Below are 60,948 nucleotides of genomic sequence, written 5' to 3' on the forward strand. Positions count from 1 at the left end.
ACAGCGCCGTTGAGGTGTCTACCAAGAAGAAAACCAGCTACTGCTCCATATGCTCTTCAAAATTCGCAAAATGTCTCTTATTTCCCTCTGTATTTTTCTCTCCGACTTTCCGCTCTTCCCTCACGGCGCGGATGACGTGTCCACTGGGAAATAAGGCATTTACTGCGTCTTCCATTTTCTCAAAACCAATAATCAGGTTCGAAGCCGACCACGGCGGCCGGGTTTCGATGGAAGCGAAACTGTGCGCTGTCCATTGTCAGTGCACGTTAAAAATCCCCAGGCAGTCGAAATTATTCCGAAACCCTCCACTACGGCACCTATTTCTTCCTTCTCTTTGTCCCGACCTGCCACGGTGGCTCAATGGTTGGGGCGCTTGGCTACTGATCCGGAGTTCCCAGGTTCCAACCCGATCACGGTGGCTGCGTTTTTACGGAGGGAAAACGTTAAGGCGCCTATGTGCTGTGCGATGTCAGCGCACGTTAAAGATCCCCAGGCGGTCGAAATTATTCCGGAGCCCTCCACTTCGGCACCTCTTTCTTCCTTTCTTCTTTCACTCCCTCCTTTATCCCTTCCCTTACGGCGCGGTTCAGATGTCCAACGATTTATGAGACAGATACAGCGCCATTTCTTTTCCCCAAAAACCAATTTTCATTTTTATTTGCTGAAATGTTTAGCTCGAACTGTCAGTTCTACGGCGAAAAGCCACTTTGGACCACATAATTTGGGACTGTAGAGCGCATCCTCCACAGCACATCTTCCAGCCCCCGGTCTCATGACTGCTCCCTTACCTGACGAGTGGCTTTCAGCAAAGGCCAGCGATGCCCGATATACTCAACTCAAGGCCGTTTAATGGAACTATACCGCCCGAGACCTGTAGGTTCTATACGTCACCTACCTGACCAACGCTCTACTCTTTCGACCAATGAAGCTTTTACTCACTCACTCGTGGTTTGGAACATGCCTATGCGGAATGATTTGGGGTGCGCATAGAACTGCCGTATGGTTGTCGCCTCGTGGGGCACTGCGATGGGTGAACTGATGTGCTTAGTTGGGATTCAAGAAGCTGGATGGTTGAAGCTGTGGGCAGGCGGTAGCGCCTGCTTAAATAGAGAATTCTTTTCAGTTTTGCAGCTTGCTAAAGAGCGTTAGCATGCTCAGTTGCTCCTTGTTTTAGCTCTTCGACAGTCTTGCGGATGATGTTTACACTACATTCCTTACTGCGTCAGTAGGCTTCACCGGAGCGAAGCACTTTTGACAGAGAAGTTTGTTATTGGTTTGGTGCAGCGATATAGTCCTGCGTTTTATCTTGAACCTGCAACGCCAGCCATATGGTCATATGGTGTACAGGTCCGCCCAATCATGGGATTATATATTTCATTTAAAATTTATTGCCATCTGCGAACCGTGGCAAGTGCCGAAGAGAAGGACATGGTCCTCTCCACGATTATGAGAGGGAGGATAGGGAGGAGAGAGATTCTGACAGGCGGCGAGCGGAGGAATGCGAAACCAGAAGGTGTCCACCACGCCAGTATGCAGCGCTATATATGGCTAAACCAAAGCTAAAACTGCCTTCGCTCATTTGCGTGCTTATTGGAGCTTAGCTCTCTTTTAATTGCACGCTGGAAAGATACTTGGGCAGCGCAAATTCCGGCGTGGTCATTGCGGCGTGTCTCCTCGCTGCAGGCTGCGTCTTTCTACGAGAAGAGACGTGTTTTCTCGGCGTCGAGAACCGACCTGTCCAGAGCATCAAAGGCGAAACTATACGGCGTCCGGCCGTAGAGTGAAAGCAGGTGCCACCGTTCCATCGAAAGTGGCGGATATCACCCTTGACCCAGTAAGTTCGATTGTGCTTTTATGTCAGATAATTGAAAGCTTTGTAAAGCCATGAGAGGCTTTCTGCAGAGCACAGAATGAACGGCCTCTAGCATGGCTCCACTGTAGAGTTTGCAGCCTGGTTGCAAAACCTAGTCGAGCTATGCTAGACGCAGTTCTTGTAGTGGACTACTGTCTGCAAAATGTACAGTGTAGTAAGACTCAAACATTGAGGGCTCATCCAGGGGACCCGGACTCAGTCTCCGGGCGCTCTCTGGAGCGGAATGTTAGAGCCGAACAGCTTTCGGGGAGGCGAAGCGCAAGAACGCGTCAGTGTGCTGTGCAATGTCAGCACGCGTTAAAGATCCCCAGATAGTCCAAGTTATTCCGGAGCCCTACACGGCACCACTTTGTTCCCTTCTTCTTTCACTCCATCATTTATTCCTTGGCTTACAGTGCTGTTCAGTTGTCCACCGAGACGTGAGAGATACTGCGTCATTTCCTTTAATCATATGCCGAATTTAATTTTTACAATTTTTTTATCTTCATTCTCTTGGTGCCTTCTTGACGAGAAATAAAAAAAAATGCGTCATCTGGCGCGAGGTTACCCGTTTCCTGTTTAAATACTCTTTGAAGAGAAATTAGTCATCTCGAGGCTTGTTCTTTTAGTACGCCGGCGCACTTTGCATTGCGAGAGTAGACTTGACTCATGTGAGCAACCCCCTCCTGTCATCAGAAACTTGTGGCCGAAACGCGACACGCAGATAACATCGTCACCCCTCCTGCTGCCATCGAGTCCCGGCGCCCTCGCCACCACGTAGCTTAAAGCGCTAATGAGGTGTCCACTCTCCCACTAATGAGGTGTCCACCCTCGCACTAATGAGGTGTCCACCCACCCTGGTAGCCAGTTGGGTGTCTTTCCTTTCCTCAAAATAAATAGTCTGAGGCAATTAAGCTGATTTCGAGAAAAGGAAAGGTTCATAACTAGCTCAATTTGTAGACGCACGCGACCACCAACTCACGGCGCGACTGAGGTGTCAATTGATCCAGGGAGCGAGTTACACTTGCTCCCGCATTTACATGTAAGAAATGCGTACGTGCCACCATGACAATGAAAATTGGTTTGGGGGGAAAAGAATTGGCACAGTATCTGTCACATATCGGCGGACACCTGAACCGCGCCGTAAGGTAAGGAATAAAGGAGGGACTAGAGAAGAAATGAAGAGGTGCCGTAGTGGAGGGCTCCGAAATAAGTTCGACCACCTGGGGATCTTTAATGTGCACTGACATCGCGCAGCGCACAGGAGCCTTTGCGTTTCGCCGCCATCGAAACGCGGCCGCTGTGGTCGGGTTCGAACCTGGGTACTCTGTATCAGTAGCCGAGCGCCGTAAACACTGATCCACCTCGGCGGGTCCTGAGTACTACGCGTCGCGGGCTTTGAGGCGTGCCGTCCATATTAAGGGTGTGCACGTAGTGCCGCAGAGCGTTTCGAATTGCTCGGTCGCGTCTAAACGTTTCCTTCCAAGAAATTGTGCCGCGTGGCCTGCGGAAAAGCCTGCAGTCAAGAGGGGCGAAACGCGCCATGCGCATTGGCTTATGAGAGGACTCGCTGTTGAATCGAGACGCTGACCACTCTAAGTTGAGGACACCAGTTCACTGGCCTTGTTACATCGCGTACCTCACAGTACAGTAACAATTCTTCTGGGTAGGCAGCTTCAGCGTCACTAAAAATACCACGTTTCTCGGCTAAAAAATGAGAGCGGAGGAGCGGTCAGTTCGAGCCATAAGTAACAGGATCTGTGGTGTGCGCATCTGCTTATTCAGTACTGGTCTGCCTGTTGTTCTGTGGACACATGGGACAGGTTCGCTGCTGCTTAGTAGCCCTTGAATATGATGATGAGTGTTGATTTTTGTTCTGCCTATCCAGTCGTTTATATATTTTAAGAAGTGCGTTTATCGCCTTAAGGCTGTCCCCGCGCAGCGATTATTTTGAAGGAATTGTAGCAGGTCTGGTACCACAACATCTCCATGCAATATCAATAAACTCTTTAAGAGCCGCGTTCTGTGTCGTAGATCATAATTTCTCTCTTCAGGAGAGCAAAGCAGCAGTAACAGTGTGACTTCTCAGTGCACACTTCATCGAGGGAGAAAGCAGGTTGGCAGTGAAAAAGAGATGCGACTTGGGCGGCGTCATGAAATGTTTCGGATTAATTTCACCCCCCCCCCCCCCCCCCCCACTGTGGCTCGGTGATTAGTGCGTTCAGCTAAGCGCCGTTGTGAAACGCTTGCGATTAATGGTTCTGGTTAATGAATGGCGCTTCCACCAACCCTTCGAACTTAGGCCCTGGATGCAAAGTGCGCAGGACATTGACTGTGCGCTGCGCCTTCCTTGAGAGAATGTTGCAAAGGATCTGTGTTGGAAAGTTCCCAGTCGATCACAGTGCCGCAACACACACGCTCATGAGCGGAGGTCGGAGCTTATAATACTAGCTTTGAGCTTGCGTGTACCGTGCTTCTGCGCAATTTCAACAGTCGCGAGCACCAAAAGAACGCCATGAGTCGGCCTCGCGTCTTTGTAGAACGGGGTCACAGTTTGGTCGCCTTTGTGCAAATAGACTCCTAAATAATCTAAAGTGTCGATCGACAGCAGTTTTTTTTTTTTGGTTCCGCCGTGCAAAGATCATAGCATCCAAAAATCGTAGGTCTCAGGGTGATCTCCACCGCGTCTTTGTTTTCAGGTGGATTTCTTGGCTGGAAGAAACGCGCTTACACCGCGTCCAACTTGATTGCAACCGTTGCACCGAAGGCGGCACCAATACGCCAAGCCTTAGCAAGAAAGCCGGTCTCACTGCAGAACCGCGGAGGGTTACCCTGTCGCCAAGCCATGATGTGAAAGCAGGTCCGACTGCAGAATCGAAAAGGGTTGCCTGGTCGCCAAGCCGTGACGTGAAAGCAGATGGAGTCAGCCGCAGGCGCACACCTCCTATGCCGGAAGAAGCAGGCATGACCCCTTCAACAGGTAAGTTGAATTGGGAGACTTGGGTGAGATAAGGTGCATCTTTAAGGGAAGTTGTGGAATCACCTCACAGGTTAGGTGCAGCAAGAATTCTCTAGTAACCGACAGACCTCTAAGCGCTCGTTTCGCTATTGTTGAAGCAAGCGTTAACCTCACAGTACAGCTAGTGTTGCGTAGTCCGCAGCAGAACCAGACGATAGGATCGCTGCAGAGAATACCGGCAAGCTCTCTCAGGAATGAAAGGTCTGGTTAAGGATAATTAACCACATCAACGTTATTAGATTGTATTCCGCAGCAACCGTGTACGCTAGGAACTATGGCAATGCTACTTGTAGACTAGTCTGTGAACATCGAAGTGGATGCTGATCGTTATTCGAACAGAGTTTATCTTGTGTGACGCGGCGCCGCGCAAGCAGACTCAATGGTCACTTCCAGGTACAGTCTTATACAGCTGAAGACAGAAACGGCAAATGCTCCTCAATGGAGGCCCTCTAGCCGACAGCATCGACCACCTGTAATGTCGTGGTTTTAATCTTGCTCCTGCTTGCGTGGCATCTCAAGGCGGCTGGTAGCTGCAAGGAGACTAAGCAAGGGTTAACCGCATTAACCACGACATCAATAGAGTGGGCTTACAGGGCCTCCTTTCATGGAGATACGTCGCTTCGTTCTTGAGTTGCGAGCTACTATGTCGCTGCTCAGGCTTGCTCGACCAACGTCTTCAGTCTTGCTGTGCACTCTCATTTCTGCCTTTTGCAAATGCTTGCACACTGCAACCTAGCCGAGCAGCATTGTAGATTCTGACAGGGACCCTTTTAAACCATGTCTCGGTGACAAGATGCACTGTTCCCCAGTCGACTTGCGACTGCCAACTGGAGTTTTTAGCCAGGGGTTACTGTTTTGGAGCGCTTAAGACGAAAATTTCTGGTTATAAGTCTTCTAGGTGCCGTTAATGAATCGCTGATAGTTAATATTATTCCGGGGGCCACCACTACGGTGTCCTTCATAGGCCATGTGTACCGAGAGAGGCGTCGTAGCGGAGCGCTCCGGATATATCTCGAAATACGACATAGAACCACCTGGAGCTCTTTAATTTGCACCGACACCACACAGCACACGGGCGTCTTCTTATTTTAAAGCGAAAGCTTCACTGGCCGCGAACTTGCGATTTTGTCGTGGCGGTGCTCCGACGAGGCAACAACGCGCGCCTCACCGAGGATATTTCTCTCTCTCCCGCTCCCTAGTCAATATTGCGCATGTGCCACTAATAGCACCGAGCCACAGGTGCAGCGGTGCTCCGCCGCTGCGTAGCGCCATGTCTTTCCTCAAAATGCAGCTTTCAATTTTCATTTTTGTCTTTCTCCTTACACTCCCTCCTTTATCCCTTCCTGTACGGCGCGGTTCAAGTGTCCACCGAAATATGTGAGACGTTTACTGTGCTTCGCGCGCTCACCGTGCCATCCGGCATGAGGGCACACCGCGCTGCTCGCCGCCGCCACCGACGTCATACCGCGTTCGGCCACATTCTCACAGCCGGCTTCCTCTACGGCTCGGCGGCGACGGAGCCGAAAACCACGGCAGCAATGGAGCGGCGCGGTGTTCTAATCTAAGCAAAAGTTCCCAGGACGTCCAAGCGCCTGCTGAATCGATCCCACACATGATGTTATAAGTACTGAGGGGTCCATATAAAAGCATCTGCTCTACTTTTTTTGGACCGTAGTTAGGAAACGACCCCAACAACTGAATCATGAAGGTGGATACTCTCCTGCCATATGCCGCTATTCTTATAGGGTGTTGACAACACAATTTAGATCAGCAACATTTCGCTCTCTGTATTTCAACAGCAGCACTTCTTCCATCGAAACAAAAAAAATAGAACACCACTCCACGAACACTTTCATACGGCCTTACCTCTTTATAAGAAAGTGGTGAACTGGCACGTGATATAGCATTGCTTTGCAGCTAGATATATCGTGTTCTGGGCACTTTTGTCTCTGACAGAACATACAGGACCACAGCTGCCAGAGTTTCATGGGTGGAGCATAAAACTCATTGATGGCCAGACTCTCCACCACACCATAACCCAATGCCAGCTGAGTCCCTCACGTACTGACATTTTAGCCATGAATCGGGCATCATTAGCAGCTGACAACTTAAACCATTCTCCTATTCAATGTGAACCAGAACATAACCTTTCTTTGAATTAGTTTCATTGAGTCAATTAAGATGGTCCACACTCCCAACAGTGTTGGCATCACATAAAAACTATAAAGGGACTAGAAACCCAAATATTAAGTCAGCATAGATTATTAGTAGGTCAATGTTCCAAAAAATGTCACATTCAAATTTCACCAGCACAGAGATTTTTGTTTTTTTAATTACAGAAATAGTAGAAACAGCATACACTTATTTTGCTACTGGTGACGATGATTATGATAACATTGCAATGAAGAAACCACTGGCTGAGCTTTGTAGATTGAAAAAAAAAACAAGTACAGGATGACAAAACCAGTATTTCTTGACCTAGGTTTGCATATTACGACGTAAAGCGTAAAAGGCATAACAAACAAAGAACAAGACTCCTCCAGTGTAGTCACAAGGGTTCTAGTCTTAGGCCTTATCCATGCATGGTTAGAGAACGATTCCAATAGTTACATGTTTCTTTCCGGTACAGCTATTACAGAACAAGTGTAGAGGAGCGCGAATACCGAATAGTAACTCTCGAATCGGATATCGTATATTAACAAATTTATTCAAACATGTGCTGAAGTGCTTGTAATTTATAAGTTGTCATGCAAAAAAGCAGCTGCTGCACGTGATCCGGCAACAGCTTTTCTAGCCTGGACGTGGCAATGTTGTCAGCTGTAGAAAACAGTTTTTCACTTGGAACTTGCGTTGCTGGTATAGCCAGGTATTTCATGGCCATTCTGAACAGACTTGAAAAGTTATGCTTGCCTGTTTTCCTCGAGTACACAAAAGGGTCTTCATCCCTGCTGCAAACTGGCTCTCGAAGATGCCGCTGAAGTTCATCAATGTTGCCTGGTTCACAGTTGTCTCTCCTCCCAGATGGCATTGCAAGTTTGTAAATATTGTCCCATATGCTGGCACTGCACTGCTTTTGTGCTGTAGATGCTGAGGGCTCAGCACAGTCAGTGGGTGGTCGGATTGGCGAGCCTTGCAGCTCAGTCCTTAATGTTCCAGAAGCCTTGTTTCTTGCAAAGCTTCCGTAAAGAAGATGTTTTTGAATCATGGGTCACATGCCGTTGCCATGACGTACTCTTTTTGCTCGCTGTGGTTAGGAGGTCTTGCCTTCCCACTTTTTATGTAAATTTTTTTGCGAACAGTGACGCGTCATCATCCGCTGCAGTACGGTCCGTCAGCACCATGTGCGTTCCGTATTTCTGCCCACTCAGGTCTTTTGTTGCTGATGCAATTGGCTCAAGGACCTTGACCAGTCTGGCCACCCTTTTCCATCCCTATGGTGTAAGGTTGGATACCACTGTCTCCGACGTAGGAAGTTCAAGGCAAACTGCTTTTTTAAGCTGAAGGAGATGGGACAGCATGTCATGCTCGCTATTCCACCGGGTGTACATTCTGGACGAGCTCCAGGAGGCGTAGCTCCATCCGCTGCTGGCAGTCGTTTAGTCTTGCTGCAGCTTGGGCACTGTGGTTTTATTGGCCTACTATTGCACAGTATTTCTTAAAAATGGTGGGCACTCCTGCAGTTCCTTCCTTGGCATCCTTGATGGCCAACTGCAATGTATGGCCCAAACACTGCACTGAAAGTCCCGGAGAGCTGCGCGGAAATTTCGAGCAATGTCAGAAACAACAAAAATAGGTACCTCATGCAGTGGCAGATCCTATTCACTCGTCGTTGCTTCCAGGTGAGCTAAAAAGTTGCATTGGGTGTGACTGTCAATCACGGGCTGGTTTCCTAACGTGAACGCCCGGATTTCAAAGTTCGAGGTCAAGTAATGGCACGTGAGACTAATGTAGCTCTGGTTTGACCTCGACATTCACATGTCACTGGTGAACGACAAAGACTATGCCTTCCTGCAGGTCGGCGTGAATTCGGCGCTTGACAGCTATTCCAGTGACCCTGTTCAGACCGGGGATGATTGTTCTTGAAAACGTTGTCCGAGAGGGAACCTTGTACAGTGGCTCCACATCATGCATTAACTCGTTGAACCCTCGCCTTTCACCAAAATCGTTGGGCTGCAGGTCGAGTGCCAGCATCCGAGCAACCCGCTTCGTGATTTCTTGCCTTCGACGCTGCGACAACTCCATTGCCGTGTCAAACTTACATTTGATAGAAGGCTGCGATGCGCTGCCGAAACTTGTTCGCTTCCCGCTTTCCGCCAAAAACGTGCTGTGAAAAGCGTAATGTTAGTTCCTTAGGTGGTTCGCCAGCGGTGGCCGAAGTTTGGTGTTGCATGTCTTTGGCGTTCCAAGTGGGAAGAAGTGCTCTTGGAATTTCGAAACTGGTGCTAGTAAGCAAGCAGTAATTTGACTGATTGTGCCACTTTTTGTTGGTACATAACTCCCTGAGTGTCTATAAAGCCTAGTAACGTTATAAGTTGGACCATTATGTGGATTCTGTTCACAGTTTACAAAAATCAAGCATTTAAACGTAGAGTCAAGCACGCTTAAACAATGTGACCGTCATGCATGGTTCATTCATTTTACAGTCCAGCCCGCTTATAAGGAACATCAGCGTCTCGCGGCGTCCGTTCGTTATATCCCTAAGTTCGTACCACAGCTTCAATGACAGTTGCTTGTCAAAACGCTAAATTTTAGAGGGTCGAGCGCAAACTCTGCTGCACCTGGCATGGAATGACCCAAATGCTGGTGAAGTAGCATAGGGACCTGACACTGAGACTTTTGTTCACTTGTCAGCTCTGCTAGGATGCTTTGAACTAGTCAGTCAGGTTCTATGCAAAACGCGGAATGCACACAACCATTGGCCATTTGCGTATGGTGTCACAAGTGTGGTGAGGTATTAAATGAAACCCATGGAATGTCCTGAAAGACTTCTGTAGTATATTTTTAATTAATGTGGGTGCTTACTAGTATGCATTCTCTCATGTGTTGTATGAAATGTGCTTCATGTTGTCCGAGCAGTTTGGCCACAAGGCTTCTGCTACTGGAGCCACAGCACTTAATGCTGGTGGCCCTTGTTCCCCTGGTGCCCTGGGAGCAGACGGGGGCCCAAGCCTGTTGAGCAGCATCTGCAACATGGCCGATCATCGTCTCTACAAAATTGTTAGATGGTGCAAGAGCCTGCCTCTCTTCGGGGATATCCAGGTGGGGGTCCTTATTGTTTCTAGATCACTGCTCTCATAGAAGTTTTCAATGTTGAAGCTTCCATGCAGCCACCATGATTTTCGCATTTGGATAGAATCGCATGCGCACATTATTTTTGCAATTTCATAAATTTCCTGAGGAGCCAGCGATGACGTAGAGGTAGAGCGGCCGCCTCGTGTGCAAGAGGATTGGGGCTTTAATCCTGATGCCGCATAATTCTCCACCGGGTTTAAAAAAAAACGCGTGTCGATGAAATTGCATAACGAGACCTGGTGTGCGGCCTGATCTCGGTGACCAGAACCAATAACACACACCCTCACCAGTACAGGACTTGGCCACCGTAGTGTAGTACTTGGCCAAAACCTTCTATGAACAAACCAATTAACCCTCGGTCCTCAGTCCCCAGCGGCTGCGGAGCAACTGACCACGGCGGCGGTCAGACGTGTGACGCAGCGCAGGGTGCTAAGAATTTCTGGCTCCGGACAGGCCGCTATTGGAATCTGAACCTGGCATAGTTTAACACTCGAACTTTATCTAGTGAGGCTAGCCTAGCAGTGCTGTTCGAGCAGCTAACTGGAATTAAATGGGATGTGATAGGGCTTAGCGAAGTTAGGAAGACAGGTATGGCGTATATAGGACTAATTAAAGGACGGCCACATTCTGTGCTACCATAGGTTAGAGGATAGACGAGAACTAGGTGTTGAATTTCTCATTAATCAAGATATAGCTGGCAGCGCAGATGAGCTCTGTAGTATTAACTAGAGGGTAGCAGCTATTGTAATTAGGTTGAATAAGACGTACAAGCTGAAAGTGGTGCAGGCCTACGCGCCTACATCCAGCCATGATGACCAGACCGTTGAAAGTTTCTATGAGGACGTGGAATCGGCAATGAATAAAGCAAAATCACAGTACACTGTACTGATAGGCGACTTCAATGCGAAGGTGGGCAAGAAGCAGACTGACGACCACGCTGTAGGTGACTGTGGGATAGGTTAGGAAATAGCAGGGGAGAGTTTAGTCGAATTCGCAGATAAAAATAACTCACGGATCATGAAGTATACCTTCTTCCCCAAACGAAAAAACAGGAAGTGGACCTGGAAGAGCGCCAATGGTGAGACTAAAAATGAAATCAACTTCATACTATGCGTTATACCTGGCATCGTTCAGGATGTGGCCGTCCTCGGAAAGATGCACTGTAGCAACCGCAGAATGGTAAGGTCTCAAATTAGCTTAGACTTGAAGAGGGAACGGAAGAAGCTAGTGATGAAAAAGTTCATTAACAAGTTAGCTGTAAGAGGGAAATTACAGGAATTTAGGAAAGCGGTGCAAAACAGATATTCGGCTTTAACTGAGGAAGACGATCGTGATGTTCATACAATGAATGATAATCTAACAGCCATCATTACGGAGTGCGCAGTAGAATTAGGCGGTAGGAAACTTCATCGGGATACCGAAAAGCTATCTCAGGTGACGAAAGATCTGATTAAGAAACGCCAAAGCGTGAGAGAGTCTAACCCTACCGACAGAATAGAAGGGATAGAGCTATCGAAGTTATTTAATAAATAAGCGCAAGGTAGCCGACATAAGGAAGTTTAATATGGAGAGAATCGAGCACGCTCTAACGAACGGAGGTAGCCTAAAAGCGGTGAAGAGGAAACTAGGCATAGGTAAAAACCAGATGTATGCGTTAAGAGACAAGCAGGGCAATGTCATTAGCAATATGGATAAGATAATTAACGTAGCCGAAGAGTTCTACACAAACCTTTACATTAGCCAATGTAATCAGTTTTAATGAGAAAGACAGTAGTGCACAGCAATGCGTCATCCCGCCAGTAACGAAAGATGAAGTAAAGAAAGCCTTCGGAGCAATGGAAAGGGAAAAGCAGCTGGGGAGGATAAGGTAACAGCAGTTCTCTTGAGCGGAGAGGAGATCGTGTCAGAAAAACTAGCCACCCTGTATACGCAATGCCTTATGACCTCGACTATACCAGAAGCTTGGAAGAACGCAAACATTATCTTAGTTCATAAGAAATGGGACGCTAATTACTTGAAAAATTACAGACCGATCAGCTTACTATCCGTGGCCTACAAGGTATTTACTAAGGTAATCGCTAATACAGTCAGGGCAACCTTATAATTTAATCAACCAAATGATCAGGCAGGCTTTCGTAAAGGATATTCCACAATAGATCATATTCACACTATCATTCAGGGGATAGAGAAATGTGCAGAATATAAACAACCTCTATATATAGCCTTCATTGATTATGAGAAAGCATTCGACTCAGTGGAAACATCAGCAGTCACAGAGGCATTGGTTAATCAGGGGTAGAAGAGCCGTATGTCAAAATAAAGTCTATAAAATCAGCAATAAAATTTAAATAAGGAAGGGCGTCAGTCAAGGAGACACGATCTCGTCAATGCTATTCACCGCCTATTTACAGGAGGTATTCCGAGGCATGAATTGGGAACAGTTGGGAATAAGAGTAAATTGAGAATACCTAAATAATCTGTGATTCCCTGATGACATTGCCTTGCTGAGTCACTCAGGAGGTGAACTGCAAATCATGATCAATGAGTAAGACAGGCAGAGCAAAACGCTGGGTCTAAAAATCAACATGCAGAAAACCAAGGTAATGTTCAACAATCTAGCAAGGGAACAGCAGTTCACAATTGACAGCGAGAGCCTGGAAGTTGTGAAGGAATACGTCTACTCAGGGCAGGTAATGACAGCTGATCTGGATCATGAGAGTGAAATAACTAGAAGGATAAGAATGGGGTGGAGCGCATATGGCAGGTTCTTTCAGATCATGAGTGGCAGTTCACCAATTTTCCTCATGATAAAAGTGTACAACAGCTGTATCCTACCGGTAGTCACCTACGGGTCAGAAACGTAGAGGCTAACGAAGTGAGTTCAGCTTAAGTTGAGGACAACGCAGCGAGCCATGGAAAGATAATTGATAGGTGTAAGCAACGTTACGAGACCGGAAGCGAGCAGAGCGGATGAGGAAGAAACGCGGATTAATGACATCCTAGTCGAAATCAAGAAGATACGGGCTTGGGCAGGGCATGTAATGCGAAGGCAAGATAACCGCTGGTCCTTCTGGGTGATGGAGTGGATTCCAAGAGAAAGTAAGCGCAGCAGGGGTGGCGCAGAAGGTTAGATGGGCAGATGTGATTAAGAAGTTTGCAGGCAAAGGATGGATGCAGTTGGCAAAGGAGAGGGTTAATTGGAAAGACATGAGAGCGACCTTTGCCCTGCAGTGGGTGTAGTAAGGCTGATTATTATTATTATTATTATTATTATTATTATTATTATTATTATTATTATTATTATTATTATTATTATTATTAAATTTTCCACCCGTCATCTCGGAAATGAGCTGGTATTTTGTGTTTCGTAGGGAACTAAAACTTGGGGTCTGCCTAATCAAATTCTGAAAGGTGAAGTTATAAATTCCAGAGTGACAATCAAGCGCACACAAGTAACGCACAAGTACTTGCTTTTGGGAGGTAAGACGCCGAAATGCGAGGAATGATTCATATCAGTTTACAGTACCCATTTCTTGAAACGCATCTTCATACTTCATTTATCCAAATTTTACAAATAAGGCCTTCGGAGGGCTGGTCGAGACTGTTTCTTCGTGCCACCATCGAAGAGTATTACAACGCTCTCCGCCTCGACCGTAAACTCTACCCGACCCTCACCCTACCCTTTCTGAGCGCGAGGCTCACGTCCTTCGACAGATACAGCTCAACACACTTGTCACGCCTGCACGACTTTACCTGTACAAATTCCGTCACGATGTTTTATCTCCCAACTGCCCTGCCCCTTATGCCAACCTCTCTTACTGTTTATTCTCCTGCACGGTTTCTCTGCAATAGGAATTCTTTCGTACCCCCTCCCGTGTACTATCGGGACCTGGCTGGACTAGCTTGAAGCTGTAGATGATCACGAACACCGCCTTCTCGTGCAGTAGGCCATCGCTGCCTTAGGCCTGTTTCAGATGCTGCGAATTTCACTTTCCGACATTTCGAATTCATTCCATCTGCGGCGGCTGGAGAGGGCCACCGGCCTTGCCGCAGACGGCCTGCGAACGATTTCCGTCCGGTTGGAATTCATTCGCAGCGTCGGTATGTTCGCTCTGCGACTGACCAATACGGTGCATCCACTGCTTGGCTCCCCGTCAGGCTTGGCTTTTGCCAGCTTTGGCTAGGCTTGGCTTTGGCCGTCATGTACTTCTCGAATAATTCAGAACTGTTTACTTTGATAAAACACATTCCGTGTAGCATTACTGCCGCGTATATTCACAGGTTGGGCAAGCAGACATTAGCAACCCGGTTGTCACAACCGAACGAAGTCGCAGGTTCTGCGTTGCATATGAAATGACTCAGCGGAGATCGCATTGCAGCGTCAGTGGCGGCACCGAATTCGCCGCGTCGCTTAGACAAATTTGGCAGTATACATATGAAACGGGCCTTAGGCGTCCAAGGGTTTTACCTCAATAAAGTCTCGCATTACTACTACTACTATAGTATACTACTTCGTCCTCCTTTATGGGTGATGTCGCTATGACTTACCACTTAACCACGTTTATGGTTACTCAGATGGCAGTGACATCTTGAAGATCATTCACATGCTCTTTTTCCTTTGTCAGGGTGGATTCGGGCAGGGACATGCCTGGAGCACTCGGCTTATGAGCACCAAGGAGGCACTTAGTCAGGTAAGCCTGGTTTTCGTCTTAGTCCAACGTGCTGTTTTCCACAGATGTTTTCGAGACACTAAAGAAAAACGATAATTTTTCTGGCTGCCTAGAGACGGGGCCAAGCATTCAGGGATGCACTGTGATGTTGATGGGGGAGGCAGTGAAGGCCACCCCCTTCGGTTTGTGGCTGCATGTTTAGGCTTTAAAGGAATTAATTGTTTTTACGAAACATTTTGTCCCACACGTGTCCCATTCCACAACGGTGTGTCGGCTGAGGGTGAATCCGACTGACACGTGCTGGTTGTCCCCTATTTGTGCTGGAGACTGTGAGGCGGTTATGGCTGCTGTTTCGTGTCCAGTAGCTACGTCGATAGTCGGGGTTTCCCGCGGAGCCTACCCTGTAGGGGGTTGCGAATCCCTAGGAGGACTGTGAGAGCACTCTCCGCGGCCATGTGAGCGGGCTGCTGCCCACGATGCCCGTTGTCAGGGTATGGTGACAGGTGTGGAGGGGTGTCAGGATGGGTACTTGCCGATGTTGCGTCAAAAGGCGACCAAACGCACGCGGAGCGTATTCGGACAAAGCTGACCATTATATTTAAAAAACTTGTTGCTAATGACGATGTTGCTCAACGCATGTCGTTTCCAGACAGTGCAGGGGAACACTGCCCTTGCCAAGCCTGATCGAGGTAGGGCTTCCGAACTTCTGTGCATCTGAACTAAACGGAGATCGTCCCATGCATGATAACGTCTTTGTAAGCGGGCCTCTTGAGAGGATTGCGGGTGTCTCCGCTACGGCGCCCACGCTTAGCGCTGTCCATGTTCCGCCGAAAGGCGCTATTTTTTTCATGACATCATGGCACCATTTTCCTTCGTGGCTTCATGTCCGGGCAGGAAGCTCCTAATTTCTGGCCAAACCAAGGCTTCTATGCCAGCGGCCAGGCAGCCGTAACTACGGCATTTAGAAATAATATTGGCTGTGTTTTATTTGGCTCTAAAACGGTAGAGTTGTCCATGTTATAATCGGCTGTAATATGAATGTTTTCATTGCAGGAGTCGTCGAAAAGAAATTTGCGTTTCCTCTGTGGCTATGCACAGCGAGCCAACAGCCGGACATTCGTTCAAGCCGCAGCGCGAATGCAGGTGGGGCCGACGAGCAGCTTGTCGCCTCAACAAGAACCACCCGGCTGCAAATGGGAAGCAGGTGCCGGCCGCTCCTGAGAACGTCCGAGCAGGCCTCAAGGTAAATTGCGCGACGGGTTGTACGCACGACCTCTTCTAAGCTTGGGTGCACCGAGGTGACCCGGCAGGTCTCAGTGTTCTGTCACAGAATGGCAAATTCTCCGACCTTTCACGTGGCAATATTATTTGGTGATGGCCCTTGCAGTGCGAGTAATATCTGAGTACATGTTTCGGTATATGCGTGGCCCCTACCGAACGCACATGACATTTCACAGCATCATTCGTCTATCTGCTCTATATATATATGAGACTTGCATTCATTCCAGCATGGTCTGCTTCCCAAAGAAGTCCTGCGCTTCCAATACCTGATCATGGGAATAACACGCAGTGCCAGGACGTGAGGCTCCACCTCCAGCGACCGCAGCGAGGAAGCGGGTGGCGCTTTGGACGACGTCACACGGACGGCATCGGGCGGCCGCTGAGCTGGGAACCATCGGTAGGCATGGGTTCAATAGTCTTCCCGTAGCCTGTGTAGCCTCTCTACCCCACTAAAACAGAGCCGCTACCACTAGGGCGGAATGTCGTCAATTCGCTTAATTCGAATTCGAATTTATCCGAACTGCAGGATTGGTTTTGTCTGTATTCCCTGTTTTTGAGCTGTTCATAATTCAAAATCTAAGCTAAACTTTTAGCTTGCACTTCGAATGATCGACATTCTAGTATGCTTCTAAAGAAAAAAACATACAGAAAGGTTACCACTACGTAACGCGAGATTCAGCGGCAGCCTGATACTCAACTACTAAACTACTACTACTATACGCTGCTAAGCCGAATGAACGGACCTTTAATAGCGATCACTGTAATACCCCATTTCCAGTCTGATGTCTTGGGTTCGATCCCGTTGCTGAACGCAGCTCTTGCGAGCAAATGTATTTCTATGTAGAAATGCAATTCTTGGAATGTGCAGCCTGTGAGAACCGAAGAAACTTCTAACCCTGTGTTTGGCGCATGAGAGCGGCGCTCGAGGTGGACTCACACTGTGGACCATTGGCAGAGTGGAAGAGAGGCATTACCTTACGCCTGGGACACAGTCCAATAGTGCGTAGTGTGAACGCACATTTATGGGCAATAAAACAGAAGAACACAGCACATATATGCACGCCTCAAACTTCCTGCACACATTGTAGAAAACCACCTGGTTTAAACTTAATCCTACCACTTCCGCTACATTATGTATGATACGGCAATAGTAGATTCGATTAGTCAAAATTCATTGTGTAAGGAATGCTAAAGAATTCACTGCATAAAGGGGTCGCTATGTCTGACCCTGCCTCCGGCTGCTTGGTACATGAAGACAGTGCATACATCAATCGCGCCTAAAACGGCTGATGATGGCGCTAAAATGCAGCCTGGAGCCTGAAACTACGGTACGCAAGTATTCTGGGGAATGGGTTATACCCTTTAAAGCATTCCCGTGCTTGGCCAGGCGTCGCACCTTTGCTGCGAGGACAGGACTTCGGCAATAGCTATGTTATGTAGCGGCATCAAGGTCATTTTTAATGTACAGGTTGTCGCTTGTTCACATATAAATACGAACGCGAGTTATCGGCGATTTATTTTCTTGCGAACGACTTGATCTCCATTCAGTGGTGACGCTGTAAAAACGGTTGGTAGCTATACCCGGATGCAACTCAAGAATGAAGCGGCCAATGCCCTTCAAAGGAGCTCCTCCAGCCAATGACGTCGACCAATCCTCACCCTTTAATGATTCTCCACCTCTCCCTCTTGACATGTGCCCTTGGACCCGTCAACGTGAAATCCCATAGGGTGGCAGAAGAAAGGCGGATAATTACAGCTTATTAGGATTAACCGCGGCTTTGTGAAAATTGGCCGACGCCGTTCTCTGAACGGTCTCTCTTTAGGGGTATCTGCCTTACCGATCTGAAGTCTTACATTACTACAGCAATAAAAGCATTACAGGATACCCCCCCCCCTACCCTTGCTTTCTCCTTATGTCCAACTTCAACACAACCGCAATCATTATGGCTGCCCAATCGTGCCGCTTAAAAAATTCTTCCAGAGCAGAAATTCGCAACGCATGTGTTCAGCGCTTACTTTCGGCGAGATACATATATGTTTTTGCTATGCGGGTCGTAGGCGCCTTTGTAGCTGGTAGCTGTCACTTGTCCTTGTTCTTTCACGCATGGAAGGCGGTTGCGGCCGGCGGCAGCAGTCGGTGCGCGGACCACCCTTCCCAGCATCCTTGGAGTCATCGCCGCCTCCTGTCTGGTAAGCCGGTGTGTGCCTTTCTAGGCTAAACAAAGCGAAGGTTTGGGGTAGTTCGTACATAATTAATCTGCCTCCTGTCGCGTGAGACGAAACCATAAGAACGAACTGGTGGCGCTTCAATGCTGTCTTGCTCGTTTACGGGCAGACATTTCTGCAACATGGCATGTTAAAGAGTTTCAACTCGTCCTGTAATCTCCGTGCAACGCACTGAGGACGCTTCATATGCTCCCTGGCTTGACCGAGCTCGTGAGTCGCGACGGATCGCCACTTTTCTCTTCAGATGCGAGGAACAAGAAAAGGATGGTGAGAGTCGGCCTTGTTCGTCTATACTTCATCTCATAAGCAGTTTGCAGCACTGTTGATAATGCGGCAATGGCTGAGCCAATGGGGATGGTGCGCGCTCCATATGTTCATCCGCGCCTGAATTCTCTGGATAGTGGCTCCATCTCTGGGAGGGAATGAGTAAACTAGTCAGCTGCTCTGTCTTCGCAGTAAGTGGTCCCTGTTTCCTTTTAAGTTTCCTTTATTCAGCGAAATCCTCACTACGCAAGGTAAAGCCGAATTCGCCGTGTGCTGCTCCGCCCGTCACCTGCTTTATGACCGGTTAGAACCAAGCACCGGCTGTAATGACTCGCCAGCTATACTGAAATCCAACTGATTCCTTCACGTGATCCTGACGGGTTTCTCTCGCCATGGTACGTAATATCCATGGCACAGGGACACGTTATATCCATCTGAAGTAAAAAAACAAGAATACAGGGCGACTTACAGCTTGCTCCGAACCCGTATTATCTCTTTGTCTATAGGCAGGGGCTCATATGACTTCCCCGACGCGGCGGTAAAGTCAACTTTTATGAGCGATACGTACGTGAGCACCGTCGGTGGCCCTTGCAGTCAACGTTATTGCTAGTTCTCCAACGACAAAACCAGAAACCAACTCTGATGAGCCCTGTTGTAGATCTGCACATGCGAAGATTGCCCCAACCATGGCAATGCCTTTAAAAGCGACGCTCTCGTTGAGAGTTGCGGTAGGTGTGTCCCCCTGCGGGCACTTTCGTTTAGGGTTGACCTTTTTCCGCCTCGAGACGACATTTTGTTTCACGAGGACATCGTAAGCGTACAGTATGGACTGGAAGCTTCTATAATTCGGCCAAAAACAAAGCTTCCATGCCAAGCCAGAAAACCGAAACTGCAGCATTTAGAAGTAACGTCGGCGGCGTTTCATTTGGGTCTGTCTGAAAATGGTACAGTTGTTAACGCCATAATCGGCTAAGCAGATCATCGAGGCATAATCAACGAATCTTAAATTGTCCAAGGTCTCATATGAATGTTTTCATTGCAGATGTCATTGAGAAGAAAGTTGCGCTTCCGGTGTGGCCATGCACAGCACGGGAATGGCCGGAGATTCATTGAAGCCGCAGCGTGAAAGCAGGTGCAGCCCACTAGCAGGCTTCGCTGCGTGAGCAGGGACCCGCAGGCTGCAACTGGTAAGCAGTTTCGCTCCTGACGACGTTCGATTAGGCCTCTAGGTAATTTGAGCAACGGGATTTACGTATGGCCTCTTCTATGATAGTGTGCACCGAGGAGACCCGGTAGGTCTGATTGTTCTGTGACGGCGATGGCAAATTCGTCGACCTTTGACGTGGTAATATTTCAGGCGAAGCTTTGATGAATACCGCGATGCGTGCGGCCAGTATTCAAGTTTCGTGCGCCCGCCAATCCCTTGTTTTGCGTCGTGCAAAGCAGTGAGAATTTTAGTCACAGCGGCCATGAGGTATCAAGGCCCATAAGTCGAGAAGAAAGCGCGCCATCTATGTTGATGTGAAGGAAGTGGGTCGGTAGACAGCAGCTCATAGTGGGGAACACAGAAGTAAGATACACAGGAGCAGCGGCCCTTACGCACCCCCTATGCAATCTGCAGGTGCGAATTTGCTACACAAACGGCCAGGTGGCGTCGGTCCATTCGGGCACTAAGCTTTGTGTCATACTGCCTCCCACCGTTGCTCCTCGTTCGCCACTTCGTCTTTGTGCACACTGCACACTTTCCCACCTCGCCATTGCAGCGAAAGGAAATGCTAGGGGCTGCGGTCCTGGCAGACTCCTTAAGCACTTAGCAATGGCTTGCGGTGGGAACTAAAATTCTGGCGGCGCCAGACCAAGTCTTCGAGATCTGGGGCACAGAGGGCTGCTGGATCCACGAATTTAGTAAAGAAAGTTTTTTGTATAAGAAACGTCGAAATGAATCAGGTGCAGGCGATTACGGTCACGCCTTTGTAAACTTTATAGCATGCGAAACTTCCAAGCGCAATCAGTACGAAGTACTGGCTCTGTGTTGACGCTGCGGGTCAAACCACAGAAAGCGTTGCTCCCGTTAGAATTCAGCAGCCATGAGTCTAGCGCCATCACTACGAGGAAAAGGAATGGGTAGCATCACGGTTTTATCACCATGCGCCGCTTTCACAGCGCGTCAGAGTGGTCGTGCCCTGCGAAGCCACGTTACACCACCATGAGCATATTGCCAGTACTAATCCCAAATCCTAGCGCCACATATCACGTGCTCGGCCAAGCATTCTCCGCTGCCGGAAAATTCATCCCCTTTACAGTGTCTGTGGAGGGCTCTTCTGCTGCGCATATGAGTTGACGTGCTATCGTACGCCTCTTGGTGCATCATCTGATGCTTATGCGACTCTTTAGGTTTTTCACTTTCAATTAATGAATGGCTCAGTTACACGCTCTCACTTTTCTTAATTGCCATCATCAAGCATTGGCGTTTCATCCTGAGGATTTTTACACCTTTGCACCCTCTTTTTACAATTTTTTTTCCTTTCTTCAATTTCCCTAATTCATTAAAAGGATTTCATTAACTCGTCATTGCAATCAATCGAACAACAAATTATCATGACACGAGTTTTTTACACAGTCCCCGATTATTTTCGACACGGACCGCGTCTCGGCAAACCCATGCTACTTGGCAAAGAAAAAATTAAACTTTTTTCAAAGGGCGCGAATTGAACCCAGAAATTTAAGGTTCCCAAGAGGGAATGCCACCAATAGCAAAAAAATTCGCATTGCTGATTGGCAAACGAAGATTGATCTAGTATATGTGTTACCTTACGAGTGTTTTGCTAATGAGTAGGTGTGTCATTAGAAAGAAGGAAAACATTTTGTAAAAAGAGAAATAAAGTTAACAACGAATGTTTCGCTTTCAACAACGTAAATGGTCTGATGAGCTCTCCGTAATTTCTATCTTGGCCTGTGCCTCATGAGGCAACACCGCCTTGCGCACAACGTGACTCTGAGATGAGCGCCTCTTGCCGAGAAAGCAATCTCAGGGGACATATTTCGGTCTGTGCGCGCTCCTGACAAGCGAACTTTACATTTCGCAGCATCATTCATCTATCTGCTATATGAGACTTCCTTTCATTCCAGCATGGTTCGCAGTCTGCAAGGACATCTGGCGTCTCCAGTACCTTACGCCTGAAGAACACGCAGAGGCTGGAAGAGGCTGAAACCTCCAGCGACCACAGCGAGAAAGCAGGTGGCGCTTTGGACGACGCCACACATCTTCCAGGCGGCCGCTGCATCGGGTATTACTGGTAGGCATGGCTTCAACGACCTGCACGTGGCCCTGCGTAACCTCTCTATCCCACTAAAACAGAGCCGCTAGCAGTAGGGTGCCATCCCGTTAATTCGATTAATCCGAGTTCCAGTTGATTCGAGCTGCAGGTTTGGTTTTGTCAGTATCCCCTATTTTGGAGCTCTTCGTTATTCCAAGTCCTTTACCTTAGACTTCGAATGATGTATATTTTAGTATGCTCCGAAAGATAAAAAATACAGAAACGTTACCACTATGTAACGTGAGATTCAGCCACAGTCTGCTTACGCGACTACTACAACTGTACGCCGCTATGTCAAGTGAACGGGCCTTTAATAGCGATCGCTGTAACACAGCATTTCCAATCTGATATCGTTGGTTCGATCCCGTTGTTGCACGCAGCTGTTCTGAGCAAATGCAATTCTATGCATAACCACGGCATGTAAGTGTAGCGAAAAACGGGACGAGAGAAAAAGAAACACACACACACACAACACAGGCGATAACTTCCCACTAACAGAAACATAGGCGCCTCCTTGCGCCACCATAGCCTGCTTACCATAGTCTAAGATTACATCCATCATTTCGCCACTGTTTCATTTCAGAATGAATCAATTTTGTACGTCGGAAGTTGTTTCATAATTGTTAAACTTTTATCTCCGCTCTACTTTCATAATCTGGAAAAGCGCTGCACACATTCAAAAACAAGGAATATGCATTTGGTCTTGTCTGGCCCCTGTACTTAGTGAGCTGTTTCTGACACATCTTGACAGGAGCCTCCACGAGAGACTTGCCAGCCCACATGTTGTCAGGATCTTTCGTTCCGTTGACGATTTCCTTTTTTGGATTGCGTGTACGCCATCGCGCTTAGAGCAGGTTGCATCCGGTATTTTAGCTAATAAGGTTACTTACGTAACCGCTGCTATTGACTGAATAAATACCAACTGACTGCGAGATCCGCTTCCTTGATATCCGGTTTAAATTCCTGGACAAGCACGTGTGTTGGAGCTATTCAACTCGCGCTAGCAAACCTCTAGTCCCCGACACATTCCAATTCTAAACTCGCAAAAAGAAGCATAATTGACTTGTGCTTGAAGAATGCTCTGGAAAAGTCATGCCCCCACCTCATCAGGCAGAGCATTCACGAACAACTCGCAAGGTTGCACGAAGCAGGCTACCCATCTGATATTTGTGTTTCTGTCGCTGAAGGCATACTGAAGAAGAAGCGCCAGGAAAACCAACTACCGTCCGTGCCTTCAGAAAGAAAGAACGGCGAAATTGCCGTCATTCCCTACATTAAATGCCTCTGCCACAATATCAACAATATTGGAACAAAAGCTAATGTTCGCGTGGATTTTTTTCCGCTCCCGGAAAACCAAGTGCGCTGTCCAAAAAAAACCCTTTCCGCTGATAAACGACCCCTTAAGCTGCAGTGCACCATTAATCACAGGAAAAATTCGTTTAAATCTACTGAATGCATTGTTTGACATCACACTCTCTCGTGGTAAGCGGTATGTTGGTCAGTCTGGTGTATGCTTGAATGAGAGACTTCGTAAACAAAAAACGAATTGAGAACTTTTACTGGCAGTAATCTGGTTTTGCTCTATAAGGAGCGTGTTTGTGTGCCATTTTCGGATAAGTGCTCGATCATTGCCAGACACCGGGACCATTTAACTCGTGAAATTATTAAAGCAGCTCGTATCGCTGCCTTGGAAGATACATGTGTAAGCAAGCCGTCTATCTCCCTGTCCAAAAAAGAGCTGACCTTCTTAAACAATCACTGCCTTGTGCATGTCCGCAGTTCCTAGTTCACTTGATTTTCATTATTGTTCCCAGGCGCATCACCTCACGGATCACGTTTGTCTTACCTTAGGTTTCTCTCAGTCTGAAGTTATGGACTGTGTTGTGTTTGTTTTTCTTTGTCCCTTGTCCCGATTTGCGCTACACTCACATACCGTTGATCGCCGTTACCTACTCGCCCCAGCTTCTACTCTTGGCAGGAATATGTGAAGGAAGATGTAGTTCTTCCAAAAACGAAGCCCATGAGGAACGAAGAAAATTCTAACCCTCTCTTTGGCGCATGCAAGCGCCGCTTAAGTTAGATTCACAAGGTGGACCATTAGCAGAGGAGAAATTGGACATTACGTCACACCTGGACCATAGTCTCATAGTGCGTAGTGTAAATGCACATTTATGTGAAATAGAACAACGCATCACATATATGCCCGCATCTTAAACTTGATGCACAAATTGTACAAAACCGCCTCGTTTAAACTTAATCCTACCACTCCGCTACATCAGGTATGGTACGGCAGTAGACTCGATGAGTCAAAATTCATTGTGTAAGGAATGCTAAAAAATTCACTGCCTAAAAAATCGGGTCGCTATGTCAAACTCAGCCTCCGGCTGCTTGGTGCATGAGGACAGTGTACACATCAACGCCGTCTAAAACATTTGACGATGGCGTTAAAATGCCGCCTGGTGCCTGAAACTACGGTGCACAAGTATTCCGGAGAATGTGTTTCCCGTGCTTGGCAAGGCGACGCACCATTGGTGTGAGGACAGGACTTCGGCAAAAGCTATGTTATGTAACGGCATCAAAGTCACTTGTAAAAAAATGCAGGACGCTTAAGCTTCTCCTTTATGAGTGGAACGCGACAGCCTGTTGTAGCACTGCCAGAGTCTACGGAACGCAATCACCTGTTTGGCGCGGCGCCTTGACCATTAGACAAATCGCTCTGCTACGTACGGTGAAACGGACGCGCGGAGCAGCAAACCGCGTAGAAGCGCTGCCAGGCGCCTTGCCGAAACGCGCGGGACTCAAGTTGCAGTCGTAGTTCGTCGGCACATCGTTCTCGACAAACCCGATGCCACGAACGCCAGCACAGCTTCCGCGCCGAACGAACGGGCAGCAAGCCACTCGCTTAGTGTCAATGCCTTTAAAAGCGACGCTCTAATCAGAGTTGCGGCAGGTGTGTCCCCGTGCGGGCGCTTCCGTTTAGGGTTGTCTTTTTTCCGCCTGGAGACGGCATTTCGTTTCATGAAGACATCGTAGGCTTCCGGTCAGAGCATGAAGCTTCTAAGTTTCGGCCGAAAACAAAGCTTCTATGCCAGGCCATAAAACCGGAACTGCTCCATTTATAGGCGGCGTTTTATTTAGGCCTGTCTGAAAATGATACAGTTGTCAATGCCATAATCGCCTAAGCACATCATCGAGGCATAATAAAAATCTTAAAATGTCTTGAAACTCATATGACTGTTTTCATTGCAGATTTCATCGATAAGAAACTTGCGTTTCCGCTGTGGCCCGGACAGCATGGGAACGAACCCCTTCAACCCGCAGCGGTGAAAGCAGGTGGAGCTGCCCCTGTAGGCTTCGCTGCCTGAGCAGGAGCCCGCAGGCTGCAACTGGTAAGCAGGTTTCGCTCCTGACGACGTTCGATTAGGCCTCTAGGTAATTTGAGCAACGGGATTTACGTATGGCCTCTTCTAAGATAGTGTGCACCTAGGAGACCCGGTATGTCTGATTGTTCGGTGACGGCGATGGCAAATTCTTCGACCTTTCACGTGCTAATATTTCAGGCGAAGCTTGATGAATACCGCGATGCGTGCGGCCAGTATTCAAGTTTCGTGCGCCCGCCAATCCCTTGTTTTGCGTCGCGTAAGCCAGTGAGAATTTTAGTCACGGCTGCCATGACCTATGAGGGCCCGCAAGTAGAGAATAAAGCGCACCATCTATGTTGATGTGAAGGAAGTGGGTCGGTAGACAGCGCTCATAGTGGGGAACACAGAAGTAAGATACACAGGATCACCGGCCCTTACGCAGCCCTATGTAATCTACAGGTGCGAATTTGCCACACAAACGCCCAGCGCGCGTCGGTCCGTCCTGCACTAAGCGTTGCGCCGTACTGCCTCCCACCGCTGGGCTCCTCCCTCTCCAATGCGGCTTTGAAATGCTACGGAACGGAACGCGGTCCTGGAAGACTCCTTAAGTACTTAGCGGAGAGTTGCGGTGCGTATTAAAATTCAGGCGGTGGCAAACCAAGTGTTCAAGATGTTCGCTGGGTCCTCGTAGTTTATGAAAAAAAAATTCTTTGTGCGAAAGAAAAGTCCAAGTGTATTTTGTGCAGGCGATTACGGTCACACCTATGTAAACTTTGTGGCATGCGAAAGTCGCAAGTGGGGTCACTCAGACATACTGGGTCTGTATTGAGGCTCCGAATCACATCACAGAGAGTACTGCACCCGTTAGGATTCAGCACCCACAAGTCTTGCGCCATGACTGCGGGAAAAGCGAATTGGCATAGCAGCAGGGTTTTATCATCATGCGCAGCTTTCGCGGCGGCGGCAGGGTGGTTGCCTCCGAGCTCAAGTTGCACCAGTGCCAGCATTTTTCCAGCGCCAATGCCAAATCCGAGCGCCATCTACCACGTCCTCGGTCAGGCTTTCTTTGATGCAGAAAAATTCATCCCCTTCACAGTGTAAGAAAAAGCGGCGGAGGACTCCTGTTTTACGAATTGGAAAAACAGCGCAATCAAAGACGAGACACAAGAGAAGCAAAAAACACAGCGCTGGTGTTTTGTGCTTCTCTTGTGTCTCGTCTTTGATTGCGCTGTTTTTCCAATTCGTAAAACATGTACCAACCAGCCCGTATTTGCCCTCTTCAGGACTCCTATGCTGCGCTTATGAGTTGAGTGGATAGATGACGCGGTTTCCTGCGTCATCTCTTCCTTATGCAACGCTTCAGCCTTTTTAAGTTGTTTCAATTAATCAGTTGATCAATTACACACTCTCAATTTTCGTAAGTAGCATAATCAAGCATTGGCTTTTTATTTCTTAACATCTTCACACATTGAACCCATTTTTCTAGATCTTTTCCTTTCTTCATTTCGTTCATTACAAACATTTTATTAACTCATCATTGCATTTCGCACACCAATCAATCGTCAATCACTAGAACAACAAATTATAATTATACGATTTTTTCACACATGACAGCACCGCTTAAGGTAGATTTACACGACGAACCATTGCCAGAGGATAAATGGGACATCACGTGACAACTGGTCTCATAGTGCGTAGCGTGAATGCACATTTATGAGAAGTAAAATGAAACAACGCAGCGCGTACATGCCCGCCTCTTAAACTTGATGCGCCAATTGTATACAACCGTCTCGTTAACGCTTAAGCATACCACTCCGCCACATCATGTATGATACGCCAGTAGTAGATTTATTGAGTCAGAATTCTTTGATTACGGAATGATAAAAAATTCACTGTATAAAGGGGTCGCTATCTCCGACTGCTTGGTACATGAGGAAAGTGTATACAACAATCCCGCGTGGGATTCGTGATAGTTGCAAGCTGAATATAAGGATTTGCCAAACTCTTGTGTCCCCCTCCTTTTCTCTTTGCGCGGCGAAAGATCATTCCACTTGTAGGATGTTCATTTCGTCGTCTCGCAGGTGAGCGGCGCTGGTAGAGTCCGGCCCAACCTCTTCAACGACGTGAAGCAACTCAGCGCATCCGAGACGGAGGAGCTCCTCGTTATAAGGGAAAGCTGCTCCAGGGTAACTCAGCCCGGTCTGTTCGAGACATCGGGGCTTTCGCGCTGGACGACCAGCGATGTCCACTAGACTCGCACGCTACGAACAGCCAAGGCAACCGACAAAGAAAGGTACTCAGGTACGTCAGCTAGTGGCCGTCACACAAGTGCCGCCAGACGGTATAATTAGCCCTCGCATGGGTGTCCACCGATATATGCGAGAGAGTTACGACGCCATTTCCTTTTTTCAAAACTGGTTCTGGTGTCCACCTATATATGTGAGACAGTTACTGCGCCATTTCCTTTTTCAGTTTTGTTGGGGAAGTGGCGTGCATTGTGAGGAGGAGGGAGTTTTTATTAATTTATTTAGGAATACTGTCCACCCTCAGTTGAGGGTCATTACAGGGAGGGATGTTACACATAACACGTTCATACAAAAATAAGCAGCCAGATACAAAAATAAATATGTACATACAATACAGTGGCCTACGGATACAACGCGATCACTGCATCCGAAAACCACGATACGACCTGCAAAACGAGCAGAAGCTTTTCAGCCATGCTGTCCTTCAGGCGCGTGCCGTGCCCTCTGAGGCCGTGGGAGTCGAGGTGTCGGTGTTCCGCACACGGGGATGAAGGGGATTTTTCGCTCACGGCCGACGCCGATGACCCCGGCTTTTCTGCGACATGAGCTCCTTCACCTTGTCGCGTTAAAACTTAGTGCGTCGCTTGTCCACATACATATAAGAAGGCGAGTTATCATAGTCTGATTTTCTTGCGAACGTCTTGATCTCCGCGCATAGCTGACGCTGTAAAAACGGTTGGTAGCTATACCCGGATGCAACTCAAGAATGAAGCGGCCAATGCCCCTCAAAGGAGCCCCTCTAGCCAATGACGTCGGTTGATCCTCCCCTTGAATGATTCTCTACCTCTTCCTCTTGACATGTGCCCTTGAATCCGTTAGCGGGGAATCCCAGGGGGCGGCAGATGAATGGCGGATAATTACGGCTTAATCGGATTAACCGCGACTTCATGAAAATTAGCCGACACCATTGGCTGGAGGGCCATATTTGAAAGGCATCTGCCCCTTCGATCTTGCATTACCAGAATGTTCGCCCCCCCCCCCCCCTCCCGCCTCGCCCCGCTTTCTGCTTCAGGCGCAAAATCCTCAACGCAAGTGTTTACTGCTCGCTCCCGGCGAGGGACATATATGTTTTTGTTATGCAGGTCGTAGGTACGTTTGCAACTGCTAACTGCTCACTTGTCATTTTTCTTCAGACACATGGAAGGCGGTTCCCGCCGGCCGGCCGTAGCACGGAACCAAAAAAGGTCCTTTGCGCACTGCCACCACACCAGCATGATTCAGGCAGTCACCGCCTCCTATCTGTCTGGTAAGCCTGTGGTTTCTCGATAAATAGAAGCGAAGGTGTGGGGTAATTGGTACTTCATTCATCTGCCTCCTGTAGCATAAAACTAAAACCATAAGAACGAATTCGTGGTACTTCTATTACTGTCTTGCTCGTTTGCGGTCACCCATTTCTGCAACATGGCATGTTAAAGAGTTTCTACTCGTCCTGTATTTTCGTGCAACGCACTGAGGACGCTTCATATGCTCCCTGGTTTGACCAAGCCCATGAGTTGCGACAGATCCCCGCATTCCTCCACAGAAGCCCGGTGCAAAAAGAGGGTGAGAGGAAGCCCCGTTTGTTCATACTTAATCTCATCAGCAGTTTGCAGCACACTATAGATAACGCAGCAACCTGAGCCAATGGGAATGGCGCGCGCTTCATAAATATGTTCCTCCGTGCCTCAATTTTCCGGATGGTGGCTCCATCTCTGGGGAGGAAAGATAAAACTGTTCAGCAGCTCTTGTTTTCGCATTAAGTGGCCCTTCGTATCTCTTAAGTTTTCTTTCTACTGCGACAGCATTAGAAGAACCATGACGGCGAAAACTGTGGCGTCGGACTCTGCGTATCTGTGTGTGTGTGTGTGCATGGCTTCACCTACCAAGAGTTCCAGGGGTCGTTCATGCGGAGTTCATGCTCCCTCTGCTACCGCTCCGCCTCTCGCCTGCTATAAAACCGGCTGTAACCAAGCACCGGCTGTAATGACTTACCGGCTGTAATGAAACACCATTGATTGCTTCACGTGATCATGACGTGTTTCTCTGCGCCATGGCACAGGGACACGTTATCTTCATCTATAAAACAAACACGAATACAGGGCTAGCTCCAGCTTGCATAGAACACGTACTATCTGTGTCTATATAGGCGGGTGCTCATATAACTTCCCCGACGCTGCTGTAAAGTGCACGTTTTGAGAGATACGTACCTGGGATCCTTCGGTGTCACTAGCAATCAACGTTATTGCTACTTCTCCCCCTCCCCAAAAGGAGAACGAACTGTGTCAAGGCCCTTTGTTGTTCTGAACAATCGAAGAACGCCCCCAGCCATGGTGAGGGCTGCGGTGGGTGTGTCCCCGTGCGGGCGCTGCCGTTTAGGGTTGTTCTTTTTCCGTCGGGAGGCGACATTTTAACGCGACAGCGTAATGGAACTCATGTCGCAGAAATGCCGGTGTCGGCGGCGTTGGCCGTGAGCGAAAAATGGCGAATCTCGGTGGACACCTGAACCGCGCCGTAAGGGGATGGGTTTTCTTTCCCTTACGGCGCGGCGCGGTACGGTTGTCCAGAGAGAATTGTGAGACAGGCGTCATCTCGTATCCTTAAAACCATTTTGAAGCGAAAAGCTTCACTACGTTAGTCAACACCGCTCTTCACGCGAGCCGGCTTATGTAGGAGCACGAGTGACGTCACGCACGGCGCAGGTGGCCGCCACCGACGGCCGCCGACTCCGCCGCCTTTTCTCACTCAACGCTAATTCAGTCATTCCACATCTTTCTCTCATCACGAATCAAAGCACGAATGAGGCGTCTACATATCCAGGGAGCCAGTTATGCGCCCTTCCTTTGCTCAAAGCTATCGCCGTCTAGACCATTGTCAACGCCAATGCCAATGAACGCAATGAACGCCGATATCTTTCGCTCTGTATGCCCTGGATTAGCTGAGCTAATCCACATTAATTTTTCATTGAATTTTCCTTCCCTTACGGTCCGAGTCGGGTGTCCACCGAGATATGTGAGACAGGCATCCTTTCCTTAAATCGTCCTACGGGCCATGTGTCGCGCCGAACGGGCGATGGTATACCGTGCACTCCTTGGCAACGCTGCTTTACGCTGTCGCGTCTCATTCTTAAAGACTAAGCTTAAGCGTCCTCCCTTTTTTTTCACGACGACATTATAGGCTTCATGTGTGGATAGGAAGCTTCTAAATTTCTGGCGAGAACAACACTTCTATGCCTGGCCAGGCAGCCGAAAGTGCAGTATTTAGAAACAATATAGGCGGCGTTTTATTTGTGTCTGTCTTAAAATGGTATAGTTGTCGACGCCATAATCAGCTAAGCAGATAATCAAGGCATAATAAAGGATCAGAAAACATTCTGACTCTCATATCTATCTTTACATTGCAGGTTTCGTCGAGAAGAAATTGCCGTTTCCGCTGTGCCCCGCACATCGAGGGGTCGCACGAGCAGGCTCCGTCGTCTCTTCAGAAACCCTGAGGGTGCAACTTCGAAGCAGATGGCGCTCCCGACGACGCCCGACTAAAGCCCATTAACAATTTGAGCAAGGGGCTTTATGCCGGAACTCTTCGGTAAGCATGGGTGTTCTTCGACCTTTCACGCGGTCCTTTTTTAGGCCAAGCTTTGGTGAATAGCGCATTACGTGTGGCCAGTGCTTCCATGAGTCAAGCGCCCGCCAATTCTCACGCCAAGGCAGAGAGAATTTCATTCGCGGTAAACATTTCCTATCGGAGTACGTAAACAGAAGAGAAAGCGCGATATCTATGTTCGTGTGGTGGAAGTGAGTAGGTAGACAGCAACTTATAGTGGGGGCCACGTAAGTAAGATAAGACGGGAGCACCGACTCTGACGCACCCCTATGCAATCGGCAGGTGCAATTTTGCTACACAAACGCCTAGTCTACGTGGGGCAGGTCGGACCACTCAACGGTGCGCTGTACTGTCCCTCTCGCTGCGCTTCACTCGCCTTCGGGGTTGTGTTCACACTTTCCCCTTTCGCTATCCTTCTTGCAGACATAGCCACATCGACACGCCACCCCTATTCATTTGCCGCAAAACAACATGCGGGAACACGATGTCCCGGCAGACCCATTAAGTACTCAGCAATGCCTTGCGGATTGTTAAAATTTTAGTGGCAGCAAATTGAAATTCTGGCGGTAGGCGAGAACGCAACTGATGGGCCATAGATCCCATTAGCCTCTAGGCGAAGAAAGGTGAACATATTATGCGTGTTGCCTTATGGTCTGTTTGATAATTAGTAGGTGTGTCGTTGGAAAGAAGGAAAAAATAAAAGGAGAGAAATGAAAATAAAATAGAATGCTTCTCATTCAGAGCACGTAAGTAATCCCAAGCGCCCTCCTTAATTCTTATCCTGGCCCTTGCCTCGTGAGGAGGCAAGCCTGTCTTGGTGTCTGAATGCATAGTCTTCGAGGACATAGCACGATGCAGTCCCGCCCTCACCAACGGCGGATTTTGGCCTGAATATGCAGCCTGATGTCTGAAACTGCAAGAGGCAGTGATTCTGGGCTGGAGACTGGGTGACAAGTAATCAATCTTTCCTGTGTTTGGCCAGGCGTAGCAACATTGACGCGAAGACATGAGTTCCGGCGATAGCTATTAAAGAGGCCACGTTATGTAATGGCGTCAAAAGCCCGTGTATGGGGCGTGGTACGTCGCGTGGCCACATGCAGATAAAATTCGAGCTGAGGGTATCACGGACTCATTTTCAAACGATCGACTCGATCTTCAAGCAGAGCTTACGCTGCAAAAAACAGTTAATAGCAGTGCCGCGATTCTTACCATCATCCCATCCCTTCTGATGACCAATAAAAACAGAACGGGTGCACTATGGCCGCCCAATGGTTCCGCTGCAAAGTTCTTCAGGTTACAAATCCGCCAAAGCATGTACTCACTGCTCACTTTGGGCGAGATATGTGCTATTGCTGTACGAGTACGTGGGTTTGTGGCTTATCCTTGTCCTTGTTCTCCAGGAACATCAAATGTGGCTGCGGCCGGCCGGCCATAGCATGGAAGCAGGTCGCTCCAATGCGTGCGCGCGCCCACCACACGACCATGCTTGGAGCAGTCACCATATTCAGCTGCTCTGGTAAGCCTGAGCGTGCCTTTATCGGTAAAATGAAGCGAAGGTTTCGGGTAGTTGGTATATACTCCATTCATATGCCTCCTACCGCGCAATACCGAACCGTAACAATGAATCGGTGGCTCTTCCGCGGAGTCTTGCTGAATTCCGCTGACTAATTTTTGCGGTGCGGCGTTTTAATGAGTTTCTGCTCGTCTTCTGTAATCTCCGTGCAACGCAATGAGGACGATTCTTTTCCGCCTGGATTGACACAACTCGCGAGTCTCGACCCTTTCGTGTCCCCGCTGCTCTCCTCATAAGCATGGGACATGGAAGAGAGGGTCAGGGGAGGCCTCGTTCGTCTATAGTTCCTCTCACGACCAGTTTGCCGCACTGTGGATAACGCAGCTTCCTAGGCCAGTCGAGATGACGCGCGCAGCACAGATATGTTCCTTCGCGCCCGAATTCGCCAAATGATGACTCTGATCATCATCATCATCTATCTTCTCATGGCCCTCATTATTATGGCAGGATTATGATTGCAGGATGATGGAAGATTGCGAAGCTAGAGCAACGGGAACAGAAAATCTCTAACGTGGTCTCGGCGCTGATTGAGCTAGAGACGCAATAGAAAAATAGAATAGAATAGACTTGTTTTGTTATCATCTCGGTCCTTGACTTTTCTCACTGTTGTGCTCACTATGACCTTCGTGATGACCGGCAATCGCCGATGGATCATTCTTGGGAAACATTATCAGCTTGCCTGCGGCATGGGTGGAGCGGACGTTACACTTATTATCATTCTTTTTTATTTACCCTTTACTAGGCATCCTCTCACTCCAGTCGGACGTCCTTTCTTGGGGAGAAGTCTTGTCTATTAATTTGTTGTTATTTTCCAAAAACAAAAAACTAATACTTCCTCGCGCCCGACTGAGTCCGGGACACCACACAAACTGTCAGCGAAGAAACAGCGCTACAGTAAACTTAAAGAAAGTAATTCAATTTCTACTCGCACAGTAAAAAAAAATAAGAACGAAGCAAGCACATAAAGCAGCAAGCAAAACAAAACAATTCATACCACTGACGGTATCCGTGTATTACCTCCCGACAAAAAGACATAACTTCACATCACATAATGCACAAAACGAAAAAAAATGAGACCACCAAGATGTGCGTTAGAAAAGGGGATATTATAAACTCAACATTCACTCGGTCAAAAAAACAGTACACTCATTAAACACAAAGAAGCATTGTTTCGGTCAGAGCACCCTTAAATGCAGCTACTGATGGGTGCCGTAGAGTTATTGTAATGAGATTCTTACTATTGTTCAAATGCTCAGGTGTTTTGTGTTTTAGAATTTGTTCTCCGTTATTTGTTTTCAGATCCGTTCTGTGTATTTATCGATCCAAGATCAAAATTTTGATTAATTACAGCTGGTCTGATTTCAGTCCACTTCTTCCCCCGGAAAGAAGAGGCACACCTAGAGGGACGCAACACCAGTTTCGGACTGTGTGGCCACAATATGGAAGCAGGTGGTGCGAACAACGGTGCTTCGACACTTTCCCGTGGGGCGCACCGGTAAGTCCTAATGGGTCTCGGTTCACTGTTGGAAGCATGGTGGCACTTTCCGCTGAGGCACTAGCCCCCACCACCGCCACAGCTATGATCCTTTGGAAGTACATAGTAGACCCCACGACAGACGAACACACAGCGTCATACTCTTGGAACGCAACAAACTGGAAACAAACAGCTATAACGTCGATCCTCCACAATTCGCAATTTAAATTGACTAGACAAAAGCGTCAACTCTAAGAAACCAGAAGTTCGAATTGAAGCTCGATATTCCAGGCTCCAAAATATTAACCAGCTTAATTGTAACTTCCGGTTTATTCGAACTGACGCTAATTAACCTCGTAAACTTCTAGTGTATTGAAAATAGGCCGCGCATAATTCCAGTCAATCTTCGGTTTCCCGCTGGTCAGTAAAGTCGGCTGTACTACAATGAAAACTTTGTACTCTGCAATGATGATGATTATAATAACGCCTTTATTCATGGCATCAGAAATACAGAATAACAACTGCCCAGCCTCCTAAAGTCTCATATTCCTTGAAACGTCACTTGAGAAATAGCGAACCCCCGCACCCCCCGCTCGGTCAGAACTGTGCAATTCCCACGTAAACTACGCTGATGTCACGTCGTGTAATCGAAAACTAAGTTAGAGCGTGCACCTGTTAACCATCGACAGGACCACACCCGGAACATCGAGGGCCACAGAGTTAATTAGGGCCACAAGGCAGAAGAATGGGCGCGCAATCTGGTTCCTACAGGAGTAGGTGCGCTGTTAGGGCACAAAATTATTATTTTTAAATTATTGTCTTTTTTGCCGCTGGCTCCGTTTCTGCCTGATTTTTCTATGAGGAATATTAACCGTCTTCCGTCTGCCCGAAATTTCATTAAATTTAAGGCCACGCTCTTACAGAAATTGTATATAGACTTTCAATAGACTTCTTGTGGGCTCTATTGCCTTTTTACAGCTTTTTTCTTTTGTCCATTGGTAGCCAGTCGATTGTCTACACACAAGAGTCTAGTAACAAATTACGGCATAAATCTAGATTCTCTGTAGGCCGTCTGTAGCATTGATATTGTTTGTAGACAAGTCTAAAGGATTTGTCGATAGAAAGTCTATAGACTATATTGACAAAATAATATGGAAAGACCACAAACTGTCTAAAATAATATTTGCATGGGAGGGTTGCGTTCAGTGTTCGTTCATGGTAAAAATGACTGTATTGCTAACCATGGCTATATTCAGGTTGTTTTCTTTTCGGTAGCATGAGACTCATTTATTGCCCGCCGCTTGATTCGTACTCTCTGTCAATAACTCGGACTACGTTAGGAAATGCTTGTACGGTAACTCATATTTGAACGTGCGGGGTTAAAGCATGCCGTGCCATCCTTCTATGAACCTCTCTGTACACGCATTATCGTTGCAGGTTCGGAGTCGCCTGGTGCCATCCTCCGGAACTTAAAAAAGAGGCACTTCAACGGGACCGCAGCATGGAAGCAGGTAGTGGCAGCGACCGTGACGTTGCCATCCCTGCATTGGGTAATGACCGCTTCTTTGCTCGTCCCTAAGCTTCGCCTTCACGGTAGCGCCAGGGCCCTTCAGTTTGTCGAAGAGTGCGTTGTTTGGCAGGGATTGCGTCACTGTCACGCGGCTAGAGACGCAACTGAGGCGGCGGCGATACTTAGCACCCCGGAAACAAAAACAAAACTGGCTCTTGGGCATGACATTCTCTAAGAAAGCCTCGAATTTGCTCGGTTCACAGTTATGCTGGAAACCAGTTGAACAAATAGAGCAGTCCTTGGCCACAAGATCTCCCTTGAATGTGGACATTTCTGCAGCTCATTCGTTTCATGGTATACGGCTGATTCTGAAGACGGCGCGAAAAAGAAAAAAAAGGCGCAAGGAAACAACGGCCCTTTTACGCTTTCTTTAGAATATACATCAGCTAGGAAGCAGCTATCATAAACCATGGTAAACCCTTCGCCAAAAGTAACCGGTCTGCCCGGTTTGCTTCACATTTTTATAGCGGAACAGTCATCGCACCCATGCAATTGTAAATCTTTGTGATGTAAGGAGAAACCTTTTTCTCACCTACCAATACAATTTGGTTTTTAGGAAAGAGCTGGCGGCTCAATTTTATAAGGGAGAAGCAAACCATGCAGCCTGGTTACATTTGGCAAAGACTGTACTTCTTGTTTCATGAGTCCGTAATGCGCGCGTCACACGACCAATGGCGTGAAAACGCATGAAAACGTGTTTCCATATGGTCCCATCAGCCTTTATTTTACTCTTACTATTAAATTTAGTTGAAATGCAGCGAGTAATCCTTTTTTTTTACCACGTAAGCGGTTGGCTTATGGTGACTATATTGTGGCGGTTGTTCAGGGTGCAGATTAACAAGAAACGCCCCCTAGTGTGTGTTTTCTCATTAAAAAAGTTCTATCAACGCAATCTTTATGCTCTGTTGTGCGTCTTTTCGTTCGCATGTTGTGCCGCAGTCTTCGAGAACAGAGAAGTGGGGTACAGGAGAGGCCACGCCACCTAGCCTCGCTGCGGAATCCTGGCGTCTCGCCGACGATGCACCTTTGACAGCCCTGCCTTTGTCAACCTGGCTAATCGTCTGTGGTCCGACCAATTCAAGCACCCTTTGCGAAGTTACTTGTGTGGACGATTGCTCTCGAAGTGTTAGTCTTCGGTGCATCTTCGGGCTGTTGTCCGCATCGCCACCCGTCCACAACTCATGTTCCTGAAGCAAAATAAATATGACCTTAGTTGAGATGCTTGAGAGTTCGGCTTTGCGTTGGCTTCGTGATCCGATGAGCCTGTTAGTGGTGCGACACGTTCGCAAGCAAGATGCGCAGGTAAATAAGCCGTAAAGCAGTTTCTGAACGGCGGCGATGACTTTGAAAGCAGTTTCTTAAGCGTCCAGCTCTTTCTGGGAATAAGGGCACATTCAAATGTCGGAGTTGCGGACGTCAAAAGTGTTTTGGTCCATAAGTATTAAGTTATAACACCCGCTCGATTTTTGTTTAGAAGTAGGTGAGGTAGCTTTTTCATTTGGTATTGTGGCCATGGCGCTATGTATATATTTATGAGGGAACTACCTTGGTTTGCATGTTCAGAACAGGCTACAGGATCCGTCTGCGCAGATTTAATGCCGTGTTAGGTATTTTCCTGTGCCGTCTATAGATAACACGGCTGCGCCAGGAGCTCTGTTTTCTTAGCCCCTAGAACCGGAGCATGGCTTGTACCACCATTGTCATTTCTGACATTCTAGGGAATGTATTGGACTACAGGCAGCACTGCAAAATAATCCTCAGCATAATGTTTTCCCCGGTGTGTGGCGTGCAGCTCCCCACACAGCCTGCACATCTTTCGCTGTTCTGCGTTTTTGGTTCCGCCAAAGCGAACTTCTTATAACGCGATGCCTATAGGTTCGGTTGGTAACCGCCATAACCGACATCGTGTGGAAGGAACTCAGCAAGAATGCAGCCCACACTGAAGGTTGCAAGTCCCGTCCGTCGACACAAGAGAAGCGCGAACACCTTCCAAAGGCAAAATTCAGGTACACAACCAACACCTTCCAAAGGCGAAAATCAGGTACATAACCACTTGACATTGGAAAGAATCCTAAGATGCGAGGGTTCGCGATTCCGCTGAATGCAGGGAGTGGGAGTGAGATTTGTCCTGGCTGCGACATACGAATGCTGAGACATACACATGCTAATCTCCAAAGTTATTGAGAAAGGTTAACTAATGCGGACAACAACACTGCTTCTTCTGGTAGTTCCGGCATGTTTATAATTGGTGAGCCCGTACTACGTTGAGTATTTTTGGACAAAGCGTAGGTTAAGCTGCAGTTCATGTGAACCTGAGGGTGCGTTTTCTGAAAGATGTCGTTGACCTCCCCAGGTGGAGGGTTCGCAGCTTGGTTTGCCAGCTTGCCAACCCAAAGCCTACCGCTTGAGTCCTTCAAAAAAAATGGCATTGCTGCAATTGCCGTGGCTCTTGTCCCAGTCGGCGAGGGTGCGATCAAAATGAAAACCCCCAAACTAATTCGACAGGAGCTAAGATCATTGACAGACCACTATCTGCAGATCTCTAAAGTGCGTACAGTTGGCCGTAGAGGCATTGTGTGTAAGCCCTCTGACATCGCTTGTGTTGCAGACTTGCTTCAGTGCAAAATTTTCAGCTCACGCGCAAGAAACACTAGAAGAATTTCAGGATTCAGAAGTTGGGGTTTTTTCAGTCTACCGCTGTAGTAGAGAGGTAAATGGCTTGTTTATTGCTACTGAGTCTGTAATTACTTTTGCTGGCTCTTCCTGCCCTGCTAAATTAAAACTTTTCTCGATTGTATACCGTGTGGACACTCTGGAACGCCGCCCTCTTCAATGCACCAACTGCTGGCGGTTCGGGCATAGCGGCAAAGCATGCAAGTCAGAGACCCAATGCCGTTGAAGTGGAGAAGGTCATTCTGCTGAAAACTGCACCTCAGAGCAGTCTCATTGTTGCCTCTGCAGCAACACCCACTCAGCTGAAGATGCCAACTGCGCAAAACATAGTGAATAGCGTAGCTTGTTGTAAATTATCAAAGAGAAGTGGTACTCAAGAGCCGATGCTTACTCTGTTCTTAACAGAAAAAAAGACTCATATGCTAGTCGTGTGCGCGCTTCTGTTGGGAACATTGAGTCCAACTTGACTTCCTCGATTGTGACCACAGTAGAAAAAGCCCTTACTAAGGTGGTGGAGCGATTGCTAAACACTTTTTTGGGGGCGTTGGCTCAGTTTGTTGCTGTTCAATATGTGTCACCGTCAACATCCTCCGCTCTGCCAGTCACGTCTGCATCTGTTTCAGCTTGTGCAGCTAGTGCTGGAGGCTCAACATCACCTCCTAATGCTCCCCAAGTCCCAGCTAAGATATCTGTTCCTAGCAGTGCTTGTCGCACTGACATCTACACAACAGACGTCGGAACGTCGTGCCCTATGCAGAAGCGCCGTGCTTCCTCGTCACCATCTAAATCTAGTTCTGGACGTTGCCTCAGTTCAGCTTATATTAAATTTGGTTTTATGCCTGCTGAAATAATCTGCGCAGTACACGTGTGGATTCGAGGCTAGGAAGGCTGTGAACACACTGGCGTACTGGCCGACATCAAGGTCAAGTTGGCTGTTTTGGTCGAGATGAAAGTGCAAGTTGATGGTTTGGCGGGTTTGCGAACAACAATAGAGAGTCTTGAAACATCTGTTCAAATGATGTCTGATAAGTATGATGAAATTCCGGCACACCAAAAAAAAACAGGATTCTGATATTCAGACCCTCAAAAAAATTATGGGCGACCTTGAAGCAACTGATCTTGCAAATGAAATTATCAACCTAAAATTGCAGGTCAATGAGCTTGAGCAGTATGGTAGAGGTCAAAAACTAGAACTTCATGGCCTTAAGCAAGGTGAGGATGAAAATTTGCTGTCAAACGTGGACAAACTTGCTCGTGAACAACTTTAACGTGAACAAAGTGGCTCGTGTAGCTGTAATTCACAAGGGCGATGACACCAACAACCTCAACAACTACAGACCGATTTCTGTTCACTCTACTTTTGCGAAGGTTGCTGAACATGTAATAAATAATCGCCTGTATAATTATCTGGCACGACACGAAATTACTTCGAAAGAGCAATATGGTTTCCAAAAGAATGAAACAACAGAATCTGTTTTGCTTAATACAAAGGAACAGCTAATTGATAATATAGAAAGAAGACGAGTAACAATAGGAATTTTTCTCGATTTCAAGAAAGCCTTCGACTCGGTAAAACACGATATCCTTCTTCAAAAGCTGGAACGGTACGGGGTAAGAGGTCTTGCTCTTGAGCTTCTAACCAGTTATTTGAAAAATCGTTTTCAATTAACACAAATAAATGCAGTATCATCAACATCAGGTGAAATGGTAGTTAGTGAACCACAGGGTTCTATTTTAGGGCCGATAGTGTTCCTTCTATATATTAACGACATAGTGAACATACCGCAAACTAATAATATTTTTATTTACGCAGATGATACTAATGTGTTCTTTTCAGGAAATAATATGGCTATATTAGAAAAAGAAGCAAATTTATAGCTACAAGAACTTTCTTCATGGCTGGAATCTAACCTATTGAAACTAAAGGTTAAAAAGACTAAATATGTCGTATTTAGAGCCAAAAACATGACCATTACTGAAGGTTTTCAACTAAAATTTCAAAATACAACTCTACTTCGTAAAAATTCAATAAAACCTTAGGAGAAATTTTCGAGCAGCACTTACTGTGGAATGACCATTCAGACTATTTGCGCAATAAAGTATCCCGGTCAGTGGGTACAATAAATATATATATATATATATATATATATATATATATATATATATATATATATATATATATATATATATATATATATATATATATATATATATATATATATTAACGCTAGCTATACCACGTTGCTTCCTCCCGCCCTCTAGCGACGCTGCTAGAAGCTTCTCTAAGGTAATGTCTGTCGCTCGGGTAACAGCGGCGATAAGTGACCAAGCTTTTTCTACGCAGCCCCCAAGGGCCTTAAATTAGATCTTGCAGATAGCTCAACAGTGCTTCGTTCCGATGGTCTTCGAGCGGTTCCACACGTGTGGACCCGAAGCCGTGACGACGCATTTCGCTGCCGCATCTTTCATGCGCGGACAGTGCTCGCCGCTTTTCCCATGACGATACGCTTTTTCTTCATCCTCGGACGTCGTAGGGGTGATGGCTTGCGGTGAAGTGATATCAAGATCTTGTTTCAGACACGCGCGCGTCTCGTCTGGCACGCCTGCAGGCAGTTGCTTAGACCGCGTTTTCGTCGCTCTTGTCTGCGATCCTAAAAATGGCCGGCGAGTTAAAGCTTCGGGGTATTTTTTTATCGCATCACTTCCTGTTAAAAGGACACTACAGGGAAATGTAGAACCAAAAAATACGGATAGATTATTTTTCGGAGACTCTATATACCGACATTTTTTTTCTACAAGGAACGGTGGCTGCGTTGCTGAGAATTAAAACCGCATATGAAAGCCCAGAACCCTTCCGAATTCAAAGCGCCAACGAAAAATTAACTGCGGTGACGTCACTTTAACGATGTCTTCGTATTGGAGCTCTCCAACCTAAAGCCTCTCCATGAAGCTCACGCTACCTCTATTTATTCTGTTTAATGATGTTCTCACTCACTCTCTCGTCGCCACTGTAGACCACTGAAATGGCGGCGCCACGTGTTCTACCCCGCTTTTACGCAATTTTCTCACTTATAAAAGAGTTGTTTACGATAAAGGTAACATATCTGCTATCAGGTGATGCTGACGTATCAGTTTAGCCTGACCCATTATTTCCCTTTAGTGCCCCCTTAAAATCGCAAAGCCGTTCTCAGATACCTAGAGAGTAGTCATAAGTTTTGTGTGCTAGGTCGTAGGATGTGTACAGAAAGGCGCGAAGTCCCTCGATGAAAAAAGCAGCCAAAGCCTCTGGTGGTGCATTTTTGTTATACTTGCTTTACAGCACTTTTATCTAAGGGATCCGAGTGGGTTTTGTTAATTGTAAGACGCAAAAACTTGAAAAACGTATCTCTATAACCGCAATTTGCACTATATTGACTGTTTGTCCAATCATCAAACTCCCGCTCAGTGATGTTATATCCTCTTCTGAAACCGCAAGCATACGGTGACACCGTCAACGCCATGAATTTGTTTTCGCGAGCTAATTTAAATATTAAAAACCGGAGTATACGCGGTACGACTGATGCTAATAGCATCTCTATAACTCATTCTGTGCAACCGACCGGCAAAACAACGCAGTGAGTATGTGTTTCGGGGCCCCTTTAAGAGCCAAATTCGCCGCCGCGGATTGAGTGAAAAACGTTGCGCCGCTATTTCGGCCCGTATACAAAGTTCTTCGTCGACTAGGTGAACTGGACTATGAAGTCGAACCTAAGGAAATGACTGCATCTCAGTGACGTAGCGTACGACCCTAAGTTGTCCATGTCCAACTAAAGCCGCATTATGTGCGCTAAAGGACGCTGTATTTCCATTCTCGGTGTTTATTATGCACTGACTGTGCTATTTCTTTCTTTTCTCCGCATTTGTTTTAAGGCATCGAGTCGATGCTTCTTCGAGAGGAGTACTGCCGCGGATCTCTGTACTGGTTGTTTGTTCATTAATCTTCAAAGATGCCGGCGCGCGGCTTTATCTCTGTTTGCAAGACTCGTCCAGATTTATCTATATATATTGATTGCATCCAGGCAGAGTCTGTTCTACGTTCTTCCACAATATTGTGGTAACTTTGCACAACGTATCTCGAAAGTTCGCTATCAGCATTAAATTGGGCACGGCCGAGAGCGGAGGGCGTTCTGTTCGACGACCGCCTAGCACGCTTTATGCTACGCCGCCGCCGAGTGATTTAGTCCATTGTGGGCGCAGGTCAGCCCAAGTAAAGGGTTTTGTTTAGACGCCATTTTCGCTGTCTTTCCGCTCTCCGGATTGCAGTCACCGCTACGTTACAATATGGGCATTATAAATTCCACTACAGGAATGGACCACGTCGCGGTTGCTGGACCCTCTTTTTGAACATACAAATCGCGGTATATATATCATGTTGTGCGGCGTCGGAGCGGACTGTTTTTCAATCAGTCGTCGAAAAAACTGCTGCGTGCCCCAATCGAACTAACTGCCAGTTATTCGAAAACTATTCTAAAGCTTGAGAATGAACTCCACTCGTTTCGATTAATTTTCAACATTGAATAGTTCATTCGTTCTCCGAGTCGAATACAAGAATGTTAGATAGGATATTCGAAAATGTTGATTAATCCCACATTCCAAGAGTTGACATATTGGAGTGGACACTGTAGGCCATCACAGCGGGGAGCTAGGGATTAGACCATCCGCCTCGTATGCGAGATGTACTGGGTGGAAGGATGGCCGGCGATCTGCCCATGGGTGAGAGAGGGATTTTTACCGGTGGCCACCCAGAGGTGCACCCACCGGAGGGTGCTCCTTCCGGGCACAGTAAGTGCTGGGGGGGTCTGTGCTTACGGTGCAGCAGACGCAACACTTTTGTTTATATGTTTGTTTTATTAATGCTTAATACCTCTACAGCTCCACAGGAAAAGACATATTGTCAAATTGTAAAGAATGAGCACCATGAGACAATACAAAGCACAATAGCAAAGCAAAAGTAGAAGAGCACACGAATTCGCAACAAAAACACACCGAAATGGTTTTCGTGGGGCACAAATACGGACACTTGTGTTGGAATATCAAATCACTCGAAAGAAATGTTTGCCGCTTATTAGAAGCGCATAACCACTGAAAACATACGAGAACGTGGAGCTAGGCCGAGGCACACTTAACATATTGTTGTTTAATGACAAAGGCAAGCTGGACAGGGAGGTGGCGAATGGTTTGAAAACAAGCTGCTCTTGGTATGGCCCCCACACGCCATACTTTGTTGTAGTACATATGGTTCAAACCGAACCTGCAAGTGTTAACTGAACTGCGACAGAGTGCCGTAGGTATGGGCTCCGCATTGACTCCGACCACCTCGGGCACAGGTTGCCGCCATCGACATGCGGAGAGTGGGGAAGCGGCGATGGGGACAAACCTGCCGAACTTGAGGCCGATTCACACTGGCGAGTCGCGGAGGTCACACGACTGGTTTAAATCAATTTGTTACGCTGCCTTCGCTTTCCCAGTGCTTCGGAAGGCGCAACTATACAGAAATCGGTGGCGCGGCGAGATCAACGAGCGCAACATGCGCCGCCCCACTTCGCAATCCCCGCCAGCAGAATTACTGTAGCTAACAGCCGCCGGCTCTTATTAAAAAACATCTCGGAACTTTGGAGATAACGCGCATGAAGAGTCTCCCGTCCAGAGCACGTACGCCAACTAACCGCACCCATGCGGCGAGCAGAAAGTAACAACACCCTGTGGATGCGACAAAAAACACAGTACAAAAAGTACACTTTATTTATTTATTTATTTATTTGTTTATTTATCTATAGATACTGCGATCTAGTACAGGTCATAGCAGGGTGGGAAAAAAAATACAAGCATATAAACACTGAAATTCTTAACATTTGCAGGCAATTTTCAAGCATCAATAAAGAATTATGATTAACAGTCTCGCTATTAAGTTTATTCCATTCAGTAATTGTCCTCGGAAAAACAAAGAATATTTAAAGCAGTTATTTCGTGTGTTCAAAGGGGTTAATGTTAGTGCATGCCTTTGTCTCGTGTTATAACCTGAGGAGTAAGCAAAATAATTAGAAGTATTAACTTCATAATGACCTTCTATGAGCTGGAAGAAAAACTTTAATCGACAAACACGATTGCGCTCAACAACTGGGGGAAAACCACTTCGCCTCACGAGCTCACTTACAGATGCACGGCCGTATGACTTAAAAATAAATCTAACTGCTTTATGCTGTATTCGCTCTAATCTTTGAATGTTTGTTACCGTTAAAGGGTCCCAGATGATTAAAGCATATTCTAGTAACGGACGGATGAGTAAATTTTATGTCAATAGACGAACACTAGGTGGGGATGACTTTAATGAGCGCCTCAACAAAGAGAGTTTCCGCATTGAATTTCCTACCACAGCGCCTACGTGTTTTGACCACGAAAGGTTGTTAGTAATCCATAGACAAAAATATTTATACTCTGTCACCTCTAATAATGATATGTTATTAGTACCGTACACAAAGTGAAGAGGTATTTTCTTGAGTGTAATTTTCATAAAAACAGTTTTTTTTTTCAAAATTAATGCACATCTTTCATTTCTTGCACCATAAAACCACCCTCGCTAGGTGATTATTTAGACGTACCTGGTCATCAACAGAAGACCGTAAACATCATGTCAATAGGCCCAGAGCATCAAAATGTGGTCAGAAGCTAGAAGTACAGTGACGTGAATACCGTGCAGAAATATTTATTTGCCCTCATTTTACTTACCTAAACATCGCTACAAAAGCAGCCTATTAGTATCGCAACTAGAACAACACTCACGCTTAGAATTAAAGCAGCATAGAAAATAGCTACAAGCGATGCTGTCCAAAGGTTAGAAAATGTAAATGCGGTCTCTTTTCCTCAGCTACAGCAATATGGTGACCAACTGCGGTTTGCAAACGGTTTATTCGCATCTTAATTCAGCTAGCTAAACGAGGCCACTACGTCCTTTCGCCAGGGGAAGAGATGGTCCCTGAAGTTAAAAGCCTATCGACACCTAATTTTTGCTGGCGTGCTTTCTTCTTTCAAACGGCGCCAAACGTTGGTATGTACAGAGTACCCCGTGGTATTCGCCTACGACCGCTAAATAATTTTGATTTGAATTTCTTCGACGCAGTTTACGTTTCATCAACCAAACGATGGCTGTGACCTGTAGTTTATCTTTAGGTCATGTGATGCACGAAAAAAGGCAAAATAAACGCTGATACCAAATTTTAACTCACTAGAGCATTTAAACACGCCTGCTTCAATAGCTGGAATTACAACAAACGGTGTATCAGCTGTTATATTGCCATATTTTGGTGCTTCACGTGACCTAAACATCAACTTCACGTCACAGCCATCGGTCGGTTGATGAAACCGAACCAGCATGAAATAAGAAATTCAATCATATGATATTTAGCGGGTGTAGGTGAAAGCCATGAGGTGATCCAGGTATTCTAATGTCATTTGAATACATGGATTATTTCAAAGAAACACGCAATAAAATTGAGTGTCTATAGTGCTTGAACAAGCTGTGGTCTAAAGAATGAAGGTGGAGCCGCAAAGTACTCGGATAAGCTGCTAGTGTTTGGCACGTCGAGGTTATGTCACGGGGCGGCCTCTGCTTTCGCCGAGCTGTCCTCTCCGCCGCTAACTTTACGGTCGTCGCCCGAAGTAAACAGCTCGCAGCTTCCGTCGGCTCTAATTTCCACGGCGTTGAACCGGGCGCCGGCCCTATCCAGAATGTACAGCGTGAATACGTCCACGCGGATGTCCTGGACGAAGACCTTCTCACGGCACACAGGACAGCACCAGGACCGCTCCAGAGTGGCCTCGTTGCAGCCGAGGTAGGAGTACACGTCAAAGCACAAGACGTGCCCGCATCGGACTCCACGGCAGGGGATGTTGACCCTCCTTTGCGCCAGCGGGCAGTCTAGTGACACCTGCACGCCACAAGAGGTATACGTGGGCAAAAACATCGCCTAATCCGTCGGTCGGCTTCGGAAAGCACACAGCCAAAATTAGGTGAAGAAATCGCGCATAACGGGAGGCTGAAAATTTATACGAGTCGGTGCAAGAACTGAAGTAGAGCATGCACCGTCGACGCAGAGGTGCAGGTAATTCGATAGGCGTGAAAAGAAAAACTCCCAGCCTTTCCGAGTTGTCTAAAACTTCAGGGCCGTCTACTAGTGTGGCTGGTGACGGCAATGAAAAGATTTTTTTTCTCCAGTTGTCGTTTCTTTAAAAGCGATACGAAAAGGAGGAATAATAAACCACTACTTGGGAAAAAAGCCGCCTTTCGTTCGCGTAACGCAGCCACGGCATGTTTGCTTATACTGACGCACTAAAGATAGCTTTGGCGCAAGGATATTCGTAGTGAGCTGGCGCAAAGAAATAGAAAGAGGGTAGAGGTTATAATACCTTCGTGGCGTTAATATAAAACTAATAATACACTGGACAAAACGTGCGACAAGAGCTTCACGTACTCGCTTAACCGCACGAGCGCCTAAACAACGCAGCTGCCTTATTGGGAAATGTAACTGTGATCATGCAGGTTGTGAAGAAGCCACTCGGAAAATTTTGATGTGGCCCGCCAAGTTTTAAAGCTAGCTTTTCAGCTTCCTTTAACTGCGTCATCAGCGCAAGTGCTTCTGGTCTGGTAGACAAAAAAATGCGACTTCTGACGGCGTGGTTATAGCGCGCGCCCAAAAAATTGGCAATCGCAGGTCAAACGAGACGGCTGGACCAACGCGTGCGAAACGCTTGCTTTCCAGAACAATTACTTTTAGCGACGGAGGTATAATGCACAACTTAACTTTGCATCGAGATGATTATTGAAATTATCAACCGTAAAAGGCACCTTCTGACATTGATTTCATGGCGAACCAGAAGCCCTCAATAGCTGTCTGGCGAATATGCAACTGCAATTCGAAATAAATTATCTTGATTGTTGGAAAAGTAATTGAAAATGCAGAGTATCCGTGTCCAGAGATCGCACTGGAGTATGCTACGCACGTTGTAAGGTTGCTGTTATGAAAGAACACTGCGCCAAAAAGGAAAGAGATAGAAGAGAACCAACAAACATGAACACACCACCATGAAAGCGCCGACTTTCTCGGCAGATTGGGTGCGAAAGATAGCATACTTTCGATAAACTAACTCAGATTCACTGTTTAAGCAATCTGTGGTACCACTCAAACTTGGTACGATAGCAGATTTTCTGACTTTCATGCGGCAGCCGCAGTTTTCTCTTCGAAACGGTGCGCCGCCACTTTGCGTTCTACGGGAGAGTGGGACCCAACATGCCCGCGCCGAGAGCGCTGTCCTCTTCATGAATGCGGAACTGATCGATCAAGCACCGAAGCCGCTACGGTGATGCTGCGCCATCTAGTGTGCACTTCAAGGACTAGTTTCGTTTTTGGCGTAGACTGCAATTTTTACCGTGAGGCGCGAGCTTTTGAAATGCCCTTGAAGCGGAGGCTACGGCGTAGGACGCTGCCAGCGCCGCGACGGTGCGCGCTCGCAAAAACCACGCTGCACACCATTCTACTGCAACGGCAGCAGATATTTTCGATGCATCGAATAGTAGGGCCTCTGATGATGGGATTTTGGTTCGGACGCTGAAAAGGCGCAAAGGGAGCAAGGAACGTTGGCCTGTTAGTTTACAGAATATTTTTTCTTCTCGTGTTATAAGCACATCGTCGTAAATATACTTCATTCTTCACGGAAGGTTCTTTTAGGACAAATAAAAGTTCACATTACTGTATATTTCTACATAAATGCACTGCTAGCAGCAAGTTTTTATGTAGCTGGTTTTGATGTATTGCATGATAATGTAACTAGCGCAATTTATCGTTAGAAATAACAACCTGCAAGAAATACCCATTTTTTCCATGGCACCTACAGACGTCAGTTAAGCAATATTAATTGAACTACAAAGGCGGCAGTTGCGTCAGCCAAAAAAGTGCTCAAACCAGTTGACGCCAGCGCGCACAGAAGTGGCGTAAGGAAACACACTGCAAAGGTGCAAAGGTGTATGCTTTTATTTTTAAAATTTAGGTCATCTTGCTGATGCCAACAGGTCAACGCATAGAGGAAGTCGCCGGCGCCTTTGGGACAGCACAAGGAATTTGGCTTGAAAGCATGTGAAACTGGTAGGCATCTGGCACGACGCCTTCACGCCCGGGTCGGAGCTGAGCTGGGAAGACATCCACTGAACCGAGTGCCTTGTGCGGTGACCACGAGCACGTTCGAGTGATGTGTCGAGTACTGCACAGCCGAAGTTCCCGCATCTGCGAAGACAAAAGCGGAGCTGTAGCAAAAAGACTCGGTGTCTGGAATTCTGGTCCTTACTCGGAAGACGTCCGGCAAACACAACAGTCCGCAGGCTGGGGAATATCATGCCCCACTCGTGGCTGAGACGCCAGGCCCACTCATGTCAGCCTGGAACACAGCTTGCAGAGTCTTCCGTGCTGACTGCGTGAAGCACTGGAAAGCCCGAGTCAGCGCGTACCTGTCGAGATGAAAGGGGAACCCGCGCGTAAGTATAGTGCACACACTCTAGAAGCGTACGATGTATACGAACCGGGCAGCTGCAGGGCTTGTGAGGAATAGCCTCGCGCAGAGCACCAAGAGGCAGGGAACGTGGACAAACTTGCACCGTAAGCAGCTGTCACAACGGGCCAGGTGCCAGCTCGAAACCCCACACCGAGGGGCCTCGTGCGAGTATGCACGCGTGCGAGAAGCGGAGAGCGCGCATCTGAAAAGAGAAGAAAAGAAAAGATGACTGGCAAAGAAACGCCAACGGGAAAGTGGGGTACTCACCTGGCAGCCATGGCGTCATAGTATTTGAAGCGCAGAGACGGATGATGTGTAAGACGGATCTGTGAAATACGACAATGAATGCTTTCCACTGACCTTGGCTGCAGCGGAAACACGACGTGCCGCAGACCGCAGGCAGCGTCCGTTCTTCGGAGTTGCTGGACGAGGGTGGCGAAAATTTCCGAGCGCCGTATGCAGCCACAAACCACATGTCGCTCAAGAGCACTTGCGCGCCCGGGCATTCCTTGACACGACATAGTGGCCGAGACGCAACGGCGTTCGGAACGGGTGACTCTTCCATGACGCTAACGGCAGCGGGCTCTACCGCATCCCTGCCTAGTGTCAGCTAAGCCTAAATCTACTGCACGCCGCAAATTCTACAGCCCGCCGCGCTTCCGTCACCGAAGAAAACCCGACGGCGACGGTCCATGAAACCTGTACGCGATGCGTGTTAGTGACACGCTCTTTTCCAATGCTTATGGGAGACAATTTTGAACGTTGGCGCGTAGCCAAGAGCCGGTTTCATGGACACAGGTCGCCCTCGCCGCGAGGCTACAGCCCCGCTCCTACCTTGGATGCCGAAGGCCTGGCTCGGAGATAATTCTCACGGCGCTTGTCGGTCGGTCATGGGCACGACTTCCAGGCGCCTCCGGGGAATGGCGAAGACTCAAGCACCACCACCATCACCAACGAAAAAAACAGCGTAGAAGACAAAACGACAGCCGCCGACGAGAGCTGACGCGCTTCTAACCGCGAAACTGCCCGCCATTGCGCGCCCTCTAGCGACGCTTCTCGAAGGTAATCTCTGTCGCTGGGGTTACAGCGGCGATAAGTGACCAAGCTTTTCCTACGCAGCCCCAAGGGCCTTCTAACTAAACCTTCCAGATAACTCAACTGCACTTCGTTCCGATGGTCTTCGAGCGCTGCCACACGTGCGGACCCGAAGCCGTGACAGCGCATTTCGCTGCCGCATCTTTCATGCGCGGACAGTGCTCGCCGCTTTTCCCATGACGATACGCGTTTTCTTCATTCTTGGGCGACGCAGGGGTGTTGGCTCACGATGAAGTGATATCAAGATCTTGCTTCAGACACGCGCGCGTCTCGTCTGGCACGCCTGCAGGCAGTTGCTTAGGCCACGTTTTCGTCGCTCTTGTCTGCGATCCTAAAAATGGCTGGCGAGTTAAAGCTTCGGGGTACTTTTTTCTCGCATCACTCCGTGTTAAAAGGACACTAAAGGGAAATGTAGAACCTAGAAAGACGGATAGATTATTCTTCTGGAACTCTATATTTGGATGTTTATGTCGCAGTAACTGCCAACTTCTCGTTAGACACCTCAACCGTGCCGAGATGGAAGGGAGGTAGGAGCGAGAGAAAGAAGGGAGAGAGAAACGGGTGCCGTAGTGGAGGTGTGCGGAATAACGCACTAACATCGCCAGCACACAGGTGCCGTTTGCTCTTCGCCTCCATCTAAACGCGGCCTCCGCGGCTGGGATTTGAACCCGTGCTTGTGGGTTCTGCAGAAGAAAGCCATACCCACCGAGCCATCGCTACGGAAAAGAACGAAGACAGATGTGGAGAATGAGCAACGTAAGAAAAATGAAATGGGGGGGGGGAGAGGGAGGCGGACCTCGAGACTTCGGCTGGAAGTGCCTTATATAAATCAGCAGCCTTGTACAGAAATCTGGCTGAACCTTGTTGAATTTTGAGCAAAATTTCAATCTATGTCCTAATCGACAGCAGCAGCTGGATTATGATATTGGCTAAACTTGGTTTTGGTTTATGGGGTGTAACATGCCATAGCCACTCAGGCTGTGAGGAACGCCGTAGTGAAGGGCTCAGGAAATTTCGACCCCGTGGGAATCCTTAACGTGCACTGACATCGCGCAGTACACGGGCCTCTAGAATTGCGCCTCCATCGAAATTCGACCGCCGCGGGCGGTATCTAATCCGCGTCTTTCGGGTCAGCAGACGAGTGCCATAACCACTGAGCCACACGGAGGCCAAATTGACTCAAGTATTGAGTTTTCCAACATTTCTCTATCCTTTCATCAGAATTTACAAAAAAAAAATATCCATCAAACGGTTTCAAGGGTTTAAGTTTTCTTTGTGCGAGAATTATTTTACCACTTCGGCGTTATTGAATAGAGAAATTCATCATTGTTCGCATACTTGAGCAGTAAGAGAAGACCTGGGCTCGAACAGAGGTTCTTTCCTACACTCATGGCAAACTCATTTGTCGTTCTGCTGCCTAGGCTGTCTGTGTCAATCAAAGGGAATCTCGCAAACGCCACTGGATAGTCCACGTTTCGTCCAGCATAAGAGGAATCCTACGGGGTATATGACATTTCCAGCGGTTAACACGATTCCACCGTTTTGTAGGAAGTGTCTTTGTATTCGACTCACCTATAAAGGCGCTTTGCAGTACATTCGTTGTTGTTGTTACTGTTAGCCTATCAAAAGATGGCACACACTGAGGGATCGGCCAAGAATCGGGCGACTATTCACCTGTATTCAGGTAATTAAAAAGAAAAGCACGCGGGAAAGCCTCACCGGAGGATTCTTCCTCATGAACAGGAAAGGGATGAAAGTTTTGACTTCAAAATTAATAATAATAATAATAATAATAATAATAATAATAATAATAATAATAATAATAATAATAATAATAATAATAATAATAATAATAATAATAATAATAATATTAATAATAATAATAATAGTAATAGTAATGAAGAGAGGAACTGCATGGAACCAAATTATTAAGCCAAAATGTAATAATTGAGAAGAAAGAAAATGTTTTAATCCATAGCATGGCAGGTCGAGCACAAAGAGCTCAGCGGACAATTACCTTTCTGCAAGATGCTGCTGAGAGTTCTGTATTCTCGGTGTGCACTACTGCTCCTGCCAGACAGCCGTCTCCTTGGTGGACGGAGGAGTGCGAGAAAGCTTATCGTCGTAGAAAAGCAGCCTGGAAAAGCCTTTCCTATAATCAGAGCCCAGCTAATTGGATAAATTATAAGTTCTTCTCTGCATGTTTCAAACGAACTGTTAAAAAGGCAAAGGAGGATTATAATCAAAATTTAAACACGTATCTCTCAAAACCCCAGAATAAGAAGGCTCTCTATAGATTCATGGCGCAGAATAACAGCTCTCCGGCCTCCAATCGCATAAGGTCAATGGTAATGTCTCCGCAGGAGGCTAAGCAAAACCTTGAACGCATCGCGCAGGGGCTGGCCTTACGTTTCCAGGTACAGAAAGCAGAACCTTTGCACACTCTCACCCCCAGCTCGGACTATCCTGAGGTCGACGTGTCGGAGCTCCTGCAAATTGTTTCCTCGATGCACTCTGCTGCTCCGGGATCTGACGGGATTACTGTGGGCATGTTAAAGATTTTAGCGCACGACTTTCCAACTCACCTTCTAGATATTGTAAATGCGTCATTGGAAACCTCTTGGATTCCTCACAGTTGGAAAATTGCGAAAATAATTTTACTTTTAAAAAATGCAGACAATGGATTTCAATTAGACAATATTCGGCCGATTGCTTTAACCTCAAATTTAGTAAAGCTAATAGAAAGAGTAGTACACAGTCGCCTCACAAAGCATGTTCATCATATTAACGGCCTCAGCCCCGCACAGATTGGCTTTCGTCGCGGTTGTTCCATATGGTCCGCGCATGTGGATCTCGAGAGCCGAATACGACTCTCAATGCGCCAGAGAGAAGTTTCGGCCTTGGTGACGCTTGACGTTGCGAAGGCCTATGACAGCGTGGAGCACACAGTCCTCATTAACAAGCTTGCTCAACTACAACCACCGCATTACCTCTACGCCTGGATTTGTGAATTTCTAAAAGATAGATTTTTCTTCTGTACAGACGGATCTTTTTGTTCTAATACCTATGGTCAATCAAGAGGTGTGCCGCAAGGCTCTGTTCTTTCTCCGCTGCTTTTCAACATATTAGTTCGGGACATCCCCATTCATCCTAACGTTACAGTTTATGTATACGCAGATGATATAGCTTTTTTCGCATCAGCAAATGATATTCATGTGCTCTACGGGTATTTGCAGGCATATCTGAATGCTCTTGAAGTCTGGTTGGACCAAATCAATTTATCACTTAATGTCAGCAAATGCGGCGTGCTGGTATTTCCACCCGACGCTCCTATGTACATCTCGCTAGCCTACCGCTCCACTCCAATTCCGCAGGTGGAGTCGGTTAAATACCTAGGTGTTACTTATGACCAAAATTTGGACTGGCGACACCATATTAAGAATAATGTTATTAAAGGGGAACGTGCACTGGGCCGTTTGACCCGAGTTGGCAATAAAAAGTTTGGCATGCGTCGTGACACGCTACTGTTGCTCTATAAGGCTTATATGAGACCGATTCTGGAATTTGGTTGCCCCTTGTTCTCTGGTAGCGCGAACTACAAGCTGCAGCCATTAGCCTTACTGGAAAGACGTGCCCTAAGGCTATGCCTCGGGCTCCCAAAATCAGCTTCCAACGCTGTCCTTTATCTGGAAGCGCGTATCCCCAACCTCTATTCCCGCTTCCAACTTCTAACAGTGCGTACTTTCCTCAAATCTTTTGACCCGGCCCCAGGCGTTAGTATTCCAATTTTTGTATCCCAACCACACCTTTTTTTGACTAATCACTGGCCACGTTATCAGCTTCCGCAAGTTAGGTTCACGCAGAATCTGTTAGCTCCGCTTCAGGTTGATCTGATCTCCTTGCAACGAGTTACTGACACGCAGGCTGATCCCGTCTTCTATTACGACTTTATTTTCCCGTCCCATGCGAAGCATATGCCCGCACATACCCTAAATGGTCTTCTTTCTGAACACCTACAGAATTTTCCACATCATACTGTTCTCTCCACTGATGCCTCCGGCAGCTGTGAGAAGGCGGCGATTGGCATATATTCGCAGGATCTAGATTGGAGCTACTCCGTTCGTATCCCTGATTATACTCCTATATTCTTCGCAGAGTTTTTGGCCATTGGTTTGGCTCTTCTCAAAATTCCCAGACATGTCGCACGGGTTCTTATTCTCACAGACTGCCTTTCAGTTATTGTCTCTCTCCAAAATTCGGAAAAATCTTTCTTGACTCGTTCACTTAGGTTTTTTGTTCCGAGCACAGTGCGCGAGATCCGTTTGGTCTGGGTACCTGGGCATTCAGGCGTCTATTTTAACGAGGTGGCTGATTTATTGGCAAGGTCAGCTCTCAGCGCACCTGTAATATATCCCGTCCCTCACCTCATTCTGTTAGCAGCTTCACGTTTCCAGCGGTTTCAACATATTTCAGCCACTTTGAGTGATCCGTTGCTGAATACCGTGGACTTTCAACACCTAAAGTACCCATGGAATATCCGGTGGTGTAAGTCAAGGCTTTGTGAAGTGTCCATGACGCTCCTGCGATGTAGAATACCTCACTTAAACTTGTACTTATGCAGGTGCGGGTTCGCTGCGACAAACCTTTGTGTATCATGTGGGCAAGTTGAATCAATAGATCATTTTCTCCTCTCTTGCCGGCGGTTCGCGGTTCAGAGAAAGCAATATCTGGAGGTTCCTCTTTCGAGACTAGGACTGCCTCTGTCTCTTACAGTTCTTCTATCGTTCGGTGCGAGTGCCAAGGGATTCCCGTTAAGCAGTGTATGCGGCTACCTTCACGATTACATAAGTGCAACTAATCGATTATCTTGTTAGCTCTACACAAAATTCTTTCGCATGTCCAAAAAAGGCTAGATTGATTCTATTCCGGATGACTCATACCTCTTGAATTCATTTTATTTGTCCCAATTTTTTTTTTTTATCTTGATTCAGTCTTCTGACGTTTCCTTCCCCGCGCAAATGCTTCATTGGCATTCTACCCTATACCTTGGCCAATCCCCCCCACGTGGGTATGTGCCATATTACTTGAGGAGAAGAAGAAGAAGAAGAAATTTACAACAGCGGTACAAACAGATCTGTGGCAGTACAGTCAGTGCAACGACGGCGCTGAGAAGAACCTACATTCTCTTTCTTGACGCTAGACACGTGGATGATAGACCGTTATGGCTGCCACTAAGTGGAGGGGCTTTCGCGAAGCGTTAAATACAATTTTAACTGCAGACTGCGACACTGGGGCCTGTGGCCCTTTGCTTTTTTATTCATGACAGGCGCTTTCATTCGCATGTAATTAGATATGAATTATTAAAAAAATGACCACCCGGTTCCCGCTCTTTAACGCGAATATCGGTGAGAACTGTCAATGACGCATATTGTTGCTAATATTCGCATTACGATTTGGGGGTCAGCTTTTTTATTTTAACGCGTAACGTCATCGCTTGGACCAGCACACGGCCGCAGCTGCTTGTTTTGCCTGCCTGATATCACTCTACTTCGGTGACTCACGGCACGTCTAGACGTTTGTTCTGTTTGACCTGTTTGAAAGTTTGTTCTGCACTTGCACCGAGCAGTTAAGACTGCCATAGAAAATCAATGGGGTGCGTTTTTGACAATAAATGGCAGGCAGCTGCGACCATCCTGATGAGGGAGAACAATAACTAGAAAAGAAATGTACATCTGCCGATCATTTTCACAGCGTCAAACTTCGCCCTTGCGTTATATTACTGGTCCCATTTTATACGTGTAAATATTGTATACTTAGGGCTTGGACTTCTCGGTTTTTATTTCGAAAATTTGGCGAACTTTAAACGGTTTTTATTTCAGATCCGAGGTTTCGGTTTTCTTCGGCGAATATTATTTCCAGGTATCAAATACTGACTTTTTCTGGTATTGTTACGCGGCAATACTCTGTGGTCAAAAGCCAATTGAAGTCTGTGTTCTTGTCATCACGAACAATTTATTTACCACTAATTAGCGTGCAAACGTTATTACCACAGGCTGTGCTTGTAGAAGAGTTTGCTGCCTTCATTAAAAGAGTAAGTCAAGTTATACATGATAGCGCCCAGACAAAAACGAAAGTTGAAATTAATTTCTAAGATCTAGGTTGACTTATTAACACTGGGTTGTCGCGCTGGGCTGAGCGCAAGGGCGGGGCATCACGTGGTCTCTTTGTTGATGGCAGTGATTGAACTGCCACCTAATTTTTGGTGGTAGCCAGAGCTTACCTTTTCATGACGCCCGTGCACGGTTCCGTGTCATTGTCCTGCATGCTCTAAGCAGGTGATGATAGTGAACAAATAGTGCTTAGCCTGCATGCGGTGAGAGGTTGCTGCTTCCCGGTCGCCACAGGCTTGTAAACTAGCAGAGCAGTACCTCAAGTCACACAGCTGCGCTGCTTATTCAACAACACCATCGTCGTTTCTTGCCCCTGGCTTCCTGCTTACTTAATTTCAGCTTTGACTGAGTGCACTTGCATTTAACAGCAGCTATCTGTGCCTTGGATGCAAAGAATTCAGAATTAGGTTGAAACTGAATTTTGAAAACTAAAATCAGCCCACACCTATCGTTTTATTTCGGCTTAAAACGAAATGTCCAACCCCTAGGTACACTGCTAGGTGGCTGAGCCCTTTGCGAGATTGTTACAATTAGGCTTGTGCGAATATTCTTTGAAGTGAATATAAAGTGAGTAGTAGTAATTGAAAATGGTGGTGGTGGTAGTGGTTTTATTAAAAATAATAGTAAAAAGGAAGGAAAAGATTTCTTGCTAGCCCCGGCATCTGCCATCGATACTGAAGCACCTGAGCTGGGGCAGCGGAAATTAAGAATAGCAGGCAGAATGGAGAAATGAAATGAGAGAGGTGAGGGGACAGGAAGAGAGGATAGGGGGAGAAGTAATATGTACAAACTATTTACACAATAAGAAATGTGTCCAGGTTGTGCGCGTGATTAGTTCATTTAGAGGAATTAAATCACACACGCGCACAGCACTGTGATGGTTACAACTGGAGTGGGGCGTCCAGTTATTAATCCTTCAAGGTAGAACCCGCGGAGCGTTCGGTCACTGCGTGTAACTACCTGACGGAGAACAGACGGGACGTGAAGCCCGTGTGTTCGATGAATGCACAGCGGCTCACCAAAGTTCACTCACGAGTGCGCGCACTGCCCTGCGGCCACAATAGCGTCTTGACGGAGTCTGGTAGTATGCATTGCGCCCTATAGGCCGCGAGCATATGGCGACGAGCATCGGCGAACGCGGCACAGCGAAGGAGCAGGTGTTCTATTGTTTCCACTGCAGCGCATCCGTCACACACATCACTCGTCGCGATTCCGTGACGCACCCGTCGTTCCCCAGGCCACACGCAGCCAATGCGCGCGCGGAGGATCATTGCACGTTGTGACCTTGTAAGTGCGCGACAGCCGGTGACACTGTCGATGCGCTCACCTCCCGCGATGCGTGGGTCGGGGTGCTGCTTTCGGAGGTGGTCGTGGATGGCCGCACGCACGTCCTCCAGCGCAAGGGGCAGATCGCTGGCAGGTAGTTGGTGTGCAGCGGTCGCGAGGTCGTCAGCTTCTTCGTTGCCGGCGATGCCGCAGTGACCGGGCACCCACTGTGCACGCACGGCACAACCTATCTGCGCCAGGCGCTCGATGCGCGAGCGAATTTCCCGCACTAGTGGGGTACCGCGGCCGTTAGATTGCAGGCGGCTGAGGGCGGCGCGGGAGTCGCACAGCAGAGCACTCCTGGGCGGCGGAGTGCCGAGGGTGAGCAGCAGGTCCAGCCCGAGCCGGATCCCCATCAACTCCGCCGTGGTGGAGGAGCCCAGGAAGGCTGCGTGTTGCTGGCTGTGCAGTTGCAGGGCGGGGATGGTGGCCGCCGCAGCAAGGGAGCAGCTGTCGCGGGCCACTGAGGCGTCGGTGTACACGAGGAGATGGTCCTGGAGCTCCTCGTGTATGACGGCTCTGGCCAGCTGCTGCACAGCACAGAGTGGTGTGCTCCGCTTTCCCGCAATGCCGACGATCTCTCGCTGTACCTCCGAGGCAGCAGGCCAGGGCGCGCAGGAGCCGTAGGGGGGTGGGCCTTGTGTCAATTGCTCATACTCCAGCAGCGCCGCGCCCATTCGTGAGCGCGGGTGCGAGCGCATACGCTGCAGCAGCGAGCCGCCGTCCGGTGCGCGGTGAAGCCGGTCGATGTGATTAAATGCCCTGCGCGCTGCTTGGACCTCAAGTGGCCACGCTCCTGCCTCGGCCAACGTTGCGGCGCACTGCGAGTTTTTGGGCAGGCCTAGGCACACGCGCAGGGACTTGCGGTGCTGACGCTCGAGTTTCTTCCAGCACGGCTTGCGCACCGTGACGAGCGGCAGCGCATAGAGCACCGCCCCCAAAGCTGCGGCATTATATAGACGCAGCGCGGCTTGCTGGGAGATGCCCTGGCCTCGAGCGGTGAGCTTGTCCACGGCGGCGGTGATCCTCTTCATCTGCTGACAGGCCTTGGTCGCCGCGGGGAGGAAGGAAAGGCGAAGTAATTGAAAATTAAAATTGGTTTTCAGGACAGGAAATGGTGCAGCAACTGTCTCACATATCTCAGTGGACACCCGAAGTGCACCACAAGGAAAGGGATAGAGGAGGGAATGAAAGAAGGGAGAAAGAGGTGCCGTAGTGGAGGGCTCCGGAATCATTTGGACCACGTGGGGACCTTTAACGAGCACTGACATCGCACAGTACACTGAGTAATTGCAATGTGAATATTTTGAATTCTTTAAGGCAGGCACTCTCAATCTTGAATATTTGGCTTTTTACGAGAAACCTCCCAATTTTTCAACTCTGCCCTTTCTTTCTTAACGTGCATGCATAAAAGAGTATACACATGCGTGACCGCTAAAAAAACCAATCAAATTAAATTAATAGTGACTGGCTTTATAGTGAAAGTCTGCTACAATAAATTACAGCACAAGTCCCAAAATAAAGTACGCCAAAAAACAGGAGGGATTGGGGCAGCTGGCATGGTGGCGGCGGAATGTGTCGAGTCGGCAGTTCTCGAGCAATCACATGAGGATGACGACAGCAAAGTGAAACCCAAGACAGTCTAGTGGTCCCCGTCATCTGTCTCAGCGTGGTAGACATGCTGAGGTGGCTCGCGAGCTCACAATATGATCACATGCAATCCTATCGGGCGTACGAGCGACGGGCAAAACTGTTGTTGACGGCGAAGGAAGAGCAGAAAGAAAGGACCGTTTTCACAACAAATGAATTTTTTTTTTCTCCGTGAGGAATTTACAACATGCTCTGAAGGATTGTTGGCACTCTAAATACGAATTTCTATCCAGCGAAATTTCAGTGTCACAAAGTAAACTGCTGATTCGACCAACTTCGTTAAATCGAGGCTTAACTGTACAACCCGACCTCAGCCTGTTCAAAACAGCTACAGCCGAGGGCTCTGCAAAAATGAAAACGGCAGACAAAAATAGGAAAGCAGCAGGTGCGCTAATATTATTGGCCAAACAACATATCACGCAGTAATGCGTGCGACACAAGGAATGCAGCAAGGCCTTCGACACGTTGATGCATACAGACACCCATGCAGTAGCAGCCGCCATCGCTGCAGAGCCACCGCTGCTTCACGCTTCGTGCTGTCTGCTCCCAGTGCCCATTTTTTTCTTTTCTCTACGGCACTCGTCTCTTCCAGTGCCTTCTCTTTCTCATCGGGCCGAGCCACGTTCGCCTTTGCCCATGCACACCAATAGACACCCCAAGTTAAGCTGTCTTCTAGCAGTTCGCAAGTCAGGTGGCGAAGCTTGCTGTAGCTATCATAGAAGTAGCCGAAAAAAAAACTATGTTCGTATCTTGGTTTTGAATATAACGCAAGATGTGTTAATTCCCAAACCGACGGACTAAGGAAAAAAAACTCTCGTTACGTTCCTGCAAATATGGCAATTGCAAAGGTACTGAGTGGCCATCGATGCAATACCATCCAAGTACCACGGATCCTGTTTGCTGTACTGTGACCTATACTTGCATTGCAAAGAGGAGCCCACCTGCTGGCAGAGTTTCGCGATTTCTGCCTGGGTTGGATCGATGTTCGCCTCCGGCTTGTTCTTGGCCATCCTAGCCCGGTCGGCGTAGCGCAGTGTGTCCAGGGTCTCCTCATGGTTGCCGATTGCCGGACTAATACGAGCGATCGTTACCGCGTGGCTGCTACCTCCCAGCGAACCTGGGGAAAAAAGTAAATAAATAAAAATGGGGAGGAAATCAAACGCTAGGGAGTGACAGATTTTTAAGAAAGTTCCTGCAAAAAAAATATAGTGTCGGATGCAGAAGATAAACTGCACAGTCCACGAGCATACCAAACACAATAGAACTTTGACGAATTAGAAGGCCGTCGGACCTTAAAAAACATTCGAATTAAACCATAAATGGCTGATGCTTCTCATCAGAAAAGTAGTAATAACAGTTCTCGAATTTCAGAGTCCGAAGCTGCAAACTACGCCTCTGTAAGCTTGGAAAGCTAGACAGGTACTTTATTGGCCATATCACGAACACCAAACCACCTTGTGGGGAAAGTCAAATTAATCTTAATATTTTATAACGGTCCCTAAAACTACAAGGAAAGCACAAAAGGTAACCATTCATGCCAGAATGTAAAGTTCGCTAGTCAGGACCGCGCACAGACCGAAACATGTCCCCTGAGATTGCTTCCTCGGCAAGAGGCGGTCATCTTGGAGGTCACGTTGTGCGCAAGCCGATGTTGCCTCAAGATGCAAGGGT

At 47.5% G+C, this 60,948-nt stretch overlaps 4 protein-coding genes and 1 long non-coding RNA gene across 6 annotated transcripts; 3 read left to right on the plus strand and 2 right to left on the minus strand.

Moving 5' to 3' along the window:
• Nucleotides 1–15,889: 15,889 nt before the first annotated feature.
• On the plus strand, nt 15,890–19,731 carry LOC144107792 (uncharacterized). Its single transcript, XM_077640974.1, has 4 exons — nt 15,890–16,076; nt 16,404–16,511; nt 18,226–18,304; nt 19,647–19,731. The coding sequence occupies exons 1-4, from the start codon at nt 15,924–15,926 to the stop codon at nt 19,715–19,717; spliced, it is 411 nt and encodes a 136-aa protein (XP_077497100.1). The 5' UTR covers nt 15,890–15,923; the 3' UTR covers nt 19,718–19,731.
• A 15-nt stretch (nt 19,732–19,746) lies between these two features.
• Nucleotides 19,747–25,243, plus strand: LOC144107793 (uncharacterized). The gene is made up of 3 exons (XR_013309385.1): nt 19,747–19,791; nt 21,746–21,900; nt 25,171–25,243. It is a non-coding gene; the product is annotated as an uncharacterized LOC144107793 (long non-coding RNA).
• A 3,523-nt stretch (nt 25,244–28,766) lies between these two features.
• LOC144107078 (uncharacterized) lies at nt 28,767–35,836 on the plus strand. Of its 2 annotated transcripts, none has more exons than XM_077640063.1 (5): nt 28,767–28,835; nt 30,969–31,150; nt 32,569–32,684; nt 34,107–34,236; nt 35,653–35,836. In XM_077640063.1, exons 3-5 carry the CDS (start codon nt 32,624–32,626, stop codon nt 35,792–35,794), a joined length of 333 nt encoding a protein of 110 aa, XP_077496189.1. In that variant the 5' UTR covers nt 28,767–28,835; nt 30,969–31,150; nt 32,569–32,623; the 3' UTR covers nt 35,795–35,836. The 2 variants fall into 2 exon arrangements, with proteins under 2 accessions (XP_077496189.1, XP_077496188.1); XM_077640062.1 differs by having other exon boundaries at nt 34,092–34,236; nt 35,653–35,833.
• Nucleotides 35,837–45,135: 9,299 nt separating this feature from the next.
• On the minus strand, nt 45,136–50,218 carry LOC144106155 (uncharacterized). Its single transcript, XM_077638895.1, has 3 exons — nt 49,065–50,218; nt 48,833–48,992; nt 45,136–48,771 (listed from the first exon to the last, which is right to left on the minus strand). The coding sequence occupies exon 3, from the start codon at nt 46,456–46,458 to the stop codon at nt 46,087–46,089; it is 372 nt and encodes a 123-aa protein (XP_077495021.1). The 5' UTR covers nt 46,459–48,771; nt 48,833–48,992; nt 49,065–50,218; the 3' UTR covers nt 45,136–46,086.
• Nucleotides 50,219–56,901: 6,683 nt separating this feature from the next.
• On the minus strand, nt 56,902–60,340 carry LOC144106551 (uncharacterized). The gene is made up of 2 exons (XM_077639397.1): nt 60,219–60,340; nt 56,902–58,673 (listed from the first exon to the last, which is right to left on the minus strand). The coding sequence occupies exons 1-2, from the start codon at nt 60,285–60,287 to the stop codon at nt 57,327–57,329; spliced, it is 1,416 nt and encodes a 471-aa protein (XP_077495523.1). The 5' UTR covers nt 60,288–60,340; the 3' UTR covers nt 56,902–57,326.
• Between the last annotated feature and the right edge of the window lie 608 nt (nt 60,341–60,948).

Source organism: Amblyomma americanum, chromosome 10 (assembly GCF_052857255.1).
Source record: "Amblyomma americanum isolate KBUSLIRL-KWMA chromosome 10, ASM5285725v1, whole genome shotgun sequence".
In the NCBI taxonomy this organism is placed as follows: domain Eukaryota; kingdom Metazoa; phylum Arthropoda; class Arachnida; order Ixodida; family Ixodidae; genus Amblyomma; species Amblyomma americanum.

Excerpts from the sequence above, each read along its gene's own strand:
- LOC144107792 (XM_077640974.1), top strand. The coding sequence starts at position 15,924 with ATGCACAGCGAGCCAACAGCCGGACATTCGTTCAAGCCGCAGCGCGAA. Across the intron at positions 16,077-16,403 it reads ACGTCCGAGCAGGCCTCAAG|TGCCAGGACGTGAGGCTCCA; the intron begins GTAAATTGCGCG and ends AATAACACGCAG. Across the intron at positions 18,305-19,646 it reads TCATCGCCGCCTCCTGTCTG|ATGTCATTGAGAAGAAAGTT; the intron begins GTAAGCCGGTGT and ends TTTTCATTGCAG.
- LOC144107078 (XM_077640062.1), top strand. The coding sequence starts at position 32,624 with ATGCGTGCGCGCGCCCACCACACGACCATGCTTGGAGCAGTCACCATA. Across the intron at positions 32,685-34,091 it reads CACCATATTCAGCTGCTCTG|CTGGTCTGATTTCAGTCCAC; the intron begins GTAAGCCTGAGC and ends GATTAATTACAG. Across the intron at positions 34,237-35,652 it reads CTTTCCCGTGGGGCGCACCG|GTTCGGAGTCGCCTGGTGCC; the intron begins GTAAGTCCTAAT and ends TTATCGTTGCAG.
- LOC144106155 (XM_077638895.1), bottom strand. The coding sequence starts at position 46,458 with ATGTTTTTGCCCACGTATACCTCTTGTGGCGTGCAGGTGTCACTAGAC.
- LOC144106551 (XM_077639397.1), bottom strand. The coding sequence starts at position 60,287 with ATGGCCAAGAACAAGCCGGAGGCGAACATCGATCCAACCCAGGCAGAA. Across the intron at positions 58,674-60,218 it reads TCGCGAAACTCTGCCAGCAG|GCCTGTCAGCAGATGAAGAG; the intron begins GTGGGCTCCTCT and ends GCGGCGACCAAG.